This window comes from Leucopleurus acutus, assembly GCF_964270905.1.
Source record: "Leucopleurus acutus genome assembly, chromosome: 17".
In the NCBI taxonomy this organism is placed as follows: Eukaryota; Metazoa; Chordata; class Mammalia; order Artiodactyla; family Delphinidae; genus Leucopleurus; species Leucopleurus acutus.
Genome location: NC_139159.1, coordinates 83,872,327 through 83,937,668, shown reverse-complemented (window position 1 = coordinate 83,937,668; position 65,342 = coordinate 83,872,327). Strand labels below are relative to the sequence as shown.

The window sequence follows — 65,342 nt, the reverse complement described above, 5'->3', positions numbered from 1 at the left end:
GAGCCTGCACTCTAGAGCCCGCGAGCCACAAATACTGAGCCCGTGAGCCACAACTACTGAAGCCCGTGCTCCGCAGCAAGAGAAGCCACCGCAATGAGAAGCCCGCGCACTGCAACAAAGAGCAGCCCCCGCTCGCTGCAACTAGAAGCAGCCCGTGTGCAGCAACGCAGCCAAAAGTAAATAAATAAAATAGACAAGTTTATAAAAACAACAACGACAACCAAAAAAACCCAAAAAGCAGATCAGTGATTGCCTGGGGAAGGGAATGGGGATGATGGAAATGCTCTACATCTGGATTATGGTGGCTTTTACAAGGATGTATATACATCTATCAAAACCCACCAAATTATTTTATATAGGTGCCTTTTATTGTAGGTAAACTATACCTCAGTAAACTTTGATGTAACAAAAAAAAAGTATACAACCTAAGTTTTCTCCTGGCCTCTAACCCTGAGTGGTCTGGCCCCTCCTGGCCTTGCTGTCCCCTCCCACACCTCTCTCCACTTCCCACTCAGCACCAGACCGCTTCCTGCACCTCAGAAACCTCGGCTCTGTACCACAGAGGCTGGGAGCTGAGCTCTGGAACCAGACTCTGGGTCTAAAGTGGCAGCAGCTGAGGGGATTTGTCAAGTTTCTTGGCCTCTTTTAAATGAGTTTCCTCATCTGTAAATGGAATAGCAGTACTTTCATTTTAAGGGTCTTATGAGGATTCAATGAGTTAGACAACAAAGGCATTTTTTGGTGCCTAGCACAGGAATTGGCAAACTACAGCCCACTGTCTGTTTTTGTATGGCCCATAAGCTAAGAATGGTTTTTACCTTTTTTAATGATTGGGGAAAAAATAAAAAGAATATTTTGTGACACATGAATATTACATGAAATTCAAGTTTCAGGGTCTATCAATAAAGTTTTGTGGAAACAGAGCACATGTACTTACGTATTGTCTGTGGCTACTTTTCCACAAATGGGCAGAATAGTTGCGAAAGGGACCATATGGCCTGCAAAGCCTAAAATACTTACTCTCTGGCCCTCCACAGAATAGCTCTGCAGACCCCTGATCTACCATCCTCATCATCACTCCTCCTTTGCATCAGCTGTGCCTTCTGTCTGGAAAGTTCTTCCACCAGATCTTAGAATAGCTCTTTCCTTCTTGTAACTCAGATCTCAATTTAAAGTGTATTTTTAAATATTTATTTATTTATTTATTTTATTTTTGGCTGCATTGGGTCTTTGTTGCTACGCGCGGGCTTTTCTCTAGTTGTGTCGAGCCGGGGGCTACTCTTTGTTGCTGTGCGTGGGCTTTTCATTGTGGTGGCTTCTCTTGCTGCGGAGCACGGGCTCCAGGCGCGCGGGCTCAGTAGTTGTGGCGCATGGGCTTAGTTGCTCCGTGGCATGTGGGATCCTACCAGACCAGGGGTCAAACCCGTGTCCTCTGCTTTGGCAGGCAGATTCTTAAATACTGGCCACCAGGGAAGTCCCTCAGATCTCAATATAAATATCAGCTCCTCAGAGGTCTTCTGTGGTTACCTTGTCACTCTTGTCTCTTCACCCTGTTTTCATTTTTGACTCAATTTACTGTTTTCTTCCCTGAACCCGGTGCCTGACTTGCAGGAAGCACCCATAACCACAGGAGCAGATGCATTCCGGGCACTGGGGGACGGCACAGAAGGGGACACAGGAGACGGTGAGCTTGGGACTGAGCCGGCTGGATGGAAAGGACCACCACTCAGCTGTGTGTGCAGCTGCGTCAGGGTCGGGCTCAGCACTGGGATGCAGAGCCAGCGATGGTGACACATGCATTGCTCACCCACCCGGAGATCAGCCCGGAGGAAACACAGGAGGCCTGTCGGCAACGGCAATGCTCACCGCGGGCCCTGCCAGCGCAGCGAGGGCCATTCCAACCTCCCTGACAGTGGGGAGGGTTCTGCAGGGGCTGCATCTGAGTCCTGGAGGCTCCCGGGGTTCACCTGCAACTACACCACGCTCCTCCTTCCAAAACGGGAGGAGGTTCTAGGGGGTGGGTGGGGGTGAGACTTACAAAGCACGCCACACAAAACCAACACAACAGCAATGGTCAGATCAAAGAATGACCAAGGTCTCGCGCAGTCCCGGCAATCTCTGTGTTTGTCACAGCCGCCCAGGAAGGAAGCAGCCCAGAACCCGCCGTCCGCCGTCGGGCCTCACCACATTGCCCACACAGGGCTCCTGGCAGTGGAGCACAAGCTCTCCTCCCCGGGACCCTCTCCCCTGGGTGTCTGTGGAACTAGACTTTCCTTCACTTCTCTGTCTTTTTTCTCAATCTGATGTGCTGACAAGACCTTTCCTAAGGCCACAGAGCTTGGAAAGGGACAGGGGAGGCGTACTCCCTCCCCTCCCCTCCACCACTATTGCAGGAGTTCAGGAGGGTGGTGGTCTGACACACACATGGCAAGGTGATCAGGAGTTGGGCAGGGGACGGGGGCTAGTGTGCAAAGACAGGCATGTCACTCTGCAGTCTGTGAGGAAGGATTTCCAGGAGGAGAGGACAAGAATCAGATCTGCGTTTCAGACCCCTCACTTTGGCTCAGGTGAGAAGGGTGAAGTCGAGGAGCTGAGACACGGCCAAGAAGAGCGCAGCCAGGAGCAAAGGCTACCATCCCGGACGGAACTGAGGAGTCACAGGAGCAGGCTATATGGTGGAAGGGACGGACAGGAGGGCCAGGATCCGGGGTACTGAGGAGGAAGTTCTGGGGCGCTGGAGGTGAGGGAAGACATGCCACCCAGACATCCTGCTTTAGTGAACAGGCGGACCATGGCAGAGGCACTGGGGTGGGGCACTCTTGGGGCACAGATGGTGTGCTGGGTCACCAGAGGTTCATCCGAGACTGAGGTTCCAAAACTGCACACAGTGGAGGCAAACTGTTGATAGACAGCAGAGATTCAAAATCCCTAGAACACAGACCCCAACGCTGAGCCCATAGATACGAGAGCCCCCTCGCTAGGTGCCTGACAGCCCAGGCAACCTTCTGCGGAGGGCAGAGTCCAGGCACAGACTAAGTAGGTAAGGGATGAGGCCAGTGGAGAGGGTCAGTGGAGAGCCCACAGAAAGGGAGGACAGACCTGCTGACGCTGCCCCATTCCAGCTCTGAGTAAGAGCTGATGGGGCAGGAGAGGCGGGGTACGGGAGCTGGCTGCTCAGAGCGCCACACACCCACCAGGCAAGGACCCCAGCGCCAGCCCCGCACAAGATCCTTCAGGCAACCACCAGCCCCTTAGGCAACTCACTCCAGCCTGGGGCTCCCCTTGCCGCCCCTGAAGTGAATGAGGCGGCCCAGCCAGGGCACAGAGGCCCTTTACACCTCTCCCAGGGAGTGCTCCCCAATCCTGGTGGGGAGCAGCTGGGGGAGCAAAGGCAGGAACTGAGAAGAGCAGTGTGGTGCCCCTGCACCTCCACCCCCAAGCTAAGAACCGGGAGGAAAAGGAAGGCCCAGAGGTTTGGGGAGGTCCAGCCTTTCTCCCGCTTCCCCAAACCTGGAATGACTCCGTACACACCTCCCGTCTCCGCACCCACGGAAATTAATCCCACAGTCGCCTCAGCCTCTGCTCCAGGACGGCGAGGGGCCCCAGCCCGGCGTGGATACTCCCTCCCAGGCCCGAGCGCCCCCGCACCAGCACGGCCGGCACTTACCACACAGCAGCCAGTATTCCCGCCCGGACACCGATCTGTGAGCTGGAGCCCAGGATCCCCCCCACAAGTGAGGTCACTTGAACCCCTGGAAGTTTAAGGAACTTGCCCCAGAAAGGCTTCAGTTTCTCCTCTGGCCTAACTCCAAAGCCCAAAAGAAGCCTGGCAAGTCACTTCTCCGCAGGCCTTAATTTCCTCAGCTGACATGGAGGTAACTTTAGTGCTGCCTACCTGACCAACAGGTTGCAAGGCTGCAAACAACTCCACATTTAGCTAAAACGTGAACAGCCTACCGGTGGCCTTCACAGCCTGCCACTCCAGGAGCCTTCCTGACCCTCAGCACCGGCTGCCCGGGCCTCACCCACCTGCGCCCAAGCGGGGCCTGGACAGCCTCCCGCCCGGACCCGGGCCTCCCCGTCTCCCCTCACCCCCTCCCACCTCCGGCGCCTCCCCTCCCGCCAGCAGGCCCCGGAAGTCCGCGCCTGACCTTCCGCCTCGCGCCAGCAGCCACCGCGCAGTCGATCGGAGCCCGTCTGCGGGTCCGTCAGCCTAGCGCTCCTCCCGGCGCCGCGGGGGCGGGCCCCGCGCCCGGCCCTCGCCATGGCAACGCGATACTTCCGGCCCGCAGGTCCCGGAGCCGGAAGCCGCGGCTGCCAGTGGGAGCAGGGGGCGGGGCCGAGCCGCGGGGGGCGGGGCCGAGCCGCGCGGGGGCGGGGCTTGCGCGGAGCAAGTAGAGGGAGGTTGCTGACCGCACGGTGCAAACGCCTGTGGTAGGGGCGTCCTCGGCGCGGTGGGGCCCGGTTGGGGCGGGAAGGGCAAGTAATCAAAAGGTTCCCAGGAGGGTGGTCATCCATTTACGCTGAGCTTTTAAGGAAGGGTCAGAGTTCACTCGACAAAGCAGGGGCATCACTGGTGTAGAGAAGAGCATGCGCAGAGGTGGAAGGACCCGGTGGGAAGAATTGAGGTGGTGGTTTAGGAGGGCGGGGGCCCGGTAGGGTGGTACGTGCGGTCAGAGATGAACAGTCAGGACATGAGGAGCCTTGAACGCCAAACCAAGAGCTGGGCTTTATCCTGGAAGCACAGGAGGACCAGTGGAGGAGAGGGGGTGACTTAAGACCTGTTGGAGAAAAAGACCTCAAATGACCGAGTGGAGCTAGGAAGCCATAGGTCGCCTGGTGAGACACAAGGACCCCTCAGCTAGAGCCCTGGAAACAGACAGGAGTTGAGGAGGTGACATAGGGATCCAGAGGAAGCCAGGTGAAGTCTGAAGAAAGAGTCTGAGATAGTGGAGGGAGCCGTGTGGTACCCCACATACATCATCCATCTCAGCTCCAGGCTTCCTCCTCCACTGCACCCATCACTCACCCCTTCCCTCAGCACCTCAGTGAGAGCTGGGCACCCACTGTAGGCTGCAGATTTTCCACCCTCTAAGGGTATAATTGGTGTGTGTTCGGAAGGGGTGCTGCTGCCGCCCAGAAAAGCCGAAATCTTAGAGTGAAGCGATAGAAAGTGTCTCCCTGTGCTTCTGTGGCTTTGCTCGGGTCTGGGGTCCTAGTAGCAACACCCCACCACTGCTGGTGTCCCGGGCCAGATAATCCCTTTGCAGACTTGCCCAGTCCTCACCGGGGGGAACCCAGGCTTTGGGTCAGGGTACAGAGCACAGGCCCTGACTGACTTGAGGGGGAGAGCCACAGACTAGATGGCCAGGGAGGAGGTCAGGGGACAGAAGGGTCTGGGACCCGGGAGGACCATGTCTCCGGGCAGCTGCCAAATGCATTTTTCCAGAATCGCACCTTTGGGCCAGGCCCCGTGCCTGCTAAAGCACTCAGAAGCTCTGGCCAGGGCTGACCAAGGGGTGCTGGCCCTGCAGGCCTCCCCAGGCTCAGCCTCCACTCTGTCTCCCAGAGTGCCCCTCCTCTACTCAGGCCTACCCCCTTCCTGCCTGGGGAGCATCTCCCTCCTCGCCTAAGCCACGGGGCATTGGGGCTGCCTGGGAAGCCCTGCGTACCCAGACATAACACACCTGTCCTCACTCCTGCCCAGGGTGATGCCAAGTGGTTCTTGCAGGCTCCCCTGGGCAGGCACCATGACCCACAGGGCTGTGTTCTCAAGGCCTGGCCCCAAGTGGTAGCCAGTAAACACCTACAGCTATAAGGCCTCTCCTTCCATGCACACCCACCCAGGGGCACTGCCTGAGTGCCCCAGAGGACCAAGTGGCGTCCTCCTCAGGGGACAACCTCCAGAGTATCTGGACCCAGAGGACCAGAAGAGTAGAGAGGCAAACATACTTCCAGGAAGTTCTCTCAAGCCAGGGGGGTCCAGCTTACCCAGGACCAGTGAGGTGCACAGGGCATAATGAGGGACTATTGTTATGGTCAGTTCCCAGGACCCACTGTTGACCAGCACCAAGGAGGGAAGGAAAGTGACCTCCAGGGCCTGGGGAGCCTTCTGGGGCCATGCAGCAGCCTGTGGGAAAATTCCTTGAGTCAACTGTATCCTTCTTTTATTTCTGAGGTTTCCTCTAGGAAGCCCTCCCAGACCACCACCCAAGTCCTGCTAGCTGCTTGGCCTTGAACTCTGGGCAGGACCCACCCCTTCTTGGCGGCTCCTCTTGGACCAATCACTCCCCCATCTGTTAAATGTGAACCTGGGATCTAGATGGGATAAAGTAACTGTGGGTCATAAGACCCTTCCAAGGGCTTTTCCTTACAGCTCTAGGGGGGGTGCCAAAGGCAGCCCAGGGGTGAGGAATGAGGCCTGGGGGGTGGCCGCCTGCAGCCCCCACTGGAATCTGTCCTGCCCCTCCCTTCCAGATTAACCGAAACCTGCTAATTGTGGCTGCCCTCTGCACGCTCCCCTCCCCCACCGCGTATTTCTACCTCCCTTGGCCTCCCCTCCCCTCCCCCTTCCATCCGAATGATAAAGGGCTTGGCCCGCCAGCCCCCGCCTGGCCTCAGGCCCCAGCTCTTCCCCACCACACTACCACACTGCCCCAGTGCCCTGCGCCCACCACCCGGCCGGACCCCTGCCCACGTTGCCTGCTTCCTCTGCATGGGGCCCTGCAGCAACCCCCGCCTGGGGCTCCCCGGGGGGGAGTCGCCCTCCCAGCACCCCCAGAGGAGGAAGAAGAGATACCTGCGGCATGACAAGCCCCCCTACACCTACTTGGCCATGATCGCCCTGGTGATCCAGGCCGCACCCTCCCGCAGGCTGAAGCTGGCCCAGGTGAGAGGATCCCCGCCCGCTCTCCCTCACACTCCGTGATCGGACCTGTCCCCGGAAGCGTCCTCCACCTGGCCCCTGCTCGGAGGCTCAGGCTCCGGCCTCCACCCCGACCTGGCCCTACCCAGCCATGCCAGTGGGGCCGGTCCTGGCCTGGGCACCCAGGGAGAGAGCTAAAGCACTCAGGCAGGCCCCTTCCCGGCGAGGGGGGCCACGCAGAGGCGAGGGGAGGGGCAGCGTGGCCCCCCGCCCACGCGCCCCGGCTCACGGCGCCCGCTGCCCGCCCGATGGTTTCAGATCATCCGTCAGGTCCAGGCCGTGTTCCCCTTCTTCAGGGACGATTACGAGGGCTGGAAAGACTCCATCCGCCACAACCTCTCCTCCAACCGGTGCTTCCGCAAGGTGGGGCAGGGCGAGGGTCGGAGCCTGGGGGCGGGACGCGGGCGGAAATCCTGAGTATCCGGGGTCGTACAGCCCCACCCAAGCCTGCCCCCCTCCTCCACCAGGTGCCCAAAGATCCCGCAAAGCCCCAGGCCAAGGGCAACTTCTGGGCGGTCGACGTGAGCCTGATCCCAGCCGAGGCGCTGCGGCTGCAGAACACGGCCCTGTGCAGGCGCTGGCAGAGCAGGGGCGCCAGGGGAGCCTTCGCCAAGGACCTGGGCCCCTATGTGCTGCATGGCCGGCCCTACCGGCCGCCCAGTCCCCAGCCGCCGCCCCGCGAGGGCTTCAGCATAAAGTCTCTGCTAGGGGACTCCGGGGAGGGGGCGCCGCCGAGCAGCCCAAGTCGGTCAGGCTCAGTTCGCATAGGGGAGGAAGAGGCACCCACTCCAGTCCCCACCTCTGAGAGGCCTCTGTGGCCCGTCTGCCCCCTCCCAGGGTCCCTGAGAGCAGAAGGGGAGACTTCCCAGGGGGGAAACAGCAGGCCCTCTCCCCTCTCCCCTGAACCCAGAGCCTGGCCCCTGCACTTACTGCAGGGTACCCCAGGCCCTGGGGGACTCCCTGGTGGAAGCCACAGGGCCTCGCTTTGGGGGCAGCTACCTACCTCCTACTTGCCCATTTACACTCCCAACGTGGTGATGCCATTTGCCCCACTGCCACCCACCTCCTGCCCCCGGTGCCCCCCCTCAACCAGCACAGGCTATTGGGGGGTGGTCCCTGAAACCCATGGTCCCCCAAGGCTGCTCTGGGATCTAGATGCCCTCTTCCAGGGGGTGCCACCCAACAAAAGCATCTATGATGCGTGGGTTAGCCACCCCCGAGACCTGGCTGCCCCTACCCCAGGCTGGCTACTCTCCTGGTACAGCCTGTGAGGCTCCCAGGGCAGGGGCTGCTTTCCTCTCCCACCCTCTCCTGCCACCCTTAGGCCTGTTGAGGGGAAACTAAGGTATGTGTGGCTCCGCCTTGAGACACGAGGTACCAGCCGTGCTGAGAATCCGCGTGTTTATTGGACACTCCCGAAGAGCTATGGCCCAGCTGGGCACCACCGCAGCCCTGATGGTCAGTCATGCCTCTCTTACCCCGAGAGGCAAGGCTGGAAGGAACAGGGCTGTGCTTGAAGTAGCCCTTCCTGTCCCCTTCCTGGTCCCACCTTCTCCAGCCCTCTGTCCATCTATCCATCCATCCATCCATCACCATCTGTCACTTCCCCTCCCTGGCTCCGGGCTGGGGGAGGGTAGACCTGATGACCACCCCAGCCGCTCCATCCCTAAGTCCTGTCCCCCCTCCACTGTTGCCTGGCAAGGAGGTAGCACCTTTGGGGGGAGGGGACGGAGAATGGAGACCCTACCTGGTTTTGGTGGTGGTAGTGGGGAAGATAAGAGTAAAGGAACAAACGACATTTTAATGCAAGTCTGATGTTTGGTGATGGGGTAGTGAGTCTGGTGGCCACTTGGCCAGGGTCTGCCTCCGCGACTCTGGGATCCCCTGCTGTGCGCGGCGATAACAGCAGATGGTGATAAGCTAAGGGCCTGGGCCGGGGCGGGGGTGGGGGGGGTGGGGGGGGCGGTGGTGTGATCATTACCCCAGGCGGAACACTTCTGGGGGCGGGACAGAAAGGGGTGGACTCTGGGAGTCTGGGGGGCAGCGGGCCCCCAGAGATCAAGGAGGTCGTGGGGGGAATAGGGACTTCGCTGCCTCTGCCGGCAGAGACGCGACCCAGACTCCTCGGGCAGGACTACGAAGGCAGGTCCTCCGGCGGTGCCAGGGCCGAGCTGGAGCCGCTGTCCAGGCCGGGGCTTGGAGGGCTGCCGGGCGAGGGCGTGGCGGTGCAAGGGGTCCCAGAGAGTGGTGTGTCGGTGCTCAGGGAGGAGGGCGTCCCGGAGCGCGGGGCCCTGCGGGGCCTAGCAGGCCCCAGCTCCACTCGCCCCACTCGCTCGGCGAACTTGAGCGAGCACACGGTCTCGCCGAGATCCTCGGGCCGCGTGGAGACCTGCGGGGAGCGGCGCTGGTGGGCGGGCCCGGGTGGGCGGCGCCTGGCATGCAAACGACCCTCCCGCGGGCCGCGGCCGCCTGGCCCCACCTGCAGCAGCAGCACAGCGGTGGCGCCAGGGCCCAGTGCGGGCTGCAGCAGGCGCGTGAGCTGCGAGTCGCGGAAGGGCACGTGTGGCCGGCGAGCCCGCAGAGCGGCCATCACTCCTCCCAGTGCCAGCAGCGAGCGGTTGATGGTCCGAGCCTCCCGCAGACGCTGAGCGCCGTCCCGGTCTTCATGCGACGTGCCGGCCGCCCCTGCCTTCCAGGCGCGCTCGGACCCTGCCAGGTCCACTAGGTGCAGCGTGCCTGCAGGGGCGAGCGAGCCCGGCGTGGAGGGAGGCCCGGTCTCGGGTGCAGCGAAGCCCCCCGCAGGACTCAGACGCCGAGGTACCTGCGGTGCCGGGACCGCTTGATGGGGACGCCGTGCGCAGCGTCAGCGTGACCAGGGCGTGCGAACGAGAGCTGTGCTGGTTCATGGCTGTGGCGGCGGTGGCCCTGTTGCTCCTCCCCAGGTTCAGCATCTGGAGGACGGAGGACAGGGCTGGCCTGCTGCGGCGTCCGCGGCCCAGGTGGGAGTACAGGGCGGGGGCTTGGAGGGCTGCGTGGCCCCACGGGGCACCCTCACCTGGTGCAACGACTCCAGATTGGGCACGTCCCAGTGGGTGAGGCCAGCCACCTGGATCCCCCCTTCGCCTGCTGGGCCCTGCCTCACTGCCAGGCGCTGGGGAGGCCCTGGGGCTAGGAGGTCCCTGGCGAAAAGAGGGAAGGCTCTGTTGGGGGTTCTGAGGGGCGGAGCCAGAAGTTGGGGCCCCGGGCGGGGAGGAGGCACCGTTTGCGGCCCTGACCTGACAGCCTCGTTGTAGATCTCCACCATACTGAGGGTCACGTGGTGCTGTCCCCCTGTTCCCATCTCCCGGAACAGTGACTGCAGCGCCCTAGGAGCTATGCCAGGGTCCTCAGGTGGGCCCTGGGGAGGGGGTGGGGTGCCTCATCGGGCTCACATCCCAGCCACTGGCCCCAGGAGCCACCCAGACTGCCCCCTTTCCCACCTCCATGCTGTAGGTCTTTCCCGTCCCTGTCTGACCGTAGGTGAAAATGCAGACACTGTAGCCTCCGAGGCAGGACAGCACAGCCGACTCCAGCTCCCTGAAGACCTAGGAGTAGGAGGGGTTGGGAGGGGCCCTAAGCCCCAGGACCTGGGGCAAGGTGTGAACAAAACTTGATTCCCCTGGAAGGAGGCTGGCTCTAGGGGAGCACAGTGGAAGAGTGGATCTCCCAACAGACAGGTGAGGCTCCCTGGAGAAGGTGGCATTTGCCAGAATTTGCCAGGCAAAGTAGGGAAGGGACGTGACAGGTAGCAGGAACAGGTGATGCAGAGTATTGATTGACGACTGACTGCTTGGAAGGCTTGGGGGTGTAGCAGGCAAGAGCCCAGACCCTGGGCTTGATGGCCAAGTTCAAACCCTGGGTGTGACTGGAGGCAAGTCACTCATCTTGCCCTCTGTGAGATGAGGGCTGTAGTGGCACCTGTTGTGAGGATTAAGTGAGAATGCAGACCAAGAGGACTAGTGCAGCACTTGGCACATGAAAGATGAACCCAGAGGGTCCCATGTGTGGAGGCTGGTGGGCAACCAGGATCCTGGAAGTCGGGCCCTGGGAGGGTGCAGAGAGGCAGGTGAAGGGGAGATGGAGCTGGGACTTGCGTCCTTTGGCAACTGGACACCAGCAGCAGCCTCTTGAGCAATGACACAGTCGGCCAGCTTTTGTGCCCAGGTGGTGGGTAACCACTGGGCTGTCAGATCTCTTTGAAATTTTGGTTGCCAGCTACAAGGGCAGAATCCAGAATTGCCAGTGAGGTTGCTAGGATTCCATGACTAGAAAGGAGCGTCGGGGGCGCTACTGCAGACAGAGATGGGGAATACAGGTGAGGGAGCCCAGTAACAGCCCTTCGGCTCTTTCAGCCAGAAGTGGAGGACCCTGTCTAGGAAGGCTACCCAGAGGACAGTAGATGAGGGGCCCCTGTTCAGGGCTGCAGTTGGGATGGAGGCTGAAGACAGGGTGGGGGTGGTATGGGGGGTAAATAGAGGTAGGTGGAAAACGGCTGCGGTGCCCCAAAAAGTGAGGAAGGGAGTACCTGCCAGGCACTCTCATCACAGTCTGTCCCCGTGAGGCCAGCACAGGTCTGGGTCTCTGATAGCTCTGCCCCTCGCCTCACCCCCTCCCAGCTCTCAGCCTTGTTTCCTGAGCTCTAGTTGCAAGTTGGTGTGCAGTGAAGATAGTGTGCAGGAAACGAGGCAGCGGGGGGCTGGGGTTGGAAGCTCACCTGTGCCCCCCCACTTCCCTTGCCAACAAAACAAGGAGAGCTACCCACCCTCAGAGCTGACCATCTCTGGACCCTGGGCCAGGGGAGTGGGCAGTCAGTGAAGCCTGCGGGAAGGAGGTCACAGTACTGACCTCACAACAACAACAGCACCCCAGCCATGCTCCACAGCCCCCTGAGTAACCATCACCTCAAACGTGTTCATTTTCCTTCGTTTCCTGGCACAAAGTTACTTTTGAAAATGTTAATCTTCCTGTTTAAGCCATAAAGTCTGTCCCCCCCAGCCTGCAGAGTTTGGTGGGGGGATGCAAAGCGGAAATCCTGGAAAGAAAGTAGGTGCCCAGCTAGCATACCAGTCCTGCCTCCCAGACCCTCCGGCTCCCTCCCCTTCCCTGCTGGAGTCAAGCCGCCCTCTCTCCTGGGAGGGCAGACAGACAGGAGCCTTCTCTGGTCTCCAGGGAACTCTGAGTGACAGCTGACACAGGTGAAAGGGTGGAGCATCACCTCCTCCTGGCTGGCGTGTGGAGGGAAGACCCAGTCCAGGCGGAAGCGACGCTGGTGCCCTCGATAGCAGGTGGTGACAGTGCCACCCGGGCCGGGCTCTAAGCTCACCAAGTTGGAGGGTGTCCCTGGCCTCAGCCGACAGAGCACACGGATGTTTCCTGGGGTGGAGATCAGATCAGGGGGCTGCCTCCCAGATCCTGAAGCATGGAGAGCCCCCATGTCCCCCACCTCTGCTGCCCCAGCCCTTTTCTCCCCAAGCCTGCCATACCCTTGAGCTCCAGCAGCCGCCCTGGGCATCCAGTTGGGGGCCCCTGCTGTGCCTCAAGGAGCTGAGTCCCAGCCCCGCCCGCTGACAGTGCCCCCAGGGCCCACGATACCTGGGGGCACAGAAAGGTGAGGAAGGGGAAGGCAGTGGGAAGAGAGCGAGGGATGGGGTGCTGAGGGCAATATCCACCACGTGGCCCCCAGCTGTGGGGATCCACAACTTTCAGTGGCTTCAGACCCTTGGGGCGTCATTCAGTGGGCCTGGGATGGAGCTCAGGGACCCGAGGAGGACCGTGGGCTTCCTGGCAATCCTGTGAGGGATTCACCGTCATCCCAGTTTGCACAGAACACAGTTGTTCTGGTTCCAGAACCTAAGATTTGCAGTAGACGAGACAAGACCCTGGGGCTGGAAAGGAAGGGAGAGCAGGGGTTCCCCAAGGGAAGGCCAGTGACGAGGCTGCACAGAGAACAAGTGCAAGGGAGGGGAGCGAGTGGTCCTGACCTGGCCCCGGGCTTCGCTCAGCGAACCCTGGCAGCTCTGGGTAAAGGTGCTGACCAGTCCTCGGAGATCCCCACAGCCCTGACGCAAGCTGGCCATGCGAGCACGAAGTCCTGGGGGCAGGAAGGCTGTTGTGAGGGAAAGCCCAGACCCCACAGCCTTCCCGTGAGCTCCGGAGCCCAGCCCTTACCTGCCAGCTGCCCGCGCATCTGCTGCAGCTCCCTCCTGCACTTCTGCTCAGCCTCCTGCTGGAGCTGCCGGAGGGCCCCCCGAAGGCCCTGAAGCTGCACCTCCTGCACCCCTAGCTGCCCCACCCAACCCCAGCCCTGTCACTGAGGAAACAGGCACTTACCAGGCTCTGCCTCAGACACCCCCTCCCCAGAGCCCCAGACTTCCCAGCCCCTGGGACCAGAGCCCACCTGGACTCGGAGAGCTTCTGTGGTGTCCTGGGCCTCTTGAAGCCGGCCCCGGAGCTCCAGCAGTGCCTCTGCCTCCTCCTGTTCCTGCAAGGGGAGTGGGGCAGCTGAAGTGTGGAGCCAGGAGGAAACTCAGGGAGGGGCACTCCAGCTGCGCCATTTTACAGATGAGAAAGTCAAGTCGACAGGGGCTCACAAAGCTGGTCACACACCCGCCTCCCAATCCATGCAGGGCTCCTTTCCCCACGTCTCTCTGCTCTCCTGGAGTCAGTCACTGGGAGAAACCATGGACTGAAAGGAGGGTATTCTCCCAAGGGCATCAGCCTCCTTGAAGGGGCTACCATGCATTTGCCACCCACAGTCCGGGCCTCAGGTCTGAAGGGTCAGAGGGGGCTCCCTGCCTCTGCTCCAGTGAGCACAAAGTCCCGAGGAAGCCCAGGCGGTGTTGCTAGAGACCAGGGTGCAGGAGCCCCGGGCTGCAGGGACAGTGGCAGCTAAGGAGCAGGATACCTGCGGGGCCCTGTTGGGGGGGGCGGGGCCCCAGTGCAGCAGGAGGTCCCGAGTAAGGCTCAGGCTCTGTTTCAGGGCCTTGTTTTCCAGAGTCAGATGCTGAACCCTTTTCTCCGAGTCTGTCGCCCCCTGGGAGAGAAGGAAGCTCTCAAAACTCACCTGGAGGCTGAGACCCTCTCATGTCCCCCTTGTCCAGCCCCCACCCCAGCAGCCTCACCACTCCCACACGCAGCTGGCCCAGCTCCTTCTCCTGCAGTTCCAGCTGCTGCTTCAGCTCTTCCAGCTGGAAAGGAGGAAAGAGCACAGGGTGGAACGCCACCTTCCAGTCCCCTTCCAGACCCCCCGAACCCCCCACTGCCTCCTGGGCCCCTCACCTGTCCAAGGATAAGCTGTCCCAGCCGCTGCCAAGCTCTCTGGTCCTCCTCTAACTGAGGAGGCTGCTGCCCCTGGGCCTCACCCCTTGGTGAAACAGGAGGGCTTTCTTCTTGGGATGGGGATCCTGGGGTGGGGTGGACCCAGTCAGGACAGAAGAGCTCTCTGGCCTGAAGGAAGGGACACCTCACATCTGGCTGCTAGGGTTCTGGTGGGCGTCACTCCCTGGACAAACTCCCTCTTCAACTCACTACTCCTTACGCACCAGCAGGAGTGGGGGGCTGCACCCCTGAGGCTGGCTGCGTCGCCTGGGGCAGGACCTGCCTCCCCCTGGGGCTCCGAATCCATGCCAGGAGGGCCAAGAGCTGACCGGTCACCGTCAACAGTGGGGGAACATCACCAGGCTGGGAAAGAAATAGAAATCCAAGTGGAAAAGGATGGGGGCCGGGTGGAGAAGATACAGGCGTATGGATGGAAATCAGTAGGCCTGAGAACACAGAACAGGTTGCCGTAGAAATCTCAACTCTGCTTACCTTGCTCAGGTCGGCAGAATTCCCGAAGCTCTCTTCCGCCCCCAGCTGGACTGAGAGGAACTCCGCAAGACGCACGAGAGCCTCCTCCAGTGAGACCTCGGCCGGACGGCCCTCCGCTGCCCCACCCGGCCCATCCTCGGACTCCGAGCAGCCTGCGAGGCAGTGGGATGGGTAGGCGTGCTGGGTCACGTGTCGGATGCTAGGCCACTAGCCGGCACCTGCCAGCTCCCTCCCTCCCAATGAGGGCACGGGCACTCCTGCATCTCTCGGACGGCGGCGCTCCCTCGTTGCCCCGGGAGACGCAGCACTCCCGATGCACCAACAGTACCTACCGACCAGGCCGGTCAGCTCGGTCCAGAGCTCTGCGGTGGGCTGGTCGGGGCGGCGGCGACCCCCGGGCTTGCCGCGGGCACTCTAGGGAGGGAGCGGGGGGGAGTCCCTGAGGCGAGGCCAGGCAGCCCGTGGGGCTCCCTGCCTCCGAGAACTGAGCCCGAGGGGCTGGAGCCGGGCTCTCAGCTTCCAACACCAGAGACGGGGTCCTCGGCACGGTCCCTCCCCCGCGTCAGCGCCCCGGGACCTACGCAGCGCCGGCCTGCAAAACCGTTCTCCGGAAGGGGGTCGCCGGCCGAGCTGCGCCCGCCCCCGCTCACCTGGGCGGGGTTCCCAGGGTCGGCGGCCGCCGCGGCCCCGCCATCCCTGCGAAAGAGGCTGTAGAAGATGTAGATGAGCAGCGAGTAGAAGGCGTACATGAGAGCGCGGGGCGGCAGAGGGCCCCGCTTCGCGCCGCCCCGCGTCCCCGCGCCCCAACTCCGCGCCCGACCGCTGCAGAGCCCGTGCGCATGCTCTGGCGGCCGCCCCCTCGGTACGGCCCCGCACCTCCTCTTCCAGAATCCCTACCGGTCCTCTGCGAAGGACCCCTGAGCGGCTGTACCCACTCAGAGCCTTCCGCCCGCAGGTGTCCAACCTTTTTTCCCCTCAAGCCCCTTTCTCGGCCCCTCCCCTCACCGCCGCTTCCACCAAGCGCTCCCCTCTCCGACCCTCCCCTCCCGCCCCTTCCTCCGACCCCTCCCCTCCACCTCCTTCTCGGCCCCTTCCTCCAACCCCTCCCCGCGCCGCCCTCCCCTCCTCTCAATACCCTTCCTCGGCCCCGCCCCCTCCTCAGCCCCTCTCCTTACCGCCCCTTCCTCCAACTCCGCCCTACGTCCTCCTCGGCCCCTTCTTCCAACCCCTCCCCTCAATGCCCCGCTCCTCACCGCAGCTTCCTCCAATCCCTCTCCCCCTCCCCGACCCCTCCCTCCCCACTCCTTCCTCAGCCCCTCCCCTAGAAACCCCTCCTCTCGCCACCCTTTCCTCGGCCCTTCCCCTCATCGCCCCTTCCTCCAACTCCGACCCGCCCCTTCCTCCAACCCCACCTCTCACTGCCCCTCCCCTCACGGCTCCTTCCTCGAGCCCCTTCCCTCCCCCCAAACCAGCGGGCGTGTGCGTCCAGTACCAAGCAGAGACCCCTTCTCCTAGCCCCGCCCACTCTTACAACCCAGTCTAGCTCTCCTCCACGCCCGCGACGCCCCGGCCCCGCCCCCCCTCCGGCCGCTCTAGCCTCCGCTCCTCTCGTTGGTTGGCGCGGGGCCGTCGCACACCCGGCGCGGGAGGCGGAGCGGCAGCCAGAGGGCGGCGCGGTGGGCCTCCGCTCGCCGCTGCGCCGGCGTCGCGCAGCTCAGCGGTCTCTGAGTGCCTGCGCCGTCGCTCTTTCCGGGCCGGGTTCCGAGGACGGCGGCTCCCCGAGCGTGGGGCCCTGCGCCCCTCTCCCCCAGGCCCTGCGCCGACTTGGGTTCCAGGACGCCAGAGCTAACGCCCACCCAGTCCAGGCCCCGCACCGTCTTTTCCCGGCGGATTTAGGTTCTTCTTCCCCAAAGGTTGTGTCCAGTGGCCTCAGGGCTCCTGTGAGTTTCGGATGAGCCCATAACAATATTTAGAAATGGGGTTCTGGAACCTGGGAATCCTGGAGAGACACCCTTAGGGCCCCCTGTCGCCGGCTTCTACGTTCTTCTCCAAAGTTGAGGATCCTTTTCCCGTTCCCTCAGACTCACTACCGCCCGACGTGTCATGGCCCCCAGGCCAGGGCGCGAGTGGAGCTCCGCCCTGTCCCACCTGGCGCTGGGATCAGTGTCTCTGTATGCAGCCCTGAGCACTGCCCAGGTGAGTACACTGGGGCCGGTCAGGGGCATAGCCCACTCCCAAATCCCTAGAGGGTGGTGGGAGGTAAGTGTGGGGGCCCGACTTCTGTGAGACCTTCAGACCCTTCCCTGTTTAAAGGGAGGTCCTGGCCTCTTTTTCCCACATCTCCCTTCCCTGTGTTGACAGGCAAATCGAGGGGCCGCTGCTGGCTTCCTGCTCCAGGCCCTGGCTGCTGCCACCATGCTGGCCCCAGGGCTGGGCACAGATGAAGACTGTCTTGCTGGAGCCTGGGTGGCCACTGTCATTGGCCTGCCCCTCCTGGCCTTCGATTTCCACTGGGTGAATGGGGACTGCTCCTCCGCCAACCTGCTCCTGGGAGGAGGCATGGTCCTGGCAGTGGCTGGTGAGCACCTTGGTGCTGAGGGCCGCTCTGTGGCTGGGCAGGCAGTGGTGCTGGTGGTCGCAGTGACCATCCTCATTGTGGCTGTTTTCACGACCAACACTTATGGAATGTTGGGGGGGGTGATGCTCGGCGCCGCAGGCCTCCTGAGCCGGCTGGAGGAGGACAGACTGCTGCTGCTGCCAAAGGAGGACGTCTGTCGCTGGGCCCTGGCCGGAGGCAGCTGGGCCTACCACCGGGCCCTGCACACACAGCGCCTGCAGTGGGGGTGATGGTTGGGGACAGCAAGGCGAGGCTTCTGCCCTGGCTACCACTTTCCCCTCATGGTCCTGCTCCTAGGGCCTCCTCCTCTAGGGAGAGACTCTCCTTCAACCGAAGCCAGCTTGCTGCAGAGTGACTGGTAAGGGGGCAGAGTCTGGGTACTATCTCCTTCTCTAGCGCAGTGTGAGGACTTGCCTAGACCAAAATGAGGGGGACTGGGTCCCGGGCATGTTTCGGGGCCTGATTCTGGGCGGGCCATAGTTGTGGATCCAGAAAGAGGCTTGGTCTCCAATAAACCTTAGGGATTTAGCAGGAATATGGACTCTGCCTATTCTTGAGTCGGATTGAGAGGGCCTCCAGTGAGCTTCCTAAGGCTCCCAGGGCAGCAACTGGTTTCCCTGAGCAAAGGAAGGCATTGTGCTGGAACCAGCCCTGGGGGCCTCACTCAACTTGGCCTGCCGGCACCTTTGTAAGGAGGACCCCTGGACTGAGAAGATACAGGAGCCCTTGCTCTCCTGGAACACGGTGGAGTTCTGAATATCCTTGCAAGGTCTGGCTGGTGGCCCTATGGGGCAGTGATCTTAACCGGCCGCCGGCTGGGGTGGGGGCAGGGGAGGGCCGCACCACAGCTGTTCCCAGAAATGTACATCCCCTCCCAGGGCTGACTCGACCTCTACCCGTTTGCCCACCGGCCTGTGCAAGGCAAGTCCTGATTTCCTAAGACCCTCGTTTTCCTCAGCGGACGCCTCTTCAGCTCCCAACCCCAGGATTATGAAACGGGATCGGGCAGAGCAGTGGGTTAGATTCCGGGTCCAGAGTCCTCCCTTGGGGAGTCCCTGCACTCGCGTCCTGTGGAAGCACATCTCTTCCCGCACAGGAGGGGAGAGGTGGCCGGCAGTTTCTCGCTCCGGCCAGCCAGGCCAGAGCCCCGCGCACGCTAGCCTGGGCGTCCGGGGACAAAGGCGCAGGCACATCTGGACGTGGGGGTCCAAGGTTGCCCTCCGTTCCGGGGCACCCAAGGCGTGTGGTCCCGGGCCGGACTGGCGGGAAGCACCGCGCTCAGCCCTGACGCCAAGACTATTCGGGCCCCAAAGATCGCCCCTCAGCGGGTCGCCCGGGGCCCCGCCCACCTTATGCAGGGGCGGGCCCTCGTGTGCCCATTGGTTCTGGCCGTCGCGCTGTCTCCCCGAGCGGCCCTCCCATTGGCCTCGCTCCGCTCACGTGACTGAGAGAACAAGGGGGCGTAGGCGGCGGCGGGGTGGGGGAGCGTACAGGGAAAACAAAGATGGCGGCCGCGCCGGGGTCGGTGGCCGCGGCGGCTGCGGGGCGACGCGCGGGCCGAACCCACTGAGGCGGCGGCGCAGGGAGCGGGGCTGCGGGGTCGCGGCGGCGGCGGCGGCGAGAGGGCGGAGGGAGCGCGCGGCGCCCCTAACCTCTAGCCGCGGGAGCGCGCCGGCACCCGCCCGCCGGGCCGGCCGGCCGCGATGTCCGGCGCCGAGGAGGCCGGCGGGGGCGGCCCGGCCGCGGGGCCTGCCGGTGCCGTGCCGGCCGGGGTCGGGGCCGGGGCCGGGGTCGGGGTCGGGGCCGGGGCCGGAGCGTCTGCGGGGCCGGCGGCGGCGCTGGGCGAGGCGGCGGGGCCCGGGATCCCAGACGAGGCGGGCCTGGTCGGCGCCCGGCAGCTGCAGGAGGCGGCGGGCGACTCCGATGCGCCGCCCAAGAAGCGGCTACGGGCGGCCGAGACGGCCGAGGCGGCGGCGGCGGCGGCGGCGGCGGGCAGCGGGAAGCTGGAGGAGCGGCTCTACTCGGTTCTGTGCTGCACGGTCTGCCTGGACCTGCCCAAGGCCTCCGTGTACCAGGTAGGGCCGCCGGCCAGACCCGGCTCGGCTCCAGCCCCGCCGCGGCCGGCCCCCCGGCACCGCGTCTCCTCGGAGGCCAGGCCCGAGCCCTGGGGCCCAGAGGTGGGACTCTGGCGCCTGTTCGGAAGCTCCTCATTCTCGTCCTCTGGGAACTTTCCTGTTTCCTGCTCTGAACCTCCTTTTTTTCTCGTTGTGACTGCCCTTATTTCCTGATGGGAATCTCCTGTCTCCCACTTGGACGCCCCTTTTCTTTCCAGGTTCCCCTGTTGCCCCTTTCTCAGCACTCCTCAGCCCAACCTCAAGCTGACCCCAGAGAAAGCTGGCGACAGATGCCCGTGCTCCTCCCCACTTCTGAGCCTGCTCCGCGCAGCCCTGAGCTCCCTGGGCTCCGGGGGTCCCTGGTCTTTGCTCTTCCTCAAGTGTTTCTTCTCAGTTCTTTTGCAGACACCCCCCCCCCCAAACCTGTCCTCATGCTCGTCCCGTATCCCTTTACCCTTTGGTGTGGAAGAATTCCCTTCCCTTGTCACTTCTTTTTGGAAGAAAGTTGAGAAGGGAGGGGCTCACCTCTTTGCCCTCCCCCACCCCTTCCTCTCATTCCTGGTCTGGATGAACTGCTCACATCAAGCCCCACAGCCTGGGTCTTTTCTCCAGTCCCAGCCCCCGCCCCCGCCCAATCCAGTGCTTTCTGGACGTGCTGTGCCTCAGGCTGGGCTCCTACCACATCCCACCTCACCCACATCAGGTCTGGCTTCCTAGGCTACCGGTGCTCCAGGAGGTCTGTCCTCTTCCCTTCTGTCTGAAGAGCCAGCCTGGTGGCCGGACTCAAGAGTCCTTAACCCGCTCAGGGCTGCCAGAGAGGGTACTTAGCCCAGGGGGTCTCACTCGTGCACCCCGTAGCAGCAGGGTCACACTCTGGTCCCAGGGTCACTGCGCAGCGTTCTGCTTTCTCCGTTGTGTGTCTCTCTGCACGTCAACCCCCATCTCTGATTACCCCCACACCCCCAGCCCCTTTGAGGAATGAAACAGGTACCCTGTCACCTTTCTTTGCATTTACAGGAGCTGGATATGGCCGATGGGCCTTGTCCCCCTGCTTATGCTCAGAGTGAGGGCTGTGGTGCGAGGGCCATTTTTGTAGTAAACAGGGCAGGCTATGCTGAATTGCCGTTTCCCCAACCTCTGGATCTCCAAATCCTTCCCGCTCTGGCATGAGTTTCCTTTGGAGGATCCCAGTGTGCCTGGGTGACGGAGGGAGAAGAGGCATTGGTGGGGAAGTGGGTTGAGTTCCTTGGGGAGAGGACACTGCCTTTCAACCCACCCTCCTGGGCTTTGGGAAGCTCCTGGCCGGAGGCCCTAGCTCAGGAGTACCACAGGCCTCCTGGCCCAGTGCAAATTGGGGTAGCGCTTCTCATAACTGCCTCAGCCTTGGGAGTGCACCTCAGGACTTGTCCTTTCTCTGGCCTCTTTGGCTTGCCCACGACCTTTTGATCCTCCCAAAAGCACTCTTCCTTCCTTGGGCCTTGAGTGAGAGTCTAGGAAGCCAAGCCAATGGTGGGGGGGTCCCAGGGGGATTAAGGGGTTCCTCATCTCTGTTCGTGTGAGTGGGCTGGAGATGGACCTGGCATGAAAACCGGCCATGTGGTACCAGCTCTGGGTCCACTCAGCACAGAGAGCTGCATTTCTGCTTCTGGCCGGAGCCCCTGGTGACTGGGCCTCTGAGCTTGGCTGCTTCAAACCGGTCCGCACCGTGCTGGTAGCTGAGCTCTGGGCCGGCAGGAGGCAGGTGGCTGAGCAGCTCTGATGGGGAATGAAGGCTCTGGGCCACCTGGCCGGTGGCCTTCCCTATGGCCTAGTGGACTCTGCTCAGTGGCTTCCCTGGGAACGGGCCCGCTGAGTGAGGAGAGCCCACCAATGCTGAGCTGTGGGTTTTGGTACAAGCCCTCTGCCCCACCTTCATTCTTCCCAAGTGACACCCGGGCCTTGGCAGGGAGTTGATTCCCTCTCATCTCTAGAGGCTGGGAGAAAGCTTTAGAGCATGTGATCAGTGGGAGAGCCCTTGGCCCTAAAAGGGTTGGCTGGAACCCTGCCACGGGTCAGAACTCGCTTTGGCTGCTGGAAGACCTGCCGTGTGATGGGGGCCCATGGGGCATGGATGCACAGCCGTGCCCACCCTGGAGCCTGGGGTGTGAGGTGCCCGAGGGAAGGCTTCTTGGTGGCTCCTTGCTGTGTGCAGTGGTCCGCATTACCCTCACAGCCACCCTGCATGGGGACATTTATTGGGGGGGGGGATCGAGATGGGCCCGGAGGCCCACCCCATTGCCTGGTTGGCATCAGAGCTGGGTTTGCTCTCAGGATGATTTGGTCAAGGACAGCACAGGTTCCACATGAGCTGCCTTGAAATGAGGACGCAGAGCTCTGTGTGCCCCTGGTTGGGGCCCACTGCTCGCCAACGCTTCTGGGCCTGGGCTCAGCCCCTCCGCTTCTGCTGGCCTTCTTTGGTGAGTCACGTTGACGGGCTGTCTCTGGTGGACCTGCTTCAGGCATGTGGTATGTTTTGCTCTCTGTTCCTATAGGTAACGTTTTGCCTGACCCCACCAGGATACGTGGTTCGGGGCAAGCGCCGGCAGTGCTCCGCATCTGAGGGCTGTTTCAGATGGTACCCAGTTCTGGGGTGAGGAGAAGAGCCAGTGACCGTGCTGAGCCCTGCACGCTGTGCCTGGTACTGGGGCCGCAGGAGCATCTCCATGGGCCTCTGGATGCGGCTGGGTACGCAGTAACTCGAGAGCTTGCTCTCCGGCTACCAGCCCCTGCCTCTGCGCCTCTGGGGAAGCCTGGGTGGTGGTGAGAGCAGACACGGGCTGCACGGTTAGGCTTGGTCGCCTGCTCCCTGATCTGAGCCCCACAGTGTCGGCTCTGCCGTGGGTCCAGTACATCACACCACCTGGGTCGGGATTCTTGCTCTGGTGTCAGACCAGGGCCCTCCTGCAAATGGTTCTCGCCGTGACCTGCGTTAGGTCAGGTCAGGTCAGGTCAGGGCTGGGCTACAACTGGTGTGGCAGGTGCTGGCTTTGATGTTCTCCGTGTGGGTGTTCGGTGTATTCTTGGAGACTGGCCTGACAAGGTGTGCAGGCACCTTCTAGGGTCCTGGGTGGGCACGGCAGCGGGCAACCAGCTAGGGGTAGGAGGGCCGGGGATGCAGCAGTGACGTGCACATAGGAGCTCTGTGTTGGAGCCGGCAACGGGCAGCTGTGCTGGCACCTGCTCTGAATGCAGCCCTGTGGCCCCAGGGCGATGTGAGCTGGGTCCTCTGCCTTCTTTGGGGGAAACACAGCCTCAGTGGGTGGTGCCTGGATCGTTGCAGCCGCAGCCTGATCCCTGACCCCATCTGGGACTCTCCTCCAGCCCTTCACACAAGGTGGACCTGGCCCTGACCCCGCTCGTGTCAGCTGAGGCCCTGAGCCGCAGACCAACATCTGGAGGGAGGGGCCGCAGAGCTCTCCCACCCCGACTTGGTTCTCAGCCAGGAAGGCTCCTGTGACCCCCACTGGGGTGGAGGAGTAGGCAGGGGGTCTTCGTCACAGTATGTGGTACCAACTGGCCTCTGGCTCCTGTGCCCACTGCTCCTGCCTCAGACCTGAGCCCCGCCCCTTCAGCCCATTGCTCTCCTGCCCCTGCTGCCTGGGTGCTCTCTCCTGTCCCTGCCCCTGCCCACTCCTGCTCCTCGTGGGCCCCACTGAGGCAGCACCCCTGCACCGAAGTCGTCTCCTTTCCCTGCTACAGGACGCCTGTCCCATCCCACCTGCCTGGGCACTTGACACCATCTGTCCTGTGGGAGGATTGAGGGTGTCCTGCTGCGCTTCCTGTCCCCGCCAGGACTCGGCTCAGCCCACTTGGCTTGGTTAGCTCGTTGGCAGCCATGTGGGTAAAAGGCCCAGGAAGCAGGGGTGGCTCCACCTCTGCTTGCGTCCTGGCCAATGTGGGTGCCCGCCTTGGGGAGCTTCCAAGTGCGCCGACTTGGCATCTGTCGACCTGCCTGGTGCTGCAGACTCTGTTCAAGGTGATGTTTAAGGAATCTCCAATGGGGCTGCCCACCCACATGGCCTGGGACCCTCTTCCCCAGCTCCAAGACTATGACTGGCTCATGCTTTGAGAAAAAAGCTTTGAAAATATATCTGCTTAGCTATCCAAGACAAGGGCAGAGGGAAGAGCACGCTTCTGGTCTCTGACTAGATGCGAAATTGTGCTTTTTGTAGTGGTGGTTTGTCACTTGAGTTACCTTTTGATCCAGGCAGCACCTGGGCTCTGAGCAAGAGCCTGGCTGCAGGTTTGACGGCCCCCACCCAAGTCCCCGAGTCTCGGGGTGCTGTGACATCAGGAACTGCTGGCCCAGAACTTCAAACCCAAAACCTGGTGGAAGGTTGCAGTCCTGGCTTCCCCTGAGACACTTGCGTGTCTCAGACCCTGCATGGTCCCTTCCGGGCCCCTTGATGGAAGAGGTCAAGGAAACCTCAGGCCGAGTGTGCAGGGGTGTGTGGGGTGCCGTGAGGCCCTGCTGGGCCTGGTGAAGGGGGGCCTCCAGCTGGGCCGAGGGGCACTTTGGGGGTGGGTACCCTCCGCTGTGCTTTGGAGATGGGGCTGCTCACATGAGTCTGGGTGCTGAGCCTTCCTTTAGTGGTAAAGAGCGGAGTTGGGGGGCACCCCAGGGTTTGAGGGGACTGTGGACTCCAGGCCTAAAAGGCCTACTGATTGAGGATTTTCTAAGACCTGCTTTTGTCCCAAGGCCCAGGGGCCAGGGCTCCTCCTCAAGAGTCCGGACAGTTCCTTCAGCTCCCCCAGGGGGAAGCTGGTTCAGATAGAGGCCCCAGCCTGCATGGCCTGGGTGCACTGGGCAGGCGGGGGGAGGGGCTGCTGGGCAATGTCCTAGGGGCAGGGACAAATGCCCACTTTTGGGCCATTGCAGAGGGGCTTGGGCTGGGGCACAACTTGGTGGGGTTGGGGAACCCAGGGTTGAGAGAGGGAGAGGGGGTTTTGCTGAAATCACAGGCTTGTGCCTGGAGTCCTTCCTGAGGCTTCCGGGCAGGGGCTGCATGAGGGGCTAGCTGGGTTCTGCTGGGTGATGAGTGTGGTGCCAGGCATTAGTTCTCTGGGCACTGTGTGTCGCACTTGTGGTCCTATCCTACCTCTTCAGTGCGTAATAAGGCCAGTCCTGTCCCTGTTGCCTTTTTTTTTTTTTCAGCTGCACTGTGTGGCATGCAGAATCTTAGTTCCCCGACCAGGGTTCGAACCCGTGCTCCCTGCAGTAGAAGCGCGGAGTCTTAACCACTGGACTTGTTGTCTTTTTTTTTTTTTTTTTTTTTAATTTGGTTGGGCTGGGTCTTGGTTGTGGCAGGTGTGTCCTTAGTTGTGGTTTGTGGGCTCCTTAGTTGTGGCTCGCCGGCTCCTTAGTTGAAGCACGTGGGCTCCTTAGTTGCAGCTCAGTCTCCTTTGCTGTGGCATGCGAACTCTTAGTTGCAGCATGCATGTGGGATCTAGTTCCCTGACCCAGGCTCCCTGCGTTGGGAGCGCGGAGTCTTATCCACTGTGCTGTCAGGGAAGTACCTCCCCGCCCCCTGTTGTCTTTTGTGCCTGAGAAAATTGAGGCCCAGAAAAGGATGTGACCAGCCTCAGAGCATACTGCTGGTGACCTGTGGGTTCTGGCCAGCATCTGTCCTGGGAGGGCCTGGGAGGCCCTACAAGTTCCTGCATCGTGGAGCCCCCTCCGTAGCCCTCCCTGTCTCTAGGGTCTTCCTGGCAGGTGGTGGGAAGGCAGCCCATCCTGGGCACTGCAGGAACTGCTCCTTGGAAGTGCCCAAGCTCTCTGGGGCTTGGCCCTGGCACGTAGCGTGGGGCACTCTGACTGCCCTGGCTTGTGCTGTCTGTCAGAGGCTTGGCGTATGGCCAACGCTGTGCTGAGCCCTCTGGGGCCCAGCTTCTGGATGGGCAAAATGGGGCAGGTACAGTCCAGCCCGACCACCGCAGAGGCCCTGGGCCAGGCCTGCGTGCAGAGTTGGGTCTTGCTCTGGAGGCCGAGGGGGAGCCTGGCTGGTGGGGAGGGCTCTGGAGCACGGTGACTCTCCTGCTGTGGACAGACTGCCTGGGCTGGGTAGGTGCTGGGGCCAAGGCTGGCCACCTGGGTCCACCGAGAGAGCGTACCTTGGGCAGCCGGTAAGGGACTAGCCACGTGTGGACGTTGGCTTGTCCCTTGGCAGGCCGGCAGCACTTGGGGCGTCTTGCTGGTTAGCCGCATTCCGATTCAGAGCTGAGCTGTTAGGGCTGGAGGGGCAGTGCCCCCGCCTCCCCAGAGCCCAACAGAGGGCAGGTGCCCTAGTACCTGAGCCTGTGTTGGGTCTGGAGGCTCCGGGGGTGTGGGGTGGGGACTGGCCCTGGAGGCTGGGAACTCCTGCGGCCCCCAGGTTCTGAGGAAAGGCCTGCCAGGGGGGTGCGCAGGTCACACCCTCTGCTCCAGAGCAGTGGGCTTTCAGGGCAGCGCTGGGAGTGAGCAGTCACACAGTTGGCAGCCTCGGGTCCCTCAGGACGTCCCAGGACTCCATCCCGAGTCTCGCCTGCAGGCCCACGCCCTGGCTGGGCCACCAGAGACAGGAGAAGCCAGCTGAGTTGGGCCCAGCAGTGGCTGTTGCTCTCTGATGAGGCCGCGGGCCCTGCCTTGGGGCATGTAGAACTAGAGCTGGCCACACTGTAGTGTGGGGTCCCCAGGCCTTCCTGGCTTCTTCCCTGGGGTGCTAGGCAGCGGCTGGGACTTCAGCAAGCCCAGTGCTGCCTTGTCTGGCCTCACTTCCGGGGGCCCTGCAGCTTCTTCCTCCCGTGACTGAGTGCTTCCTCTCTGCCTTCTAGAAGCCATAGCGATCCTCTCCCTGGGCCTGTGGCACGGTGAAGCCAGGCCCTCTTGGGCTCAGGCCCTTGGCGGGGCTTTGAGAACACATGTGACCTGGGCTCTTGGTCTGGGCTTCATACAGGGTGGCAGCAGCCTATGGTGCCATGTCCCCCCACCCTCTCCACTCATCGCGTCTCTGGCTTCTCCGCTGACCCCGGGCAGTGGACGGGGCAGACTGCTTTTCCTCCCTGGCCGCTCTCGGGACCAGCCTCGCTCCACAACCCCCAGCCAGGCTGTGTGTCCAGAGCAGTGCTGGCCGGCCCTTGCCAGTCCCCTCCTTGTCTCGCACATCTTAACTTTTGACCTGACTTAGAAATTAAGATGTGAGTGCAGCCGATCTAGGGTGTTTGTGTGGACCTGGATCCTGACTGGGGCCTTTGTCCCCGGCCCCACCACTGGTCCTCAGCACATAGGTCCCATCACTCACTGGACCCCAAGCACGACCCGCAGGCGCTAAGAGTTCACTCAGCCTCTTGCAGCCCTCAGCTCAGGGTGCACGGACCCCTGGTGTTTACCGAGGACCCCATCGTGTGCAGGCGTGGCTTGGCAGTGGCCATGTGAGTCCCTCTACCACACTGGATCCCAGTTGCAAAAGGGTCCTGGGCCCCAAGGAAGCCTGTGGAAGCACTGCCTGCCCACTTGCCCTCAGCCACTGGGCGTCTCCCAATGGAGATAGGTGCCCTCGGCGGGGGGGCCCACACTCCCACCAGTGTTCCCCGGGCTCCAAGACTGCCGTGTCTGCCCTGGAGGACACAGCTTGTCTACTCTTGCTTGTCTACACAGCTTGTCTACTCTGGTTCCCGCGTGGGCCTCTCCTCCCCCAACCCCGTGAGCCCCTGCAGGCCCAGGCCCATAGCCTGCCACGTGTCTCAAGGGCACCAAGTGGGTGCTCAGGAGGTGTGTGGAGCCAGTGAGAGAGCCGAGGTAGCTGAGCCGGCAGCCCACTGTCCACACGCCAGGACCCCCGGCAGGGAGGGGCAGGTCGCCGACGGTGTCGTCTGTTCCTTGGATCCACAGGCTCAGCCAGGGGGGGGCCTGGCTCCTAGGCCCAAAGCCAGCAACGCTCCTGCGGGTGCACGCTGCCCACGTGCCCTGTCCTGGGCCAAGTGGGCCTCCCCGCCCACCACGACTCTGTGCCACCGGTCCTTGGGAAGGTCCCCTCCAGGTAGCCAGCCCCACTGGGCGGGTGGCAGCTGCCTGCTCACCTTTGCGGGCCCAGGAGGCTAGAGTGGCGGGGCCAGGCTGAGGGTGCAGCTGCCTCGGCATGGGCAGCTGGCCGAGAGCCCGCGTTCCGTGGGCGTCCCTGAATCAGGCCCTGTGGTGGACTTTGGGGACAGTCTCCAGCCCCTGGATGGGAAAAGCCCCCGTGTGGCCCACCCAGTGCCCGCCGGTGGGCCACCACAGTGAAGAGCCCGAACCTCTGCTGCCAATGAGGGCCACCTCGAGACCCGCCCTCTCCATGGGGACCCTGCTGGCTGCGTGCACAGGGCTCCGGGAGGACAGCCTGGCCCTCCCTCGGGAGTGGGAGTGGCAGCCTGTGCTTGTTGGGCAGCAGCCTGCCCGCGGCCCCTGCACCGCAGCCCCTGGGAGGGGCCGGCAGTGAGGCGGGCGCGCGTCTGCGCGGCCCTGCAGGTCCGTGAGCTTCATCTCCCTTTCCTTCTCCGCAGTGTACTAATGGGCACTTGATGTGCGCTGGCTGTTTTATCCACCTACTAGCAGATGCCCGGCTGAAGGAGGAGCAAGCCACGTGCCCCAACTGTCGTTGTGAGATCAGTAAGAGCCTCTGCTGCCGCAACCTGGCCGTGGAGAAGGCCGTGAGCGAGCTGCCCTCTGAGTGTGGCTTCTGCCTGTGCCAGTTCCCCCGCTCCCTCCTGGAGAGGCACCAGAAAGAGGAGTGCCAGGACAGGTAAGCACCTGGGCCGCCTGGCCTGCCTGCAAGGGGCTTGGCTCCACACACGCCACCCGGTGGCGACCTCACAGGGCCGGGTTAGTGCAAAGCTGCTCAGGTCCCAGGCCGTGGAGGGGGCGGGCGGGAGGCTTCACAGACTCGGGGGCTTAGATCTGCAACTGGAAGCGTCTGAACGTTATCCTGGCCCTCCAGGGTTCCTTGTGGCTGTGTGGTGGCTTCTTCCTTAGAGACTGTCCGTGGTGTCCCCGGACCAGGAAAGTGTGGCCAGCACAGGGGCTCTGGGAGCACAGCGTGATGGTGCCACTAGCACCCCAATCCCCCCCTCCAGGGGGCCAGGCTGCCAAGCCTCCCCTGGAGTGAAGCCACGCGGGGCCCAGGACCGTTGTGGAGAGAGGCCCCATGGCAGTGGGTGCAGGGGGCGTGCACACGCACAGCTCACACATGCCCTGCTCCTTCTCAGGCTCTCACGCACTCTGACCCCTTCCTGAGGGCCGGCACGTGGGGAACATGTCCTTCAGGGAGCAGTCTGTGTGAGCAGGGCTGGTTGGAGGCCCACTGGCACAGCCACCTTCCACGGGGCGCGGGTGTGACCGCAGGGCTCACCTCCTCCCCAGGGTGACGCAGTGCAAGTACAAGCGTATCGGCTGCCCATGGCACGGCCCTTTCCACGAGCTGACAGTGCACGAGGCCGCGTGTGCCCACCCAACCAAGACGGGCAATGAGCTGATGGAGATCCTGGACGAGATGGACCAGAGCCACCGCAAGGAGATGCAGCTCTACAACAGCATCTTTAGCCTGCTCAGCTTCGAGAAGATCGGCTACACAGGTGAGGCGCCCTGCTGCCTGCTGCATGCCACACAGGCTGGGGGTGGGGCCGGCGGCCGGGAGCCGGGGGAGCCATGGGGTCTGGGCAGTGGCACGGGCTGCACCAGATGGCCAGGCTCTGGACAAGCTCCTGGTGAATGGGAGGACATCTAAGGGAGAAGAGGGGCTGGAGGCTGAGCCGGGGAGGGGCCGGGCAGGACCCTGGGGGCACCTGCATGGCTCTCACAGAGGCCCTTCCCACCTGTCCTCCCCACCCCGGCCCTGCTACCCCAGCAAAGTGGTGTCCTCACCGTGTGGGGCTGCACAACCTTGGGACAGTTGGGGTCTAACCGGAAGGTGGGCGTGTCTTGGGGGGTTCTGGGAGCTGAGGGCCTGCCCTGCGGAGCCAGGGGCAAGAAGAGCACTCGTCATGGCAGGTCCTACCTGCAGGCGGTTACTGCAGTGGCCACGGGCCTCCTGAGGCCAGCGAGAAGATGGTCAGGGCCGGGGCTCCAGAACGAGCTGAGGGTGCCCGACTCAAACTGCTGGGAGTGGATGCCCAGGGATGGGCAGGCTGGACTGCGCCCAGGCCCACTGGATCTCTCGGGCTCTCCTGGCCGCCGCCACTGCCTTTGGACACTCTGGGGAGCAGAGCCTGGTCTAGACACAGAGAATAGCGAGAAGCCCCTGCTGTCGCTGGAGCTGCCGGGGGTACTCTGGCCCTATGCTGCCCGGCCCACACCAGGCGGCCGGCTCTGAGCGCCAAGGGCAGTCACGGGCAGCCAGTCAGACTGTGCCGCCTGGACCGGGCCTGGCTATAGGTGGGGGCCTGCGGAGGCCGGGGTCTCAGCACGAGAAGACCGCGGCCGCTGGGCAGTCGTAGCCTCAGCTGCCCCGGTGGGCACTGTGTCACAAACAGTCCAGGCCAGGCCTGGAGAGTCTGGGTGGACCGAGGCGTCGTGACTGCAGCCGTGGCCGGGCAGGGAGGACTGGCCGCCTCTGTGGAGGGACTCGCCAGCCATGGGCCACGGGCTCTGCCGAGAGAACTGTGTGACGGCAGTCGCCCACTGACCGACGGGCCCTTCGGCTGGCCGGCAGAGCCCAGCTCCAGCCACGCAATGGCACTCTGCCTCGAGGCCCAACACACCAGCCCGGCCGCCGGCTTTTCTGGCAGCTCTGTATCGGAACCAATAAAGTACACTTGTTCACAGAACTGCATCCTGTCTGTGTGTCTGCTTACCCCGGCCCCCTGGGCGGGGCCTCTCCCTCTGCTGGGCCCTGGGGAAGGGTGAGGAGGGAGGCCTCACCTGACCTGGGGGTCAGGCGGGGCTGGCCGTTCACCTCTCGCAGCCTCTGGACTCTGCCGCTAACGCGTGTCACTTCTGTTCGTAGTTGTTTCCCCAAAGCTTGCGTGCGCCTCCGTTTGCCATAATTGCGTTTGATTTGCCTTGTGACAAGTAGAGCCCGCTGTGTCCTGGTAAGTTGCCTTCCTCCCTGGCCGAGCCCGTGTCCCCGGCCGGCTGGGAAGGCGCTGCCCCTGGCCCTGCCTGCTCTGACCGCCGGCTCCCCGGCCTGTCTGTCTCCACAGAGGTCCAGTTCCGGCCGTACCGCACGGATGACTTCATCACGCGCCTGTACTACGAGACGCCGCGGTTCACGGTGCTGAACCAGACGTGGGTCCTAAAGGCGCGCGTGAACGACTCGGAGCGCAACCCCAACCTGTCGTGCAAGCGCACGCTGTCCTTCCAGCTCCTCCTCAAGAGCAAGGTGACGGCGCCCCTGGAGTGCTCTTTCCTGCTGCTCAAGGGCCCGTACGACGACGTGAAGATCAGCCCTGTCATCTACCACTTTGTCTTCACCAACGAGAGCAACGAGACGGACTACGTGCCGCTGCCCATCGTCGACTCCGTGGAGTGCAACAAGCTGCTGGCTGCCAAGAACATCAACCTGCGGCTCTTCCTGTTCCAAATACAGAAGTAGGCAGCCCCGTGGCACTGCCCATGCCTGCCCGGCAGCGGCCTCACGGCGCCATCGCCCATCTCAGCCAAGGAGAAGGAACAGAAGCGAACACTGGGACGTCTGCATGCGTGTGCGAAGGTGGGAGCGCCCCCCTCGCCCTCTGCCCCACCTCCCCTGTCCCGGGCGCTGGAGGCCGGGCCACCGCAGAGGAGACGCTGCTCCGGGACCCAAGGGGCGCGGCGCAGCACGGCAGCCTGGCCCCGGCCCCTACCGCGCAGCGGGCCACACGCCTGCTCTGGGCCACACATGGGGCTGCGCACGGCCCCTGGGCCGGGCTCGGGGGCGCTGACCTCAGACGGCATATTTGATTGCAATTAAAAAGGCACCCTTGTTTCCTACTTTCTGTTTTGTTCGAGGGGAAGGCGTGGCTGTAATTGGACAGAATGGGGTCTTCGGTTTGGCCAAGGGTCAGAGCCCGCCCATCCCTGTGACTGCACCTTCACGTGCCCCGCCCCAGGAGAGACTTGGAGTTGCTGCCCCCTCTGTCACAGGCCTGGGCAGGGGAACGGGCGGGGTCGGGGCTCCCACTAGCCCAGCACATCCCAGCCCCAGCTGCTCCAGGGAGGCAGGACTTGGCCGCCAGGGCTCAGCGACTTTTCGGAATGCAGGGTGATTTTCTGTCTCTTCCCAGGGAACCAATTAACCCCTTGACAAGGCTCTTGTACAAGTTATGCAAATTTAGCAAGAGAGAGTCTATCTTCTGTATTCAGCCTTAAGGACTCAGTGTCCCCAGGCTGTGAGGAGAGTTCTGGGGTCTGCCTGCGGTGAGCAATCCTGGCTGTGTGAGGGTCTGAGTGGTCCAGCTGCCCCCATGCTGCTCTCAGGGACCAGCTGCTGGCCCTGCATCCAGGGCTCTGCATGGAAGTCAGCGCTGGGCAGTGTGGTTTCTCGCCTGAGGGAGGTGGGCCCCCCGAGGTCCTGCAGTCCTGCCCCAGAGCTGCGGTGGGCAGGCCCAAGTGCAGGCCTCGCAGGGGGAAGGAGCCCTGCCTGGGGATCCCGGGACCCTGGGGCCTACTGGGAAAGGGAGAGCTCGGGGCCCTGCTTAGGAGACAAGGCTCTTCTGCAATAGTTTCTCGTTGCTTCAATACCAAAGAACTGTTTGCTTCGCCCCCAGCCAGGCCCACCGCGTGCTCAGAGCAGCCCCTGCTGGCCTGGCCCCCTATTGCCCAGGCCCTGCAGGCTCAGTGGGCAGGGCCGCCCTGGCCTGTCTCTGGGGGCTCCTTTCTCTCCTGGCCCTCGAGGTGGGGAGCTGAGAAGGGGAGTGAAGGAGCTATGGGGTACAGCTCGAGCCTCAGCCAGTTCCTAGTGGACGAAGCAGCCCTCCCAGGCTGGCAGGTCCCCTCTTCCCCACCCAGCGCATGGGGCTGGCGGGGGTCCCATCCTACAAGGCCGACTCAGCCTGGCTTGCCCGCCACAAAGAAAGACCCCACCCCAGCCCCAGCCCATCCTTGTGGGCATCTGACCCAGGCACACCCTGGTGTTGTCCCACTGCCCTCAGGGGCTGCCCCTGCCCGCCTGTGGGCACAGAGGATGACATTCACGTCAACACGGGCCAGGTCTCCTGTGCATGGATGGTGCCCTGTCACCCTGTTGGGTCTCTTGGGGATGGACACCCTCTCTGTCGATTCCAAAGTGACCATATTGTGAGCGGGGCCAGGACAGGGGTGGGTTTGCCTGGTCCGTGTGTGCCTGGGTGCCTGTGTGAGATTGAGGAAGCAGAGGGGCGGGCCCCCGGCAGCTCTCCTGGGTGGGGCAGGTGAAGGTGTGTGGCTGCCACAGAGGGCCAGGCAGGAGAAGGGCAAAGCCAGGGCTGGGCTAGCAGACCTGTTGTGGGGGTGGGTGGGTACCAGAGGGGCTGGGCTCTGTGGCACCAGGATCAGAGTTCCAGCTGCTGGAACACACAGCTGGGGGCACATGGCCCTCGAGTTCCAAATGCCCAACTGAGTGCATGGGAGTGGGTTGGCACCCAGGCAAGGCCCTCCCTGTAGGGGTGTGGGTGGGTTTGGGGGGGCCCAAGGAGACTGCTAACCCACCAACACGGCCCCGCCCTGTGACAGTCGTCTGGGCAGCTGAGCCTCACAGCCAGGTGGAGCCAGGCACTTCTGGGACTTTGCAGTGCGCTCTTGGCCATCGCTGGAGGCTGGCGCCATAAACCTCCTTGTGTCATCTCACTGGGAGTCACTGGTTTACTGGAGGATGTCCCAGTCCTGTCTTAAGAAAGGAGAAGACACCAGCAGTCTGTCTCCAGGATCCCGGTCCACCTTGGCATCCTGAGCTGGTGAGGGTTGGGGGAGGCCTGAGGGCACAGGTCGAGCCAGCCCCCCTTCCCTTCTCTCACCCCCACACTTCCCTTTAAGCACTACATCTCTCAGTACGCCCAAAGTGAGACATTTACAAAAATAATAAAAATAATTTTTTAAAGAGAGGAGTGAAGAGGTGTTTTTACCGCTGTCGGAAACGACTTAACATTATGTTGCTTTTGTGGTCTGTGTTCTCTTTGGATATTTCTGTATGTGACTACAGTTTTTAAAAAGGTCCAAACCAAGTTTTGTTTGTATTTCCTTACAAGAAGACAGCCTCGTGGATGGGCTTCCCTGGGCTCCGATAGCCTCCCAGCCAGGGGTCAGCTGCTGGCCCCGAGCCTGCGGCCTCCCCACCCCAGGCCTTCAGCCCTTGCTGGCATCCTCGTATGCACATTCCTGTCTGTCAGTGGGGAGGCCAAGGCTAGAGAAGCTGGGTCCTCTCTGAAGGGAGATCAGGCCCCAGGACCTGGGCTGTCCTGGGAATGTTGGTGCTGGAGTGGGAAAGGCTCTTGGGGGAGGTGCTGTCTCACCCGTTCTGCTGAGACAGTCTGTTTCCATGGCTCGGCTCCCCCATGCCCACCCTGCCTCTCACTGTGCCCCTTGCACCTCACCAGCCTGCCTGCCAAGCAGCACCTTGGTTCCAAGCCTCCGGTCCTGTCTCCTGGGACCCCACGGTGGAGGGAGGGGGAGGGAGCACCACACCCTTCAAAGAGGAGGCCGTCCTGCTGCTCTTCAAGCTCACCCTCACGCCTGCAGCCTCCCCTGGACCTGGGGACCAGCCACCTTCCACATGGCTCCCTCCCGGGTACCCCACTGGGTCTGTTTCCATTTCCACAGGAAATAAAAGTGCCCACCTCCCACTCCTTCCGGGCCTCCTCTGGGGACTTTGGGGCGCGAGCCCTGGCACCTAGGGCCCAGGGCCGCGCGGCAGGGTGGGGACTGCGAGCCCCGAGGCCCGGCAGGTTTTCGAGGCAGGGGTTGGGGGAGAGGACGGGTATTTAGAGGTCCCCAGGCTCCCCACACCCCCGATCTAATGCAGTTGAGAGGTTGGTCACAGCGCTCCGAGCCCGGATCCTGCTCCCTTTACCTCTCAGCACAAGACGGTTTTGCAGTTTTAACGAGCGCACGCTGAGTTTTCCAGGAATACAAAACTGGCGTACACACTGAGGAAGCAGGACCGCGCTCGATTCTTTTTGAAACACACAGCCCCCCTCCCGCCGGTAGCACTGGGGGTCGGAGTCCCCACGTGTGACGACTGTGGAGCGTTCAAGGCTGATCCGCAGGCTCTGCGGGGCGCCTCCTCTGATCGTACCCCAAATCTGAGTGCTCAAGTGCCCGTGGTCTCCGAGGCCTTCCTCTCCTCCCACGCTAGGGCAGGCCGTTCCTCAGGTCAAGTAGCGTGGGTGGGTAGGTTTGCTTGTGTGCGGGATGCGGCAGCACGCGGCGGGAGCCCAGGAGACCCCATCCCAAGGGCGGATGCGAGATACGGGATGCGGGGCGGGGCGGGGCAGGGCGGGGCGGGGGGGCGCTCAGCTCTAGAGGAAGACCCAGGAGTCCATGGAGACGCCCGCCGCTCTTCCCGCCCCTGCGCCAGCCCTACTACAACTACCAGGATGCATCGGGCGGTTGAACTACACTTCCCGGGACACTCTGCGTCAGGAGTGGGCCTGCGCGCTGGGCCTGGGGGTGGGGCTGCTGTGGCGACGCTAGAGCGCGGGAAGTCCGGAACCCTCGGCACGGCGGCCGGAGTATGAGCTTGGACCGCGAGCTTCGCCGTGAGTCCAGGGACTAGAGCCCGAACGCGGGGGCCGGGGGCGGGCCTGGCCCTCCCGGGCGGAGAAGCTTAGCACCCAGGCCTCGTTCTTCTTTCTGCAGAGTTGAGCAAGGCCAAGGCTAAGGCCCAGAGGAGCGGGCAGCTGCGGGAGGAGGCAGCCGTCTGCCACCAGCTGGGGGAGCTCCTGGCTAGCCATGGTGCGTGGGGTGGAGTCCGGGCCTGGGAGCGAAGATCCGGGAGGACGGGGTGTGGGGGGGGGGTGCGGGGGGGGGCCTTCCTGAGTGCCGGCCGGCCGCTGCCCCACTGGCCCTCGCGGCCCCTGGCCCTCTGCCCGGCCAGACTGAAGCCTGTCCCGCCCGCCCAGGGTGCTACGCGGAGGCCCTGCGAGAGCACCAGCAGGAGCTGCAGCTCCTGGAGTCGGCCGACGACCCCCTGGGCTGCGCCGTGGCCCACCGCAAGATCGGAGAGCGGCTGGCGGAGATGGAGGACTACTCGGCTGCCCTGCAGGTGGGCGGAGGCCGCGACGTGGACCCCCACGCTGGCCACACCCAGCTCTCCTGGGCTCTCATATCCTGGGGGTCCGTTTCTGAGAAGGGAGGCCCAGTCTCTGCTGTCCAGGCCTCTGGCTGGAGGGGAGAGGGGGACACGCTGCGCTGGGCTCTGGTAGCCTAGTCCTCGGGTGGGTGTGCCACAGGCCCTCTGTCCACACAGAGCTGACCTGGCCCCGGCTTCTGGGGCTGCCACAGCCCAGCTAACTTCCGGTCAGTGTCTCCCCCAGTGACTTTGCCTGGTCTGAGTGTGGTGCTACCGTCCCCACAGTCAGCCTTTAGCATAGAGAAAACGGGGTGTTGCAGCCTAGTTTTGGCCTGCTCTGTGGGGGCTTGGGGGACACGTGGGGTTTGCTTGACGTGGGGTTGGCTCACAGCGACCATTCTTCTGTGCTCCAGCACCAGCACCGTTACCTGGAGCTCGCATGTTCCCTGTCCAACCATGTTGAGCAGCAGAGGGCCTGGGCCACCATTGGCCGCACCCACTTGGACATCTTTGACCACCACCAGTCACAGGATTCCTTGCTACAGGCACAGGGTGCCTTCGAGAAAAGCCTGGCTATCGTAGATGAGAAGCTGCAGGGTAATTGCCCTTGGAGACTGGCCCTCCCCATCTTCTGCCTTCTGAGCTCTGCAGGGAGAAGAGGCTACAGCCCCGTTGCCCGCCCTGCCCGTGTGGTGGGTCCACCTGTCTGGACCCTCCTTTTGTGAGATTGAGATTGGTTCTCAGAAGCAGCGGCCCTCCCCCCCCCCCCCGCCCCCTGCCCCGCAGAGCCTGTGCTCCTCACGATCTCGGGTCCGGCTGCCTTTGCTCTTTTTCACTCTGCTCTACCTGCAGCAGAACCCCTGGCACCTACAGTGAGAGGCTGGAGGAGGGGTCCAGGAGTGGTTGGCCAGGGCCCAGGGCTGGAGACCCCAAGTGGGGGTAAGGCACTGAGTGTCTGGAGGGGCGTCTTCCAGGCTCACTGGCCAAGAGAGAACTGAGTGAGATGAGGACCCGACTTTACCTCAACGTGGGCCTCACCTGTGACAGCCTGCAGCAGGCCGCGCTATGCCACGCCTACTTCACGAAGAGCATCTTCCTTGCCGAGTAAGGCCCCCCGCTCGGCCCCAGGAGGGAGTGGCTGGGGCCTGGGCTGCTCCCAGGGTCCTCCCGAGAGGGCAGCCGGGCTGACCTCACCCCTCTGCCCAGTCAGTTTCCTGTTAGCAGAGGGGCAGCCTTGGCTTTGTGGGGGCCGGAACCCTAAGTGGCATCGGTGGGTGCTTGCTGTGCTGTCCCTAAGCGACAGTGCCCCAGGCACTGAGATCCTGTCCCACCCCCAGGCAGAACCACCTGTACGAAGACCTGTTTCGCGCCCGCTACAACCTCGGCGCCATCCACTGGCGGCGGGGGCAGCACTCTCAGGCCATGCGCTGCCTGGAGGGGGCGCGGAAGTGCGCACGCACCCTGAAGCAGGGCTCCATGGAGAGCGAGTGCTGCCTGCTCCTCTCGGAGGTGCTGGTTCTTGGTGGCTCCGGGCTCTGCTCCCGGGTGGGCTTGGGCCTTCAGGAGCCTGCGCGCCTCACCTTCCCTTGTCCTCCAGGTCCTCCAAGATCTAGGGGATTTTTTGGCCGCCAAGAGAGCCTTGAAGAAGGCCTATCGGCTTGGTTCCCAGAAGCCTTTGCAGAAGGCAGTGGTCTGCCGGACTCTCAAGTATGGTGAGCCTAGGAGGGGATCGGGGGGGTGCTGAACCCCCTGAGAAGGAGTAGGGAGGGCTCCCGTCCTTCAGCAGAGGAGGCCTGGGCGTGTGTCCTTTGGGAGGTGGCAGCGCCAGTAGGGCACCCGTCTCCCCCCACTTCTTGTTGGGAGGGGCCTCATTTTTCTCTGAGCTACATGCAGCACAGAGTGTCAGAGGGGCACCCAGGGTGGTCAGGAGACTAATGTCTATGCACAAGCCAGCTTCGTTGGCAAACTAGAGAAAAGCCGCCCCGCCTAATGGGGTGGGAGCGTGGACGGTGCGTGTGGCCTAGCAGGACTGGTAAGTGGCGGTCAGCAGGCCCCCACCCCATGCTGCGGACCAGCCCCTGCCCTGACTTGTCGTTAGTTGGTTCTTCTATTCTTGCTGCGAGCCCACGAAGTAGTTCCTCCTACCACCCCCCTTACCAGTGGGTGAGCAGAGGCTCGGGCAGGTGGCTGGCTGCCTAAGGGCACAGGGCCAGGCCCCAGGCTGTGCCGCCCCCGCACCAGGCTCTTTCTGGCAGTGCTCGCGGTGGTCCGCCTGCAGCAGCAGCTGGAGGAGTCTGAGGAGAGTGACCCGCGGGGCGCCATGGGCATCTGCGAGCAGCTGGGTGACCTGTTCTCCAAGGCGGGCGACTTCCCCAAGGCTGCCGCGGCCTACCAGAAGCAGGTGCGTGCCCGGGCTGGGGCGGGGATGAGGGCACCGGGGCTGTGGGCTGCGGGGTGTGGCGCAGCCCTGGCCTCACTGTTGCCGCCTTCCCAGCTGCAGTTTGCGGAGCTGCTAAACAGGCCGGGGCCTGAGCTGGCCGTCATCCACGTGTCCCTGGCTGCCACCCTGGGGGACATGAAGGACCACCGCCAGGCCGTGCGCCACTATGAAGAGGAGCTGAGGCTGCGGGACGGCAGCGCCCTGGAGGTGAGGGGTCACGGCGCCCTGCCCTGCCCGGGGCTCTGTCCCAGGACTGCTGCCCTTGGGGATGGGCACGGGAGGGCTGTCGTCCTCCTGTCTCGTGTGGGCAGCCATGGGGAGCCGGGGCCAGCTGGGTGCGGGCGCGGCCGCCACCGAGTTCACGCCTCCTCCTCTAGGAGGCCAAGACCTGGTTGAACATCGCGCTGTCCCGCGAGGATGCCGGGGATGCTTACGAGGTGCTGGCACCGTGCTTCCAGAAGGCTCTCAGCTGTGCGCAGCAAGCCCAGCAGCCGCGGCTGCAGGTGTGGGAGCCCGCCCACCCGTGCTGGGATCCCCACGTACAGCTTCCCCGCGGCCCGCCTGTCCCCCTGTCCCCCGTCCCCATCTCTGCTCTGGCCCTGAGCTGGGTGTCCCCCGCTCCTCAGAGGCAGGTCTTACGGCATCTCCACGCGGTGCAGCTGAGGCTGCAGCCTCAGGAGGCCCCTGGCACTGAAGCCAGGCTGCAGGAGCTGAGAGCGGCTGAAGACGAGGAGGATGAGGGGGACGAGGACGACGAGGAGGACGAGGGGGACGAGGGGGATGCCGCCGCCCTGGAGGCCATCGAGGTGGAGCTCTCAGAGAGCGGTGAGGCTCGGATGCCATGCTGGCAGCCCCGGTGTTCCCTCCCTGACGCCGGGGCCGGGCCGGTGGGTCCTGCTCACAGGCTCAGGATGGGAGGGAACAGCCCAGCGCCGGGTGGGTAACTGGCGCAGGTGAGGCAGGTGGAGGAGGGTGGAGGTGGGGGGGTTGCAGGGAGCCGGGCACAGCTGGGGGACGTTCTTGGAGGGGCCGGTGCCGGGAGGCTGGCGGGCGTCTGCAGGGGAGGTGGCTCGGGGCAGACCTGGGGAAACGCACCGCAGGCGGTCCCGAGACCCTCGAGGGCCTGCGCGGTTCCCCTGAGGCCAGCGTGCTCAGCTCCGAGGGGCGGCTGTGAGGGTGGGCTGTGGCGGAAGCCGGCTCAGGCAGCGGGCCAGTGGGTGGGCTTCAGCAGTCAGCTGGCTCCCGGCTGCACGGTCCCTGAGGCCAGAAGGAGTGGCTTCAGTTTTGAACTCGAGGGGCCTCCAGAACCCCCGGGAAGTTTCAGCCTTGCCTTAGCGGGGTGCTGAGCTGGGCGTGGCTCGTATGCAGGTGTAGGGGAGGGTCCGCAGGAGGGGCGGGGAGAGAGGATCCAAAAAGGAGAACTTCAGGCGACTCTCCAACTTTCCGATAGGCATAGGCAGTTACCCCCGGAGGAGAAGGGAAGGAGGCGCAGGAGGGAGCCGGGGCGGCGGGGGGGGGGGGGGGTGTCGGGCTGAGAGCAGGCGGGAGAAGGCAGAGGCACCGGGAGTCGTGCAGGTGGAGGACGCCTGGGCCCCAGGGGCGAGCTGTCTTCATCCTGGGCCTGACGTGGCCCGACAAGGATGCTTCCCAGGAAGGAGACAGCAGAGGTCTGGGGTGGGGGAGGCTGCCCCACAGAGCAGCCTCCTGGGCGCAGCGGAGCCGGGGCAGGGGCTAGGCTCACCTGGGCTGGTGGGCCTGGCTCTGTTCCAGAGGATGAAGCTGACGGGTCCCAGCGGCTGGAGGAGGAGGAGCTTCAGGGCTGCCTGGGCCGGCGGAGGGTGGGCAAGGTGAGCACAGCGGCTGAGCGCGTGTCGCCCTCCTGTGCCCACCAGTGCCCCCCATCCCCTCACGCCTACGCCCCCACGGGGCGACTGTGCCCACAGTGGAACCGGCGCAACGACGTCGGGGAGACCCTGCTGCACCGAGCCTGCATCGAGGGCCAGCTGGGCCGTGTCCAGGACCTCGTGAGGCAGGTGGGCCCGCTGCCCCACCCCAGTCACCCTGCGGCCATAGCAGGGGCTCTCGCTGGGGTACTGTCTCCCCAGGGGCCAGGGCAGGGTACAGGGGCCGGAGCCAGCACTGGGGACTCTGTACTTGTTGTGGCGAGTGTCTCCCTCACTCTGGTGTGACCTGGGCCAGGGCCAGGCTCGGGGGTGGGCCCCGGGGGCCCTCCTCAGGCTCCAGAGCCCCAGGGCAAGGCCAGGCTGGGGGCTACTCGGGGCCAGGCTCCTTCCCATTCTTTGTCACAGGGCCACCCCCTGAACCCTCGGGACTACTGTGGTTGGACACCCTTGCACGAGGCCTGCAACTACGGGCATCTGGGTGAGTGTGGGGCTGCGGGGTGCTAGCATATGATAGGGAGAGGGAAAGGGTCCCTCCCAAGGAAGGGCCTGGGAGCTGGCTCATACCCCCCGTCCACAGACGTCGTCCGTTTCCTGCTGGACCACGGGGCCGCGGTGGATGACCCGGGTGGCCAAGGCTGTGAGGGTATCACTCCCCTGCACGATGCTCTCAACTGTGGCCACTTTGAGGTGGCCCAGCTGCTCATCGAGCGAGGAGCATCGGTCACTCTTCGAACCAGGAAGGTGAGCACAGACGCAGGCCAGGCAGGCGTGGGCCGCACGTGGTTGGCGGTACTGCCACTGCCAGCCCTGCTTAGCTGGGTACCCCACAGGGCCGCAGCCCGCTGGAGACGCTGCAGCAGTGGGTGAAGCTGTACTGCAAGGATCTGGATGGCGAGACGCGAGAGAAGGCTGCTGCCATGGAGACGCTGCTCCAGGCGGCCTCTTCGGGCCAAGGCAAGCGGGGACCTCCTCTGCTCCTAAGGACCTCGCTCCGTAGCCTGAGGGTCCCCGGGCCCTGGGTGGCGGGGATGGTGCCAGGCACTGCCTCACAATAGGTTCAATCTCTCTGCAGCTGCCCACAGCTCCCTGGCTCCCCCGACCGTCCCAAGTAACCATGTTTTTGACCCTGAGACTTCTCCTCCCTCAAGTCCCAGCCCAGGACCCCCAGAAGCCTGTCAGGCCAGCGCCAGGGTCTCCCAGGGGCTGGCGGTGCCGGCCGCGGCCAGGCCTTGGGGGAGCAGACACAAGCTGGCCAGCGGTAGCAGCTCGGATGGGGAGGAAAACCCAGGCCCGCCCCGGCCACCCCAGAAGAGGCCCCGGATGCCCAGCCCCGCCAGTGACGGAGAGGCAGCCACTGCGAGTGCCGGCTGGGCAGCCTACCGGGCGGCCATCCGCAGTGTGGGCAGTGCCCAGAGACACCACCTGCGCCCCAGCCCGCCTCGAGGCCCCGGCGAGGCCCCCAGCCCCCGGGCAGCACTCCTCCCTGAGGAGGAGTGCTTGGCCGGGGACTGGCTAGAAGAGGACTTGCCGCTGGCCCATGGTCATGGGGGCAGCTACCCGCCCCGCCCCCATAGCAGTGCGGATGGCAGCAGACACAGTGCCTCGGGGTCAGGCAGTGAGGCGAGCGCCATCAGGCCTCGGGCCCGGGCCCGGAAGAGCCGGCTGTCCTGTCTCAAGAGTTGGAGTGCACGGGTCAGAGCAGATGGAGCCTGCAGCTCAGCCGCAGAGCCCCCGCGGAGCCCTGATGTCCCCAGGGCCTTGGAGCCCATTGGGGGAAGCCCTGCAGCAGGCCAGCCCTTGGTGGGTGTGCAGGCCTGGAGCAGAGCTGCCTCCCAGGCTGGGGCGGTTGCGGGTGGTGGGCAGGGGGCTCCGTCTTCCCTGACTCAGGCTGTCTTTCCCCGCCCACACCTGCTAGGGTCAGGCCCTGCTCCCTCCCATCCGAGTTCGAGTTCGTGTTCAGCATAATCTTTTCCTCATCCCCGTTCCACAGAGGTAAGGTGTCACCTGTTTTCTCCCAACCCCTGGTCTCCTGTGCGCCACTGCGGGTTGTGGGCCGGGGGATGGTGCCCAGGGGCAGCAGAGGGCCTTCATGGCTGCAGATGGCATGGAATGTGCGATGCGAATCCATCTGGTTTTATACCCCACCTCGGGGGGGCTGGCAGCTGGGGGAGGTGATGGCAGACACAGGCTCGGGGAGGCCCTGCGTTCCTAGAAACAGCCCGGAGGTGCTGCATGTGTGCACGGGGCACTGGCATGTCACACATAGGGGCAGGGGGAGAGGAAGGAGCCAGACGAGGGAGCTGTGGATGCCAAGCTGGGATGGCAGGACCCCGGGGGCCGCTTCTCAACGTGTGCGGGAACCTGGCCAGGTACAGGACTCAGCTCGACCTCTGTCCCCACAGCAGGGAGACCCACTCCGTGGCCTGGCTGGCTGAGCAGGCCGCCCAGCGTTACTACCAGGCCTCTGGGCTGCTGCCTCGGCTCTCCCTACAAAAAGAGGGGGCCCTGCTGGCCCCACAGGACCCCATCTCCGACGTGCTGCAGAGCAATGAGGAGGTGAGTGGCAGGCCAGGCCCTGAGTTCGGGGTGTTCGCCAATACTGGGTGCCGGGGGCTGCACACCGCTGGTGCTTTCCAGGTGTTGGCTGAGGTGACTTCGTGGGACCTTCCCCCGCTGACGGACCGCTACCGCCGGGCCTGCCAGAGCCTGGAGCAAGGTAAGGGCCCAGGGGGCCCTGCAGCGGTGGCCTGGGCAGAGGGCTGGGTGTGTGGGCTCCTCCTGCCCGTGCCACTCCCAGGTCCGCGGGCCTCAACTCCCAGGACCCCAGGTGCCCACCAGGGTTCCTTCCCAGCCCACCTATTCTTGGCTTTTCCTCCCCTACCTAGCAGCCCTGTGTGTAGGTAGTGGGGTGGGGTGGGGTAGATTGGCCCCGTCTGGAGGTAGATGAGCGCCACCCACCGGCTGTGCGGCGTGGCTCCTGGGCCATGGGGTCCACAGGCCTCTGGTGGCAGCCCCAGGGCTCGTGAGTGAGGAGGGGCTGCCTGGTTTGCCTCTCGTGATGCACAGGGCAGGACAGGCAGGCTCTGGCCCTGGTGACGCCACGTCCCCCCTCCAGGGGCGCACCAGCGCGTGCTGCAGGCGATGGAGCAGCAGGGCTCAGGCCCCGCGTTCAGTGCCTGCTCCCTGGCGCTGCGCCAGGCCCAGCTCACCCCGCTGCTGCGGGCCCTGAAGCTGCACTCAGCACTCCGGGAGCTCCGCCTAGCCGGGAACCGGCTGGGGGATGGATGTGTCGCCGAGCTGCTGGCTGCCCTGGACACCGTGCCCGGCCTGACCCTCCTCGACCTCTCCTCCAATCACCTGGGCCCTGAAGGGCTGCGCCAGCTTGCTGTGGGTCTCCAGGGGCAGCCCGCCTTGCAGGTAGAGGCGTGGGGAACGGCGGACCGGTACCAGGGCAGCATCTGAACGTCCACATCTAGCCCATCCCTGGGTGGGAAGGTGCGGTTGAGAGTGCTGGCCAATACCCAGCTCCGGGTGGCCCAGACCAGATCCTCTGGGGAACCCATGTCTCCACAGAACTTGGAAGAGCTGGACTTAAGCATGAACCCCCTCGGGGACGGCTGTGGCCAGGCCCTGGCCTCCATCCTACGGGCCTGCCCCTTGCTCAGCACCCTGCACCTCCAGGCCTGTGGCTTTGGCCGCAGCTTCTTCCTGAACCACCAGGCGGCCCTGCGCAGCGCCTTGCAAGGTGAGCTGCCAGGCACGTCCACTCCCTGGCCCCAAGGGCTCAGAGAGCCTCCAGCCCAAGGACTCCTAGGGCACGAGCCCAGCTTTCGGGAGCACGTAGGTAGACGTGCAGGTGCTGGACCTGTCTGGGCTCAGAGGGACGTTGGGTGCTCGCCTGGCCTGGGCGGCCCCCTCAGGACACAGCCCCAGTCCCAGCTACGCTGCAGGCCAGAGCCCAGCCCCACAGCTCTCACCAGGTCTGAGCATCCCGTTTGCCAGAGACGATTCCACCGCAAGCCCACTGGGGCTGCAGAGACCCGCCATCCCAGCCCTGAGAAGCTGGAAACTGGGGTCCTCTAGGGGGCTTTCCACAGAGCTATGAGCACAGCGGCAGGGGAGGAGGGGTCTAGGACTGGGGTGGCAGACGGAGTACTTCCCGACCCACCCCACCACATGTGGATGTCCCAGCCTAGGGCCTGTGTCAGGTCACCTGGGGCCATCCTGTTGTGAGTAGGGGCAGGTGGAGGACCCCGAAATGGTGGGAAGAAGCTGGGCTCAGGAGTCCAGTTCTGCCCCCTCCCCACTGGGAGACACTGGGCCAGAGCCACCCCAGTTTCCCTGCACACCAAACCTCAGGGACGAGGACGGCTTCCCGAGGGTCACGAGGGTTCTGGGCCCAGGACTGTGCGGCAGGGCTGGGGGCGGCAGCACGCGGGGCTGACAGAGGTTCTGGCCCTTGGTATAGGCGCCAAGTGCTTGAAGACACTGTCCCTGTCCTACAACGGCCTGGGTGCCTCCGCCCTGGCCCAGGCCCTGCAGAGCCTGCCAGCCCACACCCTCCTACGCCTGGAGCTGAGCTCTGTGGCCGCCAGCAAGAGCGACCCAGGCCTCACGGAGCCCGTGGTCAGCTACCTGACCAAGGTATGCGGTCAAGGAGGGACACTAAGCCAGAGGCACCTTGGGCCACCCAGGATTGGCGGGTGGTGCTGGGAAGAGGCTTTGCACGTTTGGAAAAAACAGAGGCGGGGAAAGGTTTCTGTAGACCTGCCTGCCTCAGGCTGTGAATTCCTGGCCCGCAGGAAGGACAGCTGGGATCCAGGGAGGCAGGGAGGGCAGGTGCCCCACTCAGGCCGGCTCCCCTTGGGCCTCTGCTGTCTAGGAAGGCTGCGCCCTGGAGCACCTGGGCCTGTCGGCAAACCACCTGGGCGACGAGGCCGTGAGAGATCTGAGCAGGTAATGCCAGCCAGCTCGTGCCACCACCATCCTGCAGGGGTTCTGATCTCAGGGCCCAGGAGCCCGGGGAAGCTGGGGCTCCTTGCCCCAGCATGCCCCGAGGCCTGGCCGCCAGCCACTAGCCTGCCTCTTGGCTGGCCCTCGTGTCTCTCTTCATGCTCCCACGGCTCTCGAGACTCTTTCTCTCTGGTGTGTCCCCTCCTGTCACCTTTTGTCCAGCAGCCCAGGCATGGGCCATGGCTTCTGTGGCCCTCCAGCCTCAGCTGGCTCGCAGGAGTGTGAGACACCCGTGCCAGGCTGGGGGCAAAGCCTGTGGTCCTGGCCTGCAGCTCCCCGAGCCTTGGGGTCACCTGGGGCAGCTTCCCCTCGTGATGGAAGCTGACCCCCAGGCTTCTTCCCTGTCTCAGATGTCTGCCTCTCTGCCCCTCGCTGGTCTCGCTGGACCTGTCTGCCAACCCCAAGATCAGCTGTGCCGGCCTGGAGGAGCTCCTGTCTGCCCTCCAAGGGCGGCCCCAAGGCCTCAGCTTCCTCGGCCTGTCAGGTAAGCTCTGGGTATGGTGGCTACACCTGCCACACTGGAGCTGGTGACACAGCTCCCTCCTCGAGGACCTGCCTTAGGCCCAGGTGCCTCCTCTGAAGGGGCCGTCACTGCCACCAGCCAGACCGCAAGGGTGGGCTGGGCCCCTTGGGGTCGCCACAGTGGAGGACGGTGACCAGTGTGACTGGAAGCAGGTGTGAGCCTCGCTCCTCAAACCGTAGGGCGGGAGGACCGTGGGTCTCTGCCTCTGGCCTGGTCAGCCTGACCCTCGAGACCATGGCCGGGGGACCCAGTGCCACAGGGACTTCCTCGTTCCTGTTGTCACCGAGAGAGGGACGTCGGGCTAGGGTGGCAATACCTGCCTCTGAGGGACCTCCCGCTTCCTGGCCAAGGCTGCCCTGACCCTACCGTCCAGGCCTGTGGCCTGACTTAGCTGGTTTCTCTGGCCACGCCCTGGTGCAGGACCCTACCAGAGCTGTCTTGAGAAGGACCCCAGGGAGGTGCGTTTGGTGAACTGGCCACCCAGCGGCCTGGCACATCTTGCTGGGGCCCAGGGCAGGGCAGACCAGGCTTTGTCCTCTAGGAGAACAAGGGCTGGGAGTGGGTCTACACACAGGGGATCCCTGGTTCTTCCTGCTCCTCGCCCACGGGCCCACAGGGCCAGGCTGGCTCCTCCAGGAAGGCCCCCCTGAAGGTGGGCTGGTAGGAGACCTGCGCTCAGCTGAGGGGCTGCTCCCCACACACCTGGCTTCTGGGCACCTGCACCCTCTCACGAAACTCCCTGGGTCGTGAGCCTGCTGGGTATTCTCTGGTCTCTCTGAGGATTGAGCCTTGTAGCTCAGTGTCTTGAGACTCACAGGTAGCCCACTGGGTCAATTTTATGGAGGGAGAGACCCAGGCGTCGTCAGACAAGGGCAGAGGCACAGATGTGAATGCAGTGTTTACTTTAGCCAGCCTCCCTTGTGCCTGACCACTGGCTGGGAAGGGAGTCCACAGTCCTGGGCACACTAGGCCTGGGAGAGCACACTCCTTCCTAGAGAATTATCGGGCCTCTGCTGGCCTTTGCTCATGCCCCTCGCTGCAGCCCTTGGGGCCTCAGAGGAAGTGTGTTTCCTCCCGAGGGCCACACTGAAAGAGGAAAGCCCCACAGGGCCCCCTCTACGAACACCACTGGTTCCCGCGGGCCCCCGGCCATAGCCTGAGGCCTATTCCTGCTTCCCCTCTGCAGGCTGTGCTGTCCAGGGCCCCCTGGGCCTGCGCCTCTGGGACAACTTAACAGTGCAGCTGCAGGAGCTGCAGCTGTGCAGCAGACGTCTCTCTGCTGAGGACCGGGATGCCCTGCACCAGCTGCTGCCCAGCCAGCTGGGCCCCAAAGCATGCACCCTGGATCGGGGACCCAAGCTCTTCTTCAGGCACCTCTGACTGGCTGAGCCGTGCCCCGCCCTCCCCACATGCCCAAGCCTCTAATAAAGGAAGCCGCTGCTGCCGCCTCCCTCCCTGCTGTGGCCTTCGGAGGGGTTCACCTTGCTGTCAGAGCGCTCTGGAATGAGGCCTCCCTGCCCAATGAGCAGTGAGCCACACCAGCAGAGAAAGGGTTTATTCATAGGCAGCCAAGTGAGGGGACGGGAGGACAGATCTCAGATTGGCTTCCCCAAAGTAGGGGCGTGGGATATTTACGGGACAAAGAAGCAGGTTGGGGGAATTCCTGGCAGCCCAGTGATGAGCACTCCAACACTTTCACTGCCGACGGCCCGGGCCTGGTTCCTTGTTCGGTGAACTAGATCCTACAAGCTGCGTGGCCAGAAAGAAAAGAAGGCAGGGTGATCTTAAGCGTGGGGAGAGGAGATTGGAGGTAGGAAAAAGGCGACGTAATCTGTGTTCTGCAGAGGCGTGTCTGAATTACCTGCTTCTTCATGGGACCATGTTTAAAAAATGGACATGATCTGAGGGTGGGGGTTTGGGCCCTCCGATGTCAAAAGGTCATTCACTGGACACCTGTGCAGGCCCAGTTTTAGGGTTGGTGGTCCCAACCAGCCTTAACTGGCTTGAGCTCAGACTGGACACAGGTGACTCCAAGTTCCTGGAAAACAACTCAGAGCAAACATCTTATTTTGCAGGACGTGCACGTTTTTGTATCGACAATTAAGGTGAGCTTGACCAGTGAAGGCAGGTTACAAGCGGAAGGTTTTTTTTTATTGAAGTACACTTAATTTGCAATGTTGTGTTAGTTTCAGGTGTACAGCAAGGCAATTCAGTTTAGCTCAGTTTTGTATATATGTATTGTTTTTCAGATTCTTTTCCATTATAGGTTATTAAAAGATACCCGATATAGTTCCCTGTGCTGTACAGTAGGTCCTTGTTGTTTATGGAGGAGTTTTTAAGAAGCTGTAAAGACAAGCTCAAGGATTTGTTACCAATTTCTGTTAACCCTGTGGGGCACAGTTTCAAGGGCAGATCCGGCCAGTTAGAGGTCCTACAGGTGAAGGCAAAACCTCCCTTCGTTACCTCTTCCGGTTCCTATCAGGCATGGCTGGATCAGACCCGCAGAGTGTTACCCCCGGCCCGGCCTCAGCGCGGGGTTGGGGGGGAAGTAGCCAGAAGCCCAGGTGGCCCAGCCCCGCGCGCAGGCGCAGACATCAGGTTCCGGCGCTGAGAAAGTGTGCGCAGGCGCATACATCGGGGCCCGCGCGCGCAAGCGCAAGCGCAAGCGCAGGCGTCAGAGAGCGCTCCGCCCCCGCGCCATTTCCGGGATCCGCGAGGCCGCCCAGGTACTCCAGGCCGGGGGCGGGCGGGAAAGGCGGCGCTGGCAGAGGCCCGGGGGTGTCGCTGTGCCGCGGAGGGCACTCCGCGCCCGTGCTCCTCCTGGCTCTCCGTCTTGTGGTCCCCTCTCCCGGTGTCCGGCTCTCCTGGCTACCCCCTGGGTTCCAGAGCCGTTTCCCCGGGACTGGCGCCTCCGAGTGCGGCGCTCAGACCGCCGGGCCCGAAGGTTCCCGCGGCCTATGCGCCCCGCACCCGGCCCGCCCGATCTTCCACCGCGCTCACTGGGCTTTCTCTAGAAGCTCGCCGTTCTGGGTCGCGGCAGGTTGGTGAGGTTCAGCCGAGTGTTCGCTTGTGGCTGCGTGGAATCCCGTTGTAGAGCCGCAGACGACTCCCTTATTCCTTCTCTCCGTTGCAGCTCCTCTCTGATGCTGCGGGAGGGTGGCGCAGTGGTATCCGTGCCCCACCCCACCCCCGCGGGCTCTCGTAATTTCATCGGCCTTCTCGGCCCCGTCCCCCCGCCCCTGCGGCTTAACTTGTACAAGCTTGGCTTTTCCCAGCCCTGATCCCGCCTTCCCTCTGCCCAGCCTCCGCACGCCGCGGTGCCCGGGGCTCAACGTGGGCTGCTCTCCCTCCTACCGTGGTTCGCCCTTAGCCGTCTCCTGTGGGACGCCATCCACCCCCTCGGTGCCACTGGCTCAGCCCTGCCAGCCCCCGGCCTCTCCCCTGATCTCCAGCCGCCTCAGCAGCTTCCGCGGATGTCTGCCAGCAGATCAGCCGCAGCGCTTTCCTGCGCACCCGCGTGCCTTCTACACCTGCTTCGTTCACTTTCTCCATCTCAGTTCACCTCGCTGTCATGGTGCCACTGGTCCAAAAATAAGGGGTCATTTTTGAGTCCTTTTTAATTTTTACCCCTTTTCAAATTCTTCACTGGGTCTGGTGGTTCCATCTCCAAAGCACATCAGGACGTGGCCCCAGCCACCGCACCAACTTCCGGAGTGGTCAGGGGCTCCTGCTTCCACGGTCTGCTCAGCCCACCGCCCACCTGGAGCTGGGAGGACTTTCTTCAGTCTTCCTGTAGTTCCCTCTGGCTGTGCCAGGATAAACCCAGACTCCTCCTCCTGGCCTGTGAGATCTGTGCCCTTTGATCCCCCTGCTTGTCTGTCCTCATCCCCTAGAACGCCCCTCACTCAGAAAGCTCACGTCCACCCCGTCCACCCCGCTTGTCTGTTCCTCTAAATTCATTCCTGCATAAAGACCTCACATTATACGTGCTGTCTGTCGTATGTGCTGTTTTCTCTGCCCAAACGTTCATCCAGGTCACTCATCTGATAGCTGCAGCCCCTTCCTCTCCTGGTCACCTGACTCAGAGCAACCTGCCCTGACCATGCCGCCACTCCCCACCCCACCCCCTCTGCCAGCCCGCCATTGCTCACTCCTGAGATGCTCACCTGCACCTGCTTCCTCCTGGCAGCCTCCAGGGTGGCTCGGTGTTCCCAGCACAGTGCACAGCACGCTGTGTGTTCATTGCTGGTTTTGTTTCTGCTGAGGGTGGGGAAGCTTTTCATGAGGCCCAGCCCTCAGGGGTGTTAGGGGGTCACCTTTGCGTCAGCACTGGTTCTGCTCCCTAGGTCTCTGCTGTGGCCACCTGAGCCTGCAGGATGTTTCACGGGATCCCAGCCACTCCTGGCATGGGAGGTGAGTGTGGCCCAAGCTGGGCCCAGGGACCCAGAGAGCCTAGGCTTTCAACCTCTGTGGCAGAGGCTGATGGGAGTGGTGGCCGGAGCATTTGGGAGGTCTGTAAGTGTCCGCCCCCGCAAGATCTCAGGTAGTGGCCAGGGGCCCAGAGACCTCTTCCAGGTGGGGTCAGCTGGGCGCAGAGATGACAGCTTTAGTGTGGCTGGAACTTCAGGGGGTCTTAGGTATCCCACAGTCCTCAAGCCAGGAAAAAGATGACAGAGCATGTGACAAACGTGTGTGCCCATCACTGCATCGTAAGCAAGGTAGCCTAGAAACAGGTGGGATGGAGGACCAGCCCTGGCGCACAGCCCCCTGGACCCAGAGGCATGTCCTCTGCTCAGGTCAGAGGTCAAGCTGATGGGAATGCTGAGATTGAAATTCCCCCAGCTCCCTTTGGGCTCTTTGGGACATAGCCCAGGGGAGGCCTTGGGAGGGGCGCTGAGACAGGGCTGGGCCAGGGCGCTGGACAAGCTTGCCAGGGTGACCTTCGCAAGCAGCCTGCCAGCTGTCTGCCTGTTCTGTCGCAGCCCCTGGAAACAAGCCGGAGCTGTATGAGGTGAGCGGCGGGCACCTGCCTGGCGGCGCTGGCCAGTAGTCTTTATCTGCGTGGTCCTCACCGGGACCCCACAGCCACTGTGGTGCTGCTGGCTGACCCTCCGCCCTGTCTCCCCAACAGGAAGTGAAGCTGTATAAGAATGCCCGTGAGCGGGAAAAGTGAGTCCAGCACCCAGGCTGCCTGCCTCCCCCATACTGAGGGTCAGAAGGACATGGGGTCGGCCCAGGGAAACGGGTCCCAAGAAGCCTCTGCCAGGGGTGGGGTGAGAGGGGCAGCCAGACACGGAGCTCTGCCTCAGCGGCACCTTGGGTAGGACTGGCACCCTAGGCTCCGGGACCTTGGCTTCCCTGCCGTGGCGGCCGCATCTGAAGGATGTGCCCCCTCAGGTATGACAACATGGCAGAGCTGTTTGCAGTTGTGAAGACGATGCAGGCCCTGGAGAAGGCGTACATCAAGGACTGCGTCAGCCCCAACGAGTGAGAGCCCGCTTCCCTGCACCACCGACCCGTACTTGGAAGCTTGTTTCTGCCCTCCAGGGCTGGGGCGCTCAGTAAGGAGCGGGGGCGGGGGTCTGAGGCCCACCCAGCGCAAGGAGGGTCGCTTAGGTGCTGGCGGCCTTGGTACCATCTCGGGCAGGGACGCCCTGGCGGCAGTAGCCCAGCATTCTGGGGGGAGGGGAGCCCAGCGCCCTGGCGGCAGCATTCTGCCCCAGCTTTGCTACCTGGGGCCTCATCGGTGCAAAGGCATAGAAGGTGAGCAGGGTGGCACAGGCAGTCAGTCCGTGGGGTGCCGCTGGCCAGGCCTGGCAGCCAGCTGGTATGTGGGGCCTTTGTTCGGTGCAGCAGCCCTTCCCCCATAGGACCACGAGCTGTCAACGTGGAGGCACGGCCAACATGGCCCGAGGAGCGGGCACAAGGGGTCTTGCTGGGCCTCTGCCTGGTGTTGGGCTGGGGGCCAACCTGCACAGTCCAGGCCAGGTCCGTGTGGCAGCCATATTTTGGCCGTTACCACCTCCCGCCACCTTCCAGAGTTCTTTTTTTGTATAAACCAAGTGGGAAGGCTCGGTCCTCGATGGCCAATCCCTGGCCCTTCACCCAGCCCTCCGTGTGAGATGCCACCTGTCTGGAAGGGCGGAGGGAAAGCAGGATGTGCCAAGCGGCGCTGGCCTGGCGCTGAGGGCAGCAGCCTGACCCTTCCCCCCAGGTACACTGCGGCCTGCTCACGGCTCCTAGTCCAGTACAAAGCTGCCTTCCGGCAGGTACAGGGGTCAGAGATCAGCTCCATCGATGAATTCTGCCGCAAGTTCCGAGTGAGTGAGCGGCCCCTCCACCCTGAGGGGCGGAGGTGGGCGTGGGCATGAAGGCCATTGGGCTGGGGCTGGGCTGCCCCGCGAGGCCCAGCACCGTGTGCCCTCCCTCAGCTGGACTGCCCGCTTGCCATGGAGAGGATCAAGGAGGACCGGCCCATCACCATCAAGGACGACAAGGGCAACCTGAATCGCTGCATTGCCGATGTGGTCTCGGTGCGGAGGCGGGAGGGCCACGTGCCCACAGCCCCGCGGTGCACAGAGTAGCTGGAGTGGGGGGCGGGCAGTCCTCCTGGGCAGCGTCCGGGAAACCCCCTGAGGCCCCTCCCATCCCAAGGCCCACGTGGGATGTGCCCAGGGCTCCCACCCACTGACCGCTCCTCAGCTGCAGGGTCAGGCTTAGGGCCCACGTGACCCCACGGCTGAGGCTGCGGAGGGGGAGGGCCGGCTGGTGCTGCCCCGGGCCCGGCCCTGCAGAGGACCAGGCTGGCGGGGGTCTTTGCCGGGGGCCCATGTCATCTCACACACACCCTTGCCGCCAGCTCTTCATCACAGTGATGGACAAGCTGCGCCTGGAGATCCGGGCCATGGACGAGGTGCGGCTCCCGGGCGGTCGGGGGTGGGGGCAGGGGAACCAGGGTCGGTGTCCAAGCCGGTAGTGTTTCTGCAGATCCAGCCCGACCTGCGGGAGCTGATGGAGACCATGCACCGCATGAGCCACCTGCCCCCTGACTTCGAGGGCCGCCAGACGGTCAGCCAGTGGTGAGTGTCCCCTGCTGAGCCGCCTGTCCGTCGCAGCCCCGTAGTCCCCCACCTGCCCCAGCCCAGCTCTGTGCTCTGTGCCCCACAGGCTGCAGACCCTGAGTGGCATGTCAGCCTCAGACGAGCTGGACGACTCCCAGGTGCGCCAGATGCTCTTCGACCTGGAATCAGCCTACAACGCCTTCAACCGCTTCCTGCACGCCTGAGCCCAGCCTCCCTACCCCCACCTTCTGCGACGGTCCCATTTCCCCCGACGTCTGCAAGCGTTTTGCCATGCACAGTGGCCTAGAGCCCGCTCCCCCAATAAAGATGCTTTCTGACCTCCCTGCTGCTGTGGGCGCCCCCCGCCCGCCCCAGGCCCGCCCTGCCTGTTTGTCTGCCCTCTGGGCCTCGGGAGCACGCAGCCCATTCATCAGGGAAGAGCCTCAGTGGCACTTTAGACGCAGCGCCTTCCCTGGTGGGCACGGCCTGGCAAGCCAGCAGGGGTGCGCCTCCCCGCAGGCCAGGTAGGCTTGCATCTGCCTGCCACACCTTCCCCCACCTCTCAGCTGAGAGCTTTAGGCAGCGCGGCGGCCCAGCTGGCCAGGTCGGCGCAGAGCCTGACACCCTTGCAGCAGGGCCCATCCTTGTGCGGTGGCTCACAGGAGCGCCGGTTGGTAGCTCACAGTAGCACAGCTTGTCCTCCTGCCTGCCACCAAGGGTGTCCCTCACCCGGGAGCAAGGCCCAGCTGGCAGACGCCACGGGAGCCCCAGAGCTGGCCTTGCCCAAAGCCTGGTGGGGAAGCAACGCCTGCTCCAAGGCCTTGTGCCGTCAGTGCTGGAAGCTGCCTGGCCCCACGGGGTTCATGTCTGCGTCCTCATCCTCTGGGGCAGACAGCAAGCAGCAAACCAGAGACCAAGGCTCTGGGTTCCAGGGGGGTGGGTTCCAGTTTTAGCAGCTGTGGTGCTGGGATAAGGGACACGCCAGAGTTTCATCGTAGCATTTTCTCTTAGTGGTACTTTGTACCTGGCTTCTAGAGACAACCAAATAAAGTGTGTGGTATCTCGAGTGGTGATGGAGGAGGTCCAAGGCTGCCATTGCATACGGGGTGGTCAGGAGCAGCTCTCAGCATTGAACAGAAGGTCCAGGAGAAGTGAGCAGGGCTCCCTGGGGAAGGAGGAAGGGTGTGGGAAGCCGGGTGGGAAACGGGGCTGGAAGGTGGGTCAGGACTTGGGATTGTACCCAGGAGCCCCAGATGCCAGTGAGGAACTCAGAGCAGAGGCCCTCATCTCTCTGATGTGTTAGGGGGAAGAGCAGAGTCAGCAAGTGAGGGGAGAGACCGTCAGCTTCTGGGTGTGGACCGTGCTGTGTGTGGCGCCCACAGTCTGCTGGACGCAGCGGTGGAATGAGAACTCCGGGGTTACACCAGGCTTGAGCCTGAGCACCTGGAGGGGTGGAAACTCCTATTGAAATGTGGACACCTGGGGAGGAGGGGCCCTGTGTGCACAGGCTGAGCTGGACTTGGCTCTCTGATGGTCAAGGGGGACTGTCAAGTGCGTGGCTGGACACCAGCGGGTGGAGTTCCATAGACAAGGGTGAAGACTGGTGTCTGGGGTGAAGGCATGCTATCACGGGTGCCAGGAATTCTACCCGAGGGGCAGGACTGGCGCTGCATCAATGCAGGAGCTGAAGAAGGGGCGACCGGGGCCTGGGGAGGAGACCAGAGGCCCAGGTGTGGAGGACGGTGAGCTCCAGGGCGGACCGAGCCGAGGAAGAGCCCTGCCGAGTCTGGCCCGCAGGGCTCTCGGTGACTTTGACAACAGTGTGGGTTGGGGTGAGGCTTCAGTGGAGCCTGGGAGAGGCCACCAGTGCCTGAGTCCCCGCGACCTGCTGTCAAGGGAGCTGAGGGGGCAAAGGGCCAGGGAGGGTTGTTTGGGTCTATTTTAATTTTTTATTGCAATGAAATATGTAAAACATGAAGTTGGCCACCTGAAACATTTCTGGGTTCAGCGGCATTGGGTGCGTTAACCACATCGTGCGTTCATTGCCACCATCTGTCTGCAGGATCCTCTCGTCTTCCTAAACTAGACCTGTCCCCGCTAAACAGCTCCCTATCCCGCCCAGCCCCTGGCACCAGCCATTCTACCTTCTACCCCTGGATTCTGACGACCCCCGAAACCTCGAAGCAGGAATGGAATCACACAGAATTCATTCTTCTGTGACTGGCTCATTTCGCTTAGCATAATGCCCTCAAGGTTCATCCATGTTTTAGCGAGACAGGATTTCCTTCCTTTTCACGTCTGAGTAATATTCCGTGGTGTGTCTAGACCATATTTGTTTATCTGTTCACCCGCTGATCCCTTGGGCTGCTTCCCTCTTTGGGCTTCTGTGAATATCCTGCGACGAATGCGGGTGTCTGGCGCTTGCTGGATGACGGACTGATGCAGGAGGGGCCTGGGGATAAGCCCAGCGCTGGCGGGCGACAGGCAGATGTGCAGGGGAGTTGGTGACACACTCTGCGACTGCCCTGGGCTAGGAAGGGAGGGCATGGGTAAGTGGTTGGGGGAACACGAAGCAGGGAAACGTGGGCCCACGCAGGGGGGTGCCGGGGCCCGAGGGGGTGCCAGCTGCGTGCCAGGCCTCCACCAGGGGACCTGAACGGCTGGGCTGAGACCTTTTCCCTGAAGCTAAGCAGGCCTTGAGCAGTGGATGACCTGAGGCAGCAGCTTGGTGCCAGGCTCAGCTCCAGCCAGCCCCGGCCCTGACAAGGTGGGGTAGGAAAAAGGCCAGTTTGGGCCCAACAACTGGGGGCGGGGGGTAGCCCAAATCTTTCCAGCTTCCCTCCTCATTGACTCAGGGGTCCAGGAGTCATCTGAACCCCTGGCAGACTCTTCCCATCCCCTCCCCTTGCCTGATAGCCCTTGAGGCCCCACCGAGGTCACACTGCAGTGCCACCCAGCATGTGTGTGGGTGAGAGGGCAGGAGCCACACCTGAACTCGGGCCCAGGACACCGTCCTCAGCCTGAGGCCCCGCCCTGGGTGGCACAGGATGGTGGGGACAGAGTCCTGGGGCCCGAGCTCCCAGCTCCCCTGGAGCCTCTCCTCCCCCACCCCAACCACGCCCCCTAGGGACAGGGTCAGGGTCAGCAGTTGGTCCAACCAGGTGTGGAAGGAGCCACCCACACACTCCCTCTAGAAGGCAAGGCTGCCCCGAGACTGGGGTTGGCTAGCTCCCTGGGGTCTGCCCCTTTCCCCAGACTGCCAACTAGGCAGAGATAAGGCCTAGAAGTTCAAAGGCCGGAGCAGGAGGCAGCAGGGAGGGGCAGGGCCGGGAGCCACAGTTCTCCCCCTCTCCCTGAGCCTAGTGACCCCTTCCTGCTTCCTGCTGCCCTCAGGGCCCAGGAGCCCCTCACTGGCCGGTGAGCTGGGGGGTATGGGCAGGGCGCCCAGCCTCCTCTTTGCTCTTGTTTGTGTGGGGCTTTGGCCATTTCCTGGGGAGTTTCCCCTGGAGGGTTTGGTGAGGGGCACATGACTCAGCCAGCACCTTATCTCAATTCCCTCGGATTCCAGCCCCCGCAAGAATTTCAGCACAGAATTCCATCGCAGCTCAGGACCCCACGCCCAGGGAGGCCCTCGAAGGCTCTGGGGTGTCTAAGTTGCCTGAGCCAGGGGGCTGCGGGAGCCCTGCTGGGGATGCTGCAGGGAGGAGAGTGGGGCGGGGCCGTGTGGGGGCTTTCAGGTGGGATGTGGGGACCGGGCCTGTAGTGGTGTCTTGGAACCTCTGCGCCAGGCCCCCTTGGCTTGGGGGCAGCTCTCAGAGAGAGGGCCCCGGGAAGCAACACCCACACTGAAACGGAGCTCCCCTAAAACCGAGTTCCTCTGCCAAGTTCCTCCTCAGCCTCTCTATGCAAATCTTGTTCCCTGTCTTGTCTGACACCTGTTCCCCTCAAGACTGAGGAGTACCAAAAAAAGGGGGGGGGGGAATTGAAACTGAGCAGGACCCTGGGCGGCCTCCTGAGTACAAATCCTTCCCTCGTCCCCCGTTTCTTGTTTGTAGGAAACGGGCTTCATTCAGCCCCCTAAGACCTTCCCTGAGTTCCAAAGGGCAGGTTCAAATCTTTGCTAATCAGGGAAGGGAGGGGATGCAGAAACAAAGGAGGGGCAGTCAAGAAACTACAGCCTTGGGGCAAGGTCCTGGCTCCCCTTGGAGCTCTCCTGCCAGAACTAAGGCCCCCACCCAGGTGGAAGATGGCGACTACCAGCTGGGACCCCAGAGCACCGCCGAGAAAGTCACATGCCCTGCTGCCCTCACCCCAAATTTTGCCTATTAAAGGCTCCCCAGAAACCATCGGGGAGTTCAGGGTTTTTAAACACGAGCCACCCATTCTCCTTGCTCGGCCCCCCAGTAAACCCGTCTCTGCTCCAGACTCCGACGTTTCGGTTTGTTTGGCCTCACTGTGTGTCGGGCACACAGACTTGCATTCGGTAACAAGATCCTTGCGGGAGCAGAGTGGGTGGCCGGGGGCCACAGCTCAGTGGGCCGCCCAGTCCAGCCCGGGCTCGCCCCCCGGGGGCAGCAGCACCTCGCTCGCTCGCTCGGGGAGGACCTGGAATGGTTAACCTGCGACACCTCCAGCAGCCAATCACAGGGCCCCGCAGGAAATGCCTGGAGAGCCTCGCCGGGGCGGGCGGGTCCCAGCCCAGCCCAGAGTCTGGCACCAGGCAGCCCACGGGGCCCGCAGCCACCCAGGCGACCATGGCCTCCCTGGAACTCAGAGCACCCGGGGGCCGCAGCTTGGCTGGCCCGGCCGGGCCCAAGCCGGGGCTGCTGCTGGCCTTGATGGCTGTGCTGGCGTTGACCGGGACGGCGACCCCACCTGCCCGTCTACTGACCCTGCTGTCCTCAGGCCGGGGTGTTCTGGATCGCAAGGCGCTGGGCAGCCTGTTAAATACACTAGCGGTCCGTGTGCATTGCGCCGACGGGCCGTGTGGAAAGGTAACGGCCCCACCCGACGGGTCCCCCGGCCCCAACCCCAGCCCGCCGCTCCACCCCGAGGGCCGGCGGCAAAGGGCTCGGGCAAACTCCAGGAGGCGGGCCGAGTGCAGTGGCCTGGCGCTCGGGCGCTGCCTGCAGGCCCGAGCCCACCTTCCCCGACTCCGCATTCAGACCCACCTGCCCTCCCTGTTGGTGGGACGGTGGCGTGTAGGGACCCGCGGCTCCGGGACCCCAGGGCTGCCCCACCCCCACCCCATCAGCCCCCAGGCCAGCAAAGTGGCAGTGGTTCCAGGAAAAAACCACCCTGAGGTGGCGGGACCCCTGTGTGTACGTGTGTGTGTGTGTGTGTGTGTGGGGTGCGCGTATGCGTGTGTGTACGTATGCGCACGCGCCGTCCTGTCATTGGGGGGGGATGGTGGGGAGAGATGGTGGGGAGAGCGCGTGAGTGAGCAGGTGATGGAGGGGTGTCGCTGTGAGAGGGACGGAGAGGATGGTGGTCCCTGTGTGAGGCCCCCGCAGGGAAGGGGGCGGCTCCTGGGCCACAGATACCTGGCCCCCGCCCACCTGTCTCTGCCCACAGTGCCTGTCTGTGGAAGACGCCCTGGCCCTGGGCAGGCCTGAGAAGCCAGGGCTCCACTCCGCTCAGGCCCTGGAGCCCAGGCACATCGCCCGCCTCAGCGCTGCCGCCGCCCTCTACCTCAGCAACCCGGAGGGCACCTGTGCGGATGTCCGGGCTGGCCGCTGGGCCTCCCGCGCCGACCAGCTCCTGGCCCTGCTCGAGAGCCCTGAGGCCCTGACCCCAGGCTTGACCAGGCTGCTGCAGAAGATTCAGGCCCAGGCCGCTGGCCGGCCCACTTCTGCGGAGGTGGGGGCCCGGGCGGGCTGGCCAGGGGTGGTGGGTGAAGAGGAGCCAGGAGGGATTGGGGGGAGGGGGACCCCTTAGGGGGTTGGGCCTCAACGCCTTTCTGGGCACTTGGGGGAGTCTGGGCTGGGGGAATCACAAATGGACGCTCCCCACTGAGTAGGGCAGGGCTGCAGGAGCCCCAGGAGGGGCCCTGACCCTGGACAGAGTCTGAGAAAGCTCCCGGGGCTACAGGGAGGAGCCCTGGGGGGAAGGTGGGGGCCTGGACCCACTGGGCCAGGAAGGGGGAGGCCTGTGGTACCAGGGAGGGGCCCCAAGCAGGGGAGGGGCCCAGCCCAGGTCTGAGGTGAACAAGAAGAAGTGGTGCTCCCAGGAAGCTGCTCCAGAGTCACTGGAGTCCAGGGGGCACCAGGGGCAATGACAGAGCTAGAGGCCAGGAAGTCCACACTGCCAGTGAGACTGAGGTCCAGCTCCTCCCCAGGCCTGTGTAGACCTGCCTCAGCTGTTGGAGGAAGCAGCGGGGGTGGGGTCTCCCGGCAGCCCCGGCCCAGTCCTGGCTGCCCTGCTGGACCACGTCAGGAGCGGGTCCTGCTTCCGAGCCCTGCCGACCCCTCAGTACTTCGTGGATTTCGTGTTCCGGCAGCACAGCAGCGAGAACCCCAACATCACACTGGCTGGTGAGGCCTGAGCTGGGCCACTGGGCAGGGAGTGCCCTGAACCCCAGCATCGGTGCCCCTGGGGAGTGCAGGGCTGGAGCCCACACAAACTTTGTCACTCTGTCCTCCCTGCCAGAGCTGGAGGCCTTGATGCAGCGCCTGGGGGTGGGCGGAGAGACCGAGACCCATGGTGACCACAGTGACCACGGTCATCGGGGAGAGGGGGCCAACCGCCAGGGCCCTGTGCCCCCTGCCACCCCCAACAGCAGCTCCAGCATGTGGGACACAGTGAGCAGTCCATGCGCCCTAGTCTTGGAGAGAGGTGGGGTCCCACCAGTCTGCTCAGGTCCCTGACCCCCAGGCCTGTCACCCCCCCCAGGTCTGCCTGAGTGCTGGAGATGTGATGGCTGTGTATGGGCTGTCTGAGCAGGCTGGGGTGACACCGGAGGCCTGGGCCCAGCTGAGCCCTGCCCTGCTCCAGCAGCAACTGAGTGGGGCCTGCAGCCCCCAGCCTGAGCAGCCCACCCAGGACCAGCTCAGTCAGGTGCAGAGTGAGTGCCCACCTCCCCAGCTGTGCCTGGCTGTGCCCAGGGGCCTGGCAGCATGGAGGAGGAACCGAAAAGGGAGGAGGAAGTGGCCGCTGGGTTTGGGAGGGGCGGGGAGAGCTGGGCCAGGGCTGGCGTAGAGGGGTAGCAGGGAATATGGGGGCCTGAAAGGGAAGAGGATGGGGTTTCGAGGCCGGAGGGCTAGCGGGAGCGGCCCTGGCGGGTCTTGCTCGCTCCTGGACCCCACCTGGACACCCTTCCCTGGGAAGCGGGGGCTGGGGGGCTGAGGCTGTGTCCCCCCCAGGGTACCTATACGGCTCGCTGGCTACACTGCTCATCTGCCTCAGCTCCGTCTTCGGGCTCTTGCTGCTCACCTGCACCAAATGCAGCACTGCTACCCACTACATCATCCAGACCTTCCTGAGCATGGCTGTGGGCGCGCTCACAGGCGACGCCCTTCTGCACTTGATGCCTCAGGTTGGCCCCCAGCCCGCCAGGACCCTCCCTCCCCCACCAGGGACTCGCCTACCCAGAATTCCTTCCAGGCACACCCTCCTGGGACCCTTCCCTGACCCCTAACCCCTAGTTCCTTGTCTGGGGGGTGGAGGCCCTGGGGCAACTGGCCCAGCGCCCTCTGCCCCCCCAGGTGCTGGGGCTGCACTCGCATGATGGCGAAGGCCTTGGCTCGCAGCCCACCTGGCGCCTCCTAGCTGCGCTGGGTGGTCTCTATGCCTTCTTCCTGTTCGAGAGCCTCTTCAACCTCTTGCTGCCCCTGGACCCGGAGGTCAGGTGCATGGGGGCTGGACGCGGTGTGGGGAGGAGGGGGGGAGGCGTGGTGGACCCTGAGGCGCTGTCCCCGCAGGACCGAAAGGACGGGCCTTGCAGCCACGGCCACAGTCACGGCGGCCACAGCCATGGCGTGTCCCTGCAGCTAGCGCCGAGCGATCTCCGGCCTCCCAAGCAGCCCCACGAGGGCTCGCGCGCAGACCTGGTGAGCTGGCTCTTACCGGACGTCCCTACCCCACGCGGAGCCCTGTCTGCACTCCCAGCCCCCACTCCAAGGCTTCTGCCCCTGGCCTGAGCTGAGGACCTAGCTCCGCGAGCCCCTCCTCACCTCCCCGCCCAGAGGCTCATCTACGCGGACCGCATCCCCCCCCCCCCGCCCCACAGGTGGCGGAGGAGAGCCCCGAACTGCTGAGCCCGGAGCCCCGGAGACTGAGCCCAGGTGAGCCCTGAGGGAGGCCCCGGAAGCACTGGGTGCCAGGGGTTCGGTGCGCAGCACCGGCGCGGGGTGGGGGGCGGGGGCGAGGAGGTGCGAGGCAGATGCCCACCCACGCCGGCCGCGCCCGCAGAGCTGAGACTGCTGCCCTACATGATCACGCTGGGAGACGCCGTGCACAACTTCGCCGACGGTCTAGCCGTGGGCGCCGCCTTCTCCTCCTCCTGGAAGACAGGGCTGTCCACCTCGCTGGCCGTGTTCTGCCACGAGGTGCCGCACGAGCTGGGTGAGCCGCGAGGGGTTCCAGCGGGGCGGGGCCTGCCTGGGGTGCGGTTGGTTGGTTGGCGGGACAGTTGGGAGGGACTATCGGAGCGGGGCGAGGTCTGTCGGGGGTGGGCGGGGCTCTCGGCCTGACCCCGCCCCTCCCGCCCCAGGGGACTTCGCGGCCCTGCTGCACGCGGGGCTGTCGGTGCGCCTGGCGCTGCTGCTGAACTTGGCCTCGGGGCTCACGGCCTTCATCGGCCTCTACGTGGCGCTCGCGGTAGGCGTCGGCGAAGACGGCGAGACCTGGATCCTGGCGGTAGCCACTGGTCTCTTCCTCTACGTGGCGCTCTGCGACATGGTCAGTGCGGAGTGCGGGAGGGGACTGCAGTGGGCGGCAGCTGAGCAGGAGCTCTGAGCTGACTTCTGACCCAGGGCCCACCTCCTCCGCAGCTCCCGGCCATGCTGAACGTGCGGGACCGGCGGCCCTGGCTCCTCTTCCTGCTGCACAACGTGGGCCTGCTGGGTGGCTGGACCGTCCTGCTGCTGTTGTCGCTGTATGAGGATAATATCACACTCTGATAGCCTCTGCCCCAGTCTCAGCCCTTGACTCTGGCTCCTGGCCCTGCACTATCTCAGCCCCTTAGAAACCGCAGCCACCCGGAGAGCCCCAGTGCCCATCTTCAATAAAGATACTTGTGCTCGGAGCCCAGCCTGCTCACCTCGCTGGGAGGGAAGGGTCTCCCACCAAGAAAGGTCGACAGGTGGGGCAGTATCTCTCCCCATAGCAGTGCCTGGTGCCTGATGAGGAGCCAGTATAGCTGAGCTCAGGGACCTCCAAGTAGCCATCCTCAGTCCCCTCATCTGTAATGCATGGCAAGAGAAGCCAGAGAAATGGGCCAGGGTCTGAGGGCCGCAGGGAGGACCTGGGATCCAATCAGGAATCAAATTTGTTTGCTTGTAGCAGAAAAAACAAAACAAGCAGCAGCATTTACACAGGTGAGGGCTTGTTTCTCTCTCATGAAAAATGGGCCTGGAGATAATCAGACCAGGGTGTGTGGCAACCCTCCGTGAGGCCCGGGCCTCTACTGCTCTGCTCCACTGTCCTCGGCAGAAGTGTCCATCCTCAGAGTCCCCATGTGGTAGTTTCCTAGGGCTGTAGCACAGCCCACCACACACTGGGTGCCTTAGGACGTCCGAAATTTATTTTCTCCGAGTTCTGGAGGCAGAAGTCTGAAATCGAGGGGGCAGCAGGCTGTGCTCCTCTGAAGTCTCTAGGGAAGAATCTGTTATGTGAGCTTCTACTGGCTTCTTGTACTGGCAGCCCCATCACCCCTCCCACCCCCCAGCCTTGGACCATCCTCCAGCCCATCACTGTCCATTTCGAGCAGCTTTGAGCCACCACTTCCACTGACAGCCTCCCTAAATTTCCCATTGAAGAAGTGCGTCCACCAGGCAGGCCCACATCTGCTTTCCTGCTGGCAGCCCTACAACTTCCCAGTCCCTCCGCCCACCTTCTCCTCCTGTGTGACTGGAATGCAGCTGCACCCCACCCGCTGCTGCTCTCCCAGGACTGCGCTCCTTCAGTATCTCTGCCTCTCTCTGCACCGACCGCCTCTCTCCCACACACAAACTCTCATTCCTTTGTCAGGGCGCTTGCCACATGCCAGGCTCGAGTCTGAGGGCTCTGTGGCCACTGAGCTGTTTACCCATCACAGATGCCCTGCGCTGTGGGTGCCATGACTATGCCCATCTGACTTGGACGAGGAGAGTTAGTGTTCTGGCCACAACCCCACCTCTGCCCCTGCTCCCTCCTCTAGTACACCCTCAACGTGGCTCTGGCTACAGTTTTTGTTATCTTTTTTTTTTCCATGCTATCAGAACTTTATTAGGTGGAGTTTGGGCAAAAGAGAAAACCTCTGAAGCAGTCACCCACCTGGTTCAGGACGACCGGAATAGAGGCGCCTTTGCTTGGAGACATGCTTTCACGGAGACAAAAGCATATCTTTGATTTTTTAAAAGGAGAGCTGACAGGCTGAGTATCTCTGAGTGTGAATTCAGGTTATTTAAAAGTGGTCAGCCGGAGGAACGCAGGTCTCTGGGGCTGACAGGCTGAATATCTCTGAGTGTGAATTCAGATTATTTAAAAGTGGTCAGCCGGAGGAAGGCAGGTCTCTGGGGCTGACAGGCTGAATATCTCTGGGTGTGAATTCAGATTATTTAAAAGTGGTCAGCCGGAGGAAGGCAGGTCTCTGGGGCTGACAGGCTGAATATCTCTGAGTGTGAATTCAGATTATTTAAAAGTGGTCAGCCGGAGGAAGGCAGGTCTCTGGGGCTGACAGGCTGAATATCTCTGAGTGTGAATTCAGCTTATTTAAAAGTGGTCAGCCGGAGGAAGGCATGTCTCTGGGGTCAAGACCAGAACAGAAGGAGAAGTCCCTGCTCTGTATGGAGACAAACAGGTACCACTTTTATGTTGGGCAGGGGTGGGGGTGGGGCGGGGGCTATATCTCTGCTATTCCCAGATCAAGATTTGGAGGGAGGGAAACATGACAAATGACAAAAGGACCAGTTTCTCAAAAATCGAGGGATAGGGCATCCCTGGTGGCGCAGTGGTTGAGAGTCCGCCTGCCGATGCAGGGGACACGGGTTCGTGCCCCGGTCCGGGAAGATCCCACGTGCCGCGGAGCGGCTGGGCCCGTGAGCCATGGCCGCTGAGCCTGCGCGTCCGGAGCCTGTGCTCCGCAACGGGAGAGGCCACAACAGTGAGAGGCCCGCGTACCGCAAAAAAAAAAAAAAAAAAAAAGAAAAAAAGTCAAGGAATAAAGTAATTACACGAGGACGAAAACTCAAATAATGGTTTACAAGGGAGCGAGGTAAGTCGTGATTCTTCATTGGTACCTGACCCCAATACCCAAACTGCCTTAAACCAGCCTGCCAGGGGGCTATGTATTAATAGAAGGCCTGAAGGGAAAAGGGGAATAGGGGGCTTATTTTGCTACAGCAAGAAGGGGCTTGAGTGGGGAGAGTAGCAGCTGGCCCCCACTCCCCCAAGACTTCTATCACATCTACAAATACATATAAATACATTACATAAAATAGCAAGTATGGGAGGCAGGCTCCCCACAAAGGCTCGGCTGACACAATTACACGTCGCAGGAATTCTAGGAAAGGGCGCGGGGCTCCTAGAGAAATGGGCTGCGGGTGTTCTCTCCTGCTCAGGGTAAGCTCTGCCCCAGCCTACCCCTCTTTTCAGGGTTCAGTTTTGTTATGACTTTTAAAGGGCTTTGCTGTGACTTAGGGGTCACACACCTGCCCAGGCATCCAAGTGACCCCTTTGTCCACCACTCAAGGGTCCAGATTTGAAGCCTTGTTGCTGAAATGAGCAAGTGAGCGCATCTGGCTGCAACATGAACACATATTCTATGCCATTTTCTCGGCTGTGACTATACTTTCTTGTTTTATTTCCTAAGATTCCGTTTCTTGGGACTTCCCTGGCGGTCCAGGGGTTAGGACTCCGCGCTCCCACTGCAGGGGCCCGGGTTGATCCCTGGTCGGGGGACTAAGATCCCGCAAGCCGCGCGGGGGGACCAAAAAAAAAATTCTGTTTCTAAATCCCAGACCTGTTCGCGGGTACCTAGGGCGAGTCCCTGCCAAGTGAGGAGAGGACTGCTTAGCTGTGCATGGTCCTGGCTCCAAGGCCCTGGAAGTGGGCAGCTGTGCCAGGCCTCGGGAGGGAGCAGTGGGCAAGAGGCGCGCAAAGCGCCGCAGAGGGGCCGGCGGGGCCACCGGCAGCTACGCGACCGCCAGTGCCAGTCGGGGCCGCGCGTCGTGAGTACGCGTGCTTTGGAGGGGGTCGGGGGGTCGCTCTGCGGGGATCACTGAGCAGGGACGGGACACGGCATCTCCAGGAAGCTCTCCCTGGACTAGTCGGGCGTCCGCCACAGTAGCGGCACCTGCCGGGGCGTAATCTGGCGAGTGTTTATGTCCGGGGGTCCCTGCCCTCCCGGCCTCCACACTGCGAGGGCTCGTCTGGCTGAGCTGGGCTTCGGCACCCGGCAGGGCGCCTAAGACCTCGCCTCTTCCTGCGGGCGAGACCCTCAGCGGTGACCCCATTCTGAGGTCCTG

At 63.3% G+C, this 65,342-nt stretch overlaps 6 protein-coding genes across 19 annotated transcripts; 5 read left to right on the top strand and 1 right to left on the bottom strand.

Moving 5' to 3' along the window:
* Positions 1-6,580: 6,580 nt before the first annotated feature.
* On the top strand, positions 6,581-8,196 carry FOXH1 (forkhead box H1; the record flags this gene model as incomplete). Its single annotated transcript, XM_082859057.1, has 3 exons — positions 6,581-6,889; positions 7,184-7,288; positions 7,393-8,196. The coding sequence occupies 3 exons, from the start codon at positions 6,581-6,583 to the stop codon at positions 8,194-8,196; spliced, it is 1,218 nt and encodes a 405-aa protein (XP_082715183.1).
* An 838-nt stretch (positions 8,197-9,034) lies between these two features.
* KIFC2 (kinesin family member C2) lies at positions 9,035-15,522 on the bottom strand (the record flags this gene model as incomplete). Of its 9 annotated transcripts, none has more annotated exons than XM_082858927.1 (18): positions 9,035-9,314; positions 9,405-9,661; positions 9,747-9,876; positions 9,981-10,104; positions 10,201-10,322; positions 10,405-10,509; positions 12,180-12,337; positions 12,448-12,556; positions 12,946-13,055; positions 13,133-13,247; positions 13,362-13,439; positions 13,869-13,997; positions 14,086-14,151; positions 14,243-14,367; positions 14,506-14,644; positions 14,774-14,925; positions 15,097-15,187; positions 15,424-15,522. In XM_082858927.1, 18 exons carry the CDS (start codon positions 15,520-15,522, stop codon positions 9,060-9,062), a joined length of 2,364 nt encoding a protein of 787 aa, XP_082715053.1. In that variant the 3' UTR covers positions 9,035-9,059. The 9 variants fall into 9 exon arrangements, with proteins under 9 accessions (XP_082715053.1, XP_082715050.1, XP_082715051.1 ...); XM_082858924.1 differs by having other exon boundaries at positions 12,180-12,376; positions 15,106-15,187; XM_082858925.1 differs by having other exon boundaries at positions 15,106-15,187.
* Positions 15,523-16,514: 992 nt separating this feature from the next.
* On the top strand, positions 16,515-31,450 carry LOC309974213 (zinc finger TRAF-type-containing protein 1; the record flags this gene model as incomplete). Of its 3 annotated transcripts, XM_082858683.1 has the most annotated exons (4): positions 19,094-19,465; positions 28,061-28,299; positions 28,917-29,128; positions 30,695-31,450. In XM_082858683.1, 4 exons carry the CDS (start codon positions 19,094-19,096, stop codon positions 31,084-31,086), a joined length of 1,215 nt encoding a protein of 404 aa, XP_082714809.1. In that variant the 3' UTR covers positions 31,087-31,450. The 3 variants fall into 3 exon arrangements, with proteins under 3 accessions (XP_082714811.1, XP_082714810.1, XP_082714809.1); XM_082858685.1 differs by lacking the exons at positions 19,094-19,465; positions 28,061-28,299; positions 28,917-29,128; positions 30,695-31,450 and adding exons at positions 16,515-16,669; positions 16,855-16,969; positions 17,135-17,916; XM_082858684.1 differs by lacking the exons at positions 19,094-19,465; positions 28,061-28,299; positions 28,917-29,128; positions 30,695-31,450 and adding exons at positions 16,515-16,713; positions 16,855-16,969; positions 17,135-17,916.
* A 3,672-nt stretch (positions 31,451-35,122) lies between these two features.
* On the top strand, positions 35,123-46,996 carry TONSL (tonsoku like, DNA repair protein; the record flags this gene model as incomplete). 2 transcript variants are annotated; one of them, XM_082858534.1, is made up of 26 exons in its annotated part: positions 35,123-35,203; positions 35,304-35,399; positions 35,567-35,709; positions 36,150-36,333; positions 36,711-36,840; positions 37,074-37,245; positions 37,334-37,448; positions 37,992-38,137; positions 38,231-38,383; positions 38,554-38,679; positions 38,803-39,001; positions 39,947-40,023; positions 40,120-40,209; positions 40,486-40,558; positions 40,658-40,821; positions 40,911-41,034; positions 41,153-41,880; positions 41,996-42,072; positions 42,486-42,636; positions 42,718-42,796; positions 43,196-43,497; positions 43,654-43,825; positions 44,549-44,724; positions 44,963-45,036; positions 45,444-45,577; positions 46,803-46,996. In XM_082858534.1, exons 1-26 carry the CDS (start codon positions 35,179-35,181, stop codon positions 46,994-46,996), a joined length of 4,104 nt encoding a protein of 1,367 aa, XP_082714660.1. In that variant the 5' UTR covers positions 35,123-35,178. The 2 variants fall into 2 exon arrangements, with proteins under 2 accessions (XP_082714660.1, XP_082714659.1); XM_082858533.1 differs by having other exon boundaries at positions 42,483-42,636.
* Positions 46,997-48,314: 1,318 nt separating this feature from the next.
* Positions 48,315-53,020, top strand: VPS28 (VPS28 subunit of ESCRT-I). 3 transcript variants are annotated; one of them, XM_082858422.1, is made up of 10 exons: positions 48,315-48,342; positions 49,963-50,029; positions 50,599-50,627; positions 50,748-50,785; positions 51,014-51,103; positions 51,831-51,936; positions 52,048-52,149; positions 52,476-52,529; positions 52,604-52,695; positions 52,784-53,020. In XM_082858422.1, the coding sequence occupies exons 2-10, from the start codon at positions 49,993-49,995 to the stop codon at positions 52,899-52,901; spliced, it is 666 nt and encodes a 221-aa protein (XP_082714548.1). In that variant the 5' UTR covers positions 48,315-48,342; positions 49,963-49,992; the 3' UTR covers positions 52,902-53,020. The 3 variants fall into 3 exon arrangements, with proteins under 3 accessions (XP_082714548.1, XP_082714547.1, XP_082714549.1); XM_082858421.1 differs by lacking the exon at positions 48,315-48,342 and adding an exon at positions 48,352-48,656; XM_082858423.1 differs by lacking the exons at positions 48,315-48,342; positions 50,599-50,627.
* Positions 53,021-56,847: 3,827 nt separating this feature from the next.
* Positions 56,848-61,914, top strand: SLC39A4 (solute carrier family 39 member 4). The gene is made up of 12 exons (XM_082858682.1): positions 56,848-57,671; positions 58,252-58,536; positions 59,015-59,210; positions 59,326-59,477; positions 59,569-59,740; positions 60,039-60,211; positions 60,381-60,518; positions 60,597-60,725; positions 60,905-60,959; positions 61,087-61,239; positions 61,388-61,575; positions 61,668-61,914. The coding sequence occupies exons 1-12, from the start codon at positions 57,288-57,290 to the stop codon at positions 61,794-61,796; spliced, it is 2,154 nt and encodes a 717-aa protein (XP_082714808.1). The 5' UTR covers positions 56,848-57,287; the 3' UTR covers positions 61,797-61,914.
* The last annotated feature ends 3,428 nt before the right edge of the window (positions 61,915-65,342 follow it).

Excerpts from the sequence above, each read along its gene's own strand:
- SLC39A4 (XM_082858682.1), top strand. The coding sequence starts at position 57,288 with ATGGTTAACCTGCGACACCTCCAGCAGCCAATCACAGGGCCCCGCAGG. Across the intron at positions 59,741-60,038 it reads CCAGCTCAGTCAGGTGCAGA|GGTACCTATACGGCTCGCTG; the intron begins GTGAGTGCCCAC and ends TGTCCCCCCCAG. Across the intron at positions 61,240-61,387 it reads CGAGGTGCCGCACGAGCTGG|GGGACTTCGCGGCCCTGCTG; the intron begins GTGAGCCGCGAG and ends CTCCCGCCCCAG.
- VPS28 (XM_082858422.1), top strand. The coding sequence starts at position 49,993 with ATGTTTCACGGGATCCCAGCCACTCCTGGCATGGGAG. Across the intron at positions 51,937-52,047 it reads AATTCTGCCGCAAGTTCCGA|CTGGACTGCCCGCTTGCCAT; the intron begins GTGAGTGAGCGG and ends GCCCTCCCTCAG. Across the intron at positions 52,696-52,783 it reads CGCCAGACGGTCAGCCAGTG|GCTGCAGACCCTGAGTGGCA; the intron begins GTGAGTGTCCCC and ends TGTGCCCCACAG.